This window comes from Lolium rigidum, chromosome 6 (assembly GCF_022539505.1).
Source record: "Lolium rigidum isolate FL_2022 chromosome 6, APGP_CSIRO_Lrig_0.1, whole genome shotgun sequence".
Lineage (NCBI taxonomy): Eukaryota > Viridiplantae > Streptophyta > Magnoliopsida > Poales > Poaceae > Lolium > Lolium rigidum.
The window spans coordinates 250,874,538-250,946,223 of NC_061513.1; the positions used below are offsets into that span (position 1 = coordinate 250,874,538).

At 45.2% G+C, this 71,686-nt stretch overlaps 4 protein-coding genes across 4 annotated transcripts; all 4 read right to left on the minus strand.

Moving 5' to 3' along the window:
- Positions 1-26,336: 26,336 nt before the first annotated feature.
- LOC124663938 (GDSL esterase/lipase At1g28590-like) lies at positions 26,337-27,777 on the minus strand. Its single transcript, XM_047201568.1, has 5 exons — positions 27,516-27,777; positions 27,242-27,457; positions 27,003-27,148; positions 26,640-26,916; positions 26,337-26,539 (listed from the first exon to the last, which is right to left on the minus strand). The coding sequence occupies exons 1-5, from the start codon at positions 27,757-27,759 to the stop codon at positions 26,337-26,339; spliced, it is 1,086 nt and encodes a 361-aa protein (XP_047057524.1). The 5' UTR covers positions 27,760-27,777.
- A 1,530-nt stretch (positions 27,778-29,307) lies between these two features.
- LOC124663939 (GDSL esterase/lipase At5g45910-like) lies at positions 29,308-31,199 on the minus strand. Its single transcript, XM_047201569.1, has 5 exons — positions 30,959-31,199; positions 30,637-30,852; positions 30,380-30,528; positions 30,027-30,300; positions 29,308-29,543 (listed from the first exon to the last, which is right to left on the minus strand). The coding sequence occupies exons 1-5, from the start codon at positions 31,197-31,199 to the stop codon at positions 29,308-29,310; spliced, it is 1,116 nt and encodes a 371-aa protein (XP_047057525.1).
- A 2,149-nt stretch (positions 31,200-33,348) lies between these two features.
- On the minus strand, positions 33,349-33,582 carry LOC124668476. The gene has a single exon (XM_047205606.1). It carries the CDS (start codon positions 33,580-33,582, stop codon positions 33,349-33,351), a length of 234 nt encoding a protein of 77 aa, XP_047061562.1.
- Positions 33,583-40,740: 7,158 nt separating this feature from the next.
- Positions 40,741-44,809, minus strand: LOC124668263 (GDSL esterase/lipase At5g45910-like). Its single transcript, XM_047205431.1, has 4 exons — positions 44,233-44,809; positions 43,936-44,151; positions 43,424-43,852; positions 40,741-41,161 (listed from the first exon to the last, which is right to left on the minus strand). Exons 1-4 carry the CDS (start codon positions 44,486-44,488, stop codon positions 40,926-40,928), a joined length of 1,137 nt encoding a protein of 378 aa, XP_047061387.1. The 5' UTR covers positions 44,489-44,809; the 3' UTR covers positions 40,741-40,925.
- Between the last annotated feature and the right edge of the window lie 26,877 nt (positions 44,810-71,686).

Here is a 71,686-nt window from a genome sequence, read left to right on the forward strand (position 1 = left end):
GATTACTTTACTTGTTGCACATGCTCTAGCTTCATTGTAGGATCACCCCCATTGCTAAAAGTCACACCTTTACCTTCCGTTGCATAAAACTTGAAAAAGACTAAAACTTGTTGTAGCGCCATTCACCCCCCCTCTTGTTCGCTACGATCCATTCAAGTGGTATCAGAGCAAGGTTTTCTTGCTCGGGCTTTACCGCCTAAGAAATGGCCGAACAAGAGACGGTTGTGAATGGGTCACCTTCCCTTGAGCCACCCGCTCCATCATCGCCCATCGATTCCACGACGGCTACGTTGGATGACCTCAAGAAATTGGAGTCATCCATCGTTGCCCAAATGAAGGCGATGATGATGGAGTTGGTGGTTCAAAAACCAAACCCTCCACCAAAAGCAAGTGTCGAGGATCCACCACCAAAAGCCAACACCCTTTCTCTTGTTGATTTTGTCGTGGAAGCGACAAAAGATCCACAAAAGGAAGGGCTTGGGGATACCGGCACTTCAACAAAAGGGAAGGATGATGACACACCGGTTGAGGAACGTCAAGGGAGTTATCATGCGGTGCCACCACCAAATGATTACACCATCAACGTTCCGATACCGATGCCGCATATCTTGTCGCATGGTTCACCACCGTTACTCGAGTCAAACAACTTTGAGAATTGGCAATTCTTAATGCGTTCATATGTGCGCAGCGCTTCTACCGAGCTTTGGCGTATCATTGAGGAGGGCTATTCACCACGAGATCCCAAGAAGATGACAAGAAGAGATGTGGTGGATAACCAACTCAACGCTACCGCCATCAACATGATTCATATGGCCATCTCCCCCAAGAACCGCGCTCATATCCGCTCGCTCAAGACCGCCAAGGAAGCATGGGACAAACTTGAGAAGCTCTTCCTCGGCAATGCAAGCATCCAAAGCTCTCGGTTTGATGAAGTGAACAACATGGCCGACAATTTCGTCATGATTGAAGGAGAGACCCCCGAAGAGATGTATCGGCGCCTCATCGCTCTTGTCGTACAAATGCAAGATCTTGGAGCAACGTTCGTGGATGACCATTGGATCAAGCGCAAGTTCTACAACGCTCTCCTCCCTTATGAGGAAGTGAAGTTGACGGCCATCCGCCAAAACACCTCCTTCCGTGCTATGACATCCGATGAAGTTCTTAGCGAAGTCATCGCTTTGGACATCTCCAAGAAGAATTCGGAGGATCTTGTTGCTCGCGCCCACAACTCCTGCAAGCCCAACCTTGCATTGAAGATGAAGGTGCATGAAGCTAGTGAAAGTGATGAGGATCCCGTTGAGTGGGGTTCGGATGATCTCAAGCTCAACTACCATGAGCACATGGCTCTCGCCGCCAAGAAGTTTTGGGATGGAAACATGTCCCAAAACACAAGACCAAGAAGATCACGTGATTCTCCAAGAAGACCCTCCAAGAGCCCAAGAGAAAGGACAAGGGGAAGAACATGCTACAATTGCGGTGACAAGAATCATTTTGTTGCGGATTGTATGTTTGAGAGAAGAGAAGATCATGGTGGAAAGCTTATCCCAAAGGATAGGTACAAGACACTCTCCAAGGGATTCTCCAAGTTCTCCCCAAGGTCCGATGGCGACAAGGTCTCCTCCAACAAGAAGCCTAGAGCCTTCATCATCCGTGAAGAGTACACCTCCGATGAAGATGGGGAGCATGAGGACAAGCGCTCCAACAAGGAAGGAGAGGGAGTGGACACTGTCACCTTTACACACGTGGGACAAGGAGTCTCCGGAGATCACATAAGTAAAATCCACTTGACTAGCATAATGACATCTAGATTACAAGCATCATCATATGAATCTCAATCATGTAAGGCAGCTCATGAGATTATTGTATTGAAGTACATAGGAGAGAGATTAACCACATAGCTACCGATACAGCCCTTAGCCTCGACGGAGAACTACTCCCTCCTCATGGTAGACAGCAGCGGTGATGAAGATGGCGGTGGAGATGGCAGCGGTGTCGATGGAGAAGCCTTCCGGGGGCACTTCCCCGTCCCGGCGGCGTGCCGGAACGGAGACTCCTGTCCCCCGGATCTTGGCTTCGCGATGGCGGCGGCTGCGGAAGGTTTCTCGTACCGTGGCTTTTTCGTCTCGAGGTTTTAGGTCGAGGACCTTTATATAGGCGAAGAGGCGGAGTCGGAGGGTCGAAGAGGCGGTGAGAGGGTAAGGCGGCACGGCCGGGGCACGGGCCGCACCGGCCTACCTCCTGGGCCCACCGGGGCTCCCCTGCGGCGACTCTCGGGTGTTCGGAAGCTTCGTGGAAAAATAGGATGCTTGGGCGTTGATTTCGTCCGATTCGAGAATATTTCCTTACTAGGATTTCTGAAACCAAAAACAGCAGAAAACGACAAGCGGCCCTTCGGCATCTCGTCAATAGGTTAGTTCCGGAAAACGCATAAATATGACATAAAGTGTGCATAAAACATGTAGATATCATCAATAATGTGGCATGGAACATAAGAAATTATCGATACGTCGGAGACGTATCAAAGACAAGAATGAAGCTATTGTTTCACGTCTCACCAAGGATCGAGATCATGCTCTAGAGTTGGTTGGTGACCTCAAGAAGAAGATGCTCTCGCTCGAGGAAGCCAACAAAGCAAAAGACGATGAAGACCCCGATTCTTCCCATGATGAGCTTGTGGATCAAGTTACTTCCTTGAGAAGGCACAATGCTCTCCTCTTGGAAGTCAATGCTCTTCAAGAAGAAGCCTTGGATGAGTACTACCGCTTGTTCAAAGAGAAGACCTCATGTTGCAACCATGAAGAAGAAATTGCCGCTCTTGAGATCACCAAGGCCAAGCTATTGAGTTTGAGTAGCAAGCAAGAAGAGTCATTGGTGGAGTGTCTCTTCATGAGCAAGGAGAAGGATACGTGTTGTGATCATGAGGAGCAAATAGCCGCCTTGAAGAGAAGGGAAGCCAAGTTCATGGAGATCAACTCCATGCAAGAAGAAACATTGAAGGAGTACTTTCCTTTGAGCAAGGACCGTGCATGTTGCACTCATGAGAGCGACATTGCCAAGATGGAAAATGACAAGCGCTTGCTCATGAAGTTGAACACTCTCCAAGAAGAAGCTTTGATGGAACACTTCCGGGTGAACAAGGCAAAGGAGGTCCAAGTGTTTGATATTTGCCATCCACACCCGGAGCATGAAGATGAAGTCAATCGCTTGAAGGCCGAGGTGGAGAGACTCCAAGTTCAAGCCAAGTACTTGGAAGGAATCATTGAAGCCAAAGATGGAGCCAAAGAGGGCTCGTGCAATGAAGGAGGAGTGGCTACCAAGCCAAAGAGAAAGAGGAAGATGAGGACCAAGAAGAAGATGGACAAGAAGAACATGGAGACCAACCGTGAAGGGAGCAATGCTAGCTCAAGAAGGGATGGAGTATCTAACTCCGCCTCGACGGGTTTCGCCAGCTCTAACAACCCTTCTCATGTTATTTTTGTTGATTACTATGGACATATTCGTGCTCGCTTTATTGGTCCTCCAAAGGACAATGTTGCTTGGACTATTTGGGTTCCCAAACCCCTTGTTACTAACATGCTAGGACCCATTGAAAAATGGGTACCTAAATCCAAGACTTGATTCCTTGTAGGACTATGCTTCCGGTGGCGCTAAATGGGTGGTTGATAGTGGAGCCACAAGTCATATGACCGGAAGCAAGGATATTGTTGTCGACCTCGTGCCTTCTCTCTCTACCGTTTCATATGGCGACAACACGTGCTCTAAGGTATTGGGTCTTGGCAAGGTGGTGGTCACACCCGACATCTCACTTGTGAATGTCCTCCTTGTCGAGACCCTTGGTTACAACTTACTCTCTGTTCATCAAATTGCTCGTATGGGATTATGCACATTCTTTGATGAACATATGGTGGTCCTCTTGTGGAGCAAGACACTCAATGTAGCTTTTGTTGGATATGTAGAGAACGATTTGTATGTTGTCGATTTCTCCGGAAAGACAACATCTTCCGCTCTTTGCTTATTCGCCAAAGGTGACAAGGGTTGGTTATGGCATCGCCGACTAGCCCATGTCAACATGAGGACTTTGCAAAGTCTCCACAAGGGTGGCCACATTCTCGGACTAAAAGAAGATGTCTCTTTTTGCAAGGATCGTGTTTGTAGGGCTTGCGTACAAGGAAAAATGCATGGAGCTCCTCACAAGGCCAAGACTATCATCTCTACCACAAGATGCTTGGAGCTCCTACATGTTGATCTCTTTGGTCCACCTTCTCATGAAAGTCTTGGAGGAAAGAAGTATTGCCTCGTCATCGTTGATGACTATTCACGCTATTGTTGGGTATTCTTCTTCAAGTAAAAGAGTGAGACTCAACGGACCATGATGGAGTTTGCCAACCAAGTTCAACGCAAGTACGACAACAAGATTCTCGCAATAAGGAGTGACAATGGAACGGAGTTCAAGAACTACACGTTGGATGACTTTCTCGGCGAGGAAGGAATCGAACACCAATACTCCATGCCATATACTCCCCAACAAAATGGGGTCGCCGAAAGGAATAATCAAACCTTGATCGAAGCCGCTCGAACCATGATGATGGAATACAAGTCCAACTACAATTTTTGGGCGGAAGCTATCTCTACCGCTTGCCATGCTACTAATCGCCTCTATCTTCGCAAAGGTTTTGAGAAGACACCATATGAGATCCTCACCGGCAACAAGCCTAATGTGTCATACTTCAAGGTCTTCGGATGCAAATGCTACATTCTTATCAAGGACACACGCCTATCCAAGTTTGATTCAAGAGCTCAAGAAGGAATTTTCGTTGGCTATGCTATGGATTCTCACGCCTATAGAGTCTTCAACAAGTCAAGTGGACGTGTTGTAGAATCTTGTGATGTGACGTTCGATGAAGATGATAGATCTTTGGAGGAGCGAAGTGCTTCTTGTGAGAAAGGAGATGCAACTCCCCCGGATACCATAGGAAGGATGAGTGTGGGCATTCGCCTATACCTCAAACGCTACCTTCTATGAGTACCGGGGAAGGACCAAGTTCCACCCAAGTGGAGCCATCTACACCACAAGGCCAAGCTTCTTCCGTTGATCTAAGAAATGCAAGCCAACCTCTACACCAACCTCAAGTTCAACCTCAACCTCAAGATCAACCTCGACATCTACAACAACAATCAAGTCCAAGTTCACCTCAACAAGCTCAAGAACAACATACACCGCAAGCTCGTCTACCTCAACACCCAACATCAAGTGACCAAGGTCAAGCTTCAAGTTCTTCTCCGAGTGGTTCGGGGAGAGTCTTCATGGACAATAATACTCCCTATACCCCCGAGCCATCCGGATCTCATGACCATGTTGCCTCTTTCAACGACAATGGAGGTCAAGGCGAGGACCTAAACCGTGATGAAGGCCAAGAGGACTCACAAGAACCATCTCCTCAAGCCGAGCACTCGCCGTGAAGATTCTACTCCAAGACACTTACGTCTCAAGTCTCATTCCTTGCAAAACATCATTGGTGATCTAAAGAGAAATGTCACCACTCGGAGGCAACTTGCAAACTTTTGTGCGCACCATGCCTTTGTCTCTAGGGTGGAACCACTCAAAGTTGATGATGCTCTCAAAGATCCCGATTGGTTGAATGCAATGCAAGAGGAACTCAACAACTTCAAGAGGAATGATGTATGGACTATCATGAAGCGACCCGATCATTGCCGCAATGTTATCGGCACCAAGTGGATCTTCAAGAACAAGCAAGATGAAAGTGGCACGGTCATCCGCAACAAAGCAAGATTGGTGGCACAAGGCTACTCTCAAGTCGAAGGCGTGGACTTTGGTGAAACCTTTGCACCCGTTGCAAGGCTCGAGTCCATCCGTATCCTTTTGGCCTTCGCCTCACATCATGGCTTTAAGTTGCAACAAATGGATGTTAAGAGTGCTTTTCTTAATGGTCCTCTACATGAGGAAGTATATGTGAAGCAACCCCCGGGGTTCGAGGACCCCCATTTTCTGGACCATGTCTTCAAGCTCAAAAAGGTCCTATATGGTCTCAAACAAGCTCCTAGAGCTTGGTATGAGCATCTCAAGGAGTTGCTTGAAGACCGTGGTTTCCAAGTGGGGAAAATCGATCCCACTCTTTTTACTAAGAAGGTCAATGGGGAGCTTTTCGTATGCCAACTCTATGTAGATGACATCATATTTGGCTCTACTAACACAAAATTCAACGACGAGTTTGCTATGTTGATGACAAATAGGTTTGAGATGTCAATGATGGGTGAACTCAAGTACTTTCTTGGGTTCGAGATCAAGCAAATGCGACAAGGCACCTTCATCAATCAAGCAAAGTACCTCCAAGACATGCTCAAGCGCTTTGATATGAAGGATGCCAAGGGGATCGGAACTCCGATGCAACTCAAGTGTCAACTTACTCTTGACGAGGGCGGCAAGGCGGTGGATACCAAGCTCTACCGTTCGATGATAGGTTCGCTTCTCTACCTTTGTGCCTCTCGCCCGGATATAATGTTGAGCGTTGGTATGTGTGCACGGTTTCAAGCAAGTCCGAAGGAAAGCCACCTTGTGGCGGTCAAGAGGATCTTTCGATATTTAGTTGATACCCCACACTTCGGGCTATGGTACCCAAGGGACACGGACTTTGCCTTGGTTGGTTTCACCGACTCCGATTGGGCGGGCGACAAGATTGATAGGAAGTCTACCTCCGGAGCATGTCACTTGCTTGGAAGATCTTTGGTGTGTTGGTCCTCGAAGAAGCAAAATTGTGTCTCCGTCTCCACCGCGGAAGCCGAGTATATTGCTGCAGCGAGTAGTTGTGCTCAAATCTTATGGATGAGGCAAACCTTGCGGGATTATGGACTCGAGTATAGCAAGGTGCCTCTTTTGTGCGACAATGAGAGCGCAATCAAGATCGCCTACAATTCGGTTCTTCATGGCAAGACGAAGCACATTGAGATACGGAACCACTTCATCCGGGACCACATTGCTCGCGGAGATATTGTACTATCCTATATTGGCACCAAGGAGCAATTGGCGGACACCTTCACGAAGCCCTTGGATGAGAAGCGCTTTATTGAGTTGAGGCATGAGCTAAATATCATTGATCCGTCGAACTTTGCTTGACTGTCGTGCGCACATACCAATCTTACCGTCATATCTAGATGAAAGGCACGCATGGACATAGGGGGGTGCGGTTTAAATCCATTGAGCTATCACTCCCCCATAATGCATAAAGAAATCCAAAACATTTGCTATTTGTCAATTAAGTGACTTATGAGCTTCATGTTGAGTTGTAGTTCGTGAGTCCTAGATACATCTACGCGACCTCACAACTACTATACTCTTACACGGTGGCTTCGGCCACCAACACCCCCTCTTTGCGGGTTTTTCGGTTCTTCGTGACCTTGTTTTGTCTTTCTTCTTTGCTTTCTTCTTCTTGTTTTTGAGAACCTCCATCAAGCTTGTTTTCTCGTGATTTTTGCAAGCTTGGTTGTATGTTCTTTTTCTCCATCTCTCTAGTTTCGTTACCCTCCTTTTTGGTGTTCCGATGCCAAAGGGGGAGAAGTTCCTAGGTGGATGGAGACCTTTGTTGTTTGTAGCCGTTTGGTTCTAGTTGCTTATCTTGTCTTATGGCTACATCAACAACCCTATGGAGGCATCCTATTGTGAGTTTGGGTATTCTCAAGGCTATGGTATGATAACTTCACCCAAATCTCCGTATATGATCTTATGTTGTCTCCATATTGTGCATATGCCTTTTGAACATGTCATCTATCTATTTTGCATATGTGCTTGGTTTGTAAAAACTAGGGGGAGTGATGTCTCTATAACATGTGTATTTGTATTCAAATACATATTCATGATATGCGCATGTGTAGGGGGAGCTCCGTCGAGTTTTTGCAAATCTAATGTTCTCATCATAATATCATTTGTTATTGTCAACTCTTGTGTTGTCATCAAACACCAAAAAGGGGGAGATTGTAAGAGCAAAATTCATATCCCATGTTTTGTGTGTTTGATGACAACACTTGAGTAATCTCACCGTGTGCCTTGAGTATCATTGTTAGATTTGCAAGTACACGGTGACCTCGCCGGACGCGTCAAGATCGGAAGACTGAAGCGTAGTTGATAGGTTTTCTGGTTTTGTGTGTGTTTAGCGAGGTAACAAAGTTGGAGAGAAAAAGGGAAGAAAACCAGATTTAGCCGGGCCGGTACTACCGGTACCCGTAGCGGTAGTACCGCTACCCCTATAGGTACCGCCTGTCGGTACCGCTCCGAGTCCGTTCCGAATTGCCCTCCAGAAACACGCTGCGGTACCCCTGCAGTACCCAGGGCGGTAGTACCGCTCACGAGCGGTGGTACCGCTCCAGGTACCGCTTGAGGTACCGTAACGCGTTACGGTCGTACCGCTCCGGTACCGCCCTGGTACCGCTCTGGATCCAGTAAGGTCTGGACCCTATTGCGGTACCTCGAGCGGTACCTCGAGCGGTACCTCGGGCGGTAGTACCGCTCTGTGTCCTTTGACCAGATCTGGATCGAATTTGAACTCAGAGCAGTAGTACCGCCTACCCGAAAGCGGTAGTACCGCTTAGGCCAAATATGGACATAACGGTTGGATTTGGAGGAGCCTATTTATGGGCCCCTTCTTCCCCAACACGATTTTATCTCTTCCCCTTCTCTCTCCTCCATTGTTGCTGAGCTTAATACTTGTGGATCTCCTTGCCCCTCCAACCAATCTTGCCCAAACTTTGAGGATAGGTGGAGGAGACCCCGATCTATAGTTCTACCAAGAGAGATTTCAAAAATACTAGCTATTCCTTAGTGGATCTTGGTGGTAGGGTTCCTTTGGTGGATCTTGGAGAAGAGTTCCTTTGGTGGAGCATTGGTAGGGTTCCTTTGGTGGATCTTGGAGAGTTCCTTTGGTGGAGCCTTGGAGAGTTTCTTGGTGGATCATTGGAAGAGTTCCTATGGTGGAGCATTGGTGATGGGTTCCTATGGTGGAGCATTGGAGATGTGCAGCTATGGAGTCTAGCTTGGTGATGTACTAGATCCATAGGGTGTTGGGAGCATCCTTGTGTGTGTGGAGCTCGCCCCAACCTTGTGAAGGAATCACCGCCTCGACCGGTGCCTTAGTGGAAGAGGGAGAGCACCTCCGTGGAGCTCTCTCGAGGATGAGGGTGAGGCCTTCCTTCGTGGTGTGGCCGCCTAGTCTCTTGTGTGAGACTAGCACCTCCTCAACGCAGACGTACTTCCTTTAGTGGAAGGAACTGCGGGAAACAAACCTCGACTCGCCTCGCGCCCCCCGGTTGTCTCGCTCCTTACTCTCATTATCTTGTTGATTACTTTACTTGTTGCACATGCTCTAGCTTCATTGTAGGATCACCCCCATTGCTAAAAGTCACACCTTTACCTTCCGTTGCATAAAACTTGAAAAAGACTAAAACTTGCTGTAGCGCCATTCACCCCCCCTCTTGTTCGCTACGATCCATTCAAGTGGTATCAGAGCAAGGTTTTCTTGCTCGGGCTTTACCGCCTAAGAAATGGCCGAACAAGAGACGGTTGTGAATGGGTCACCTTCCCTTGAGCCACCCGCTCCATCATCGCCCATCGATTCCACGACGGCTATGTTGGATGACCTCAAGAAATTGGAGTCATCCATCGTTGCCCAAATGAAGGCGATGATGATGGAGTTGGTGGTTCAAAAACCAAACCCTCCACCAAAAGCAAGTGTCGAGGATCCACCACCAAAAGCCAACACCCTTTCTCTTGTTGATTTTGTCGCGGAAGCGACAAAAGATCCACAAAAGGAAGGGCTTGGGGATACCGGCACTTCAACAAAAGGGAAGGATGATGACACACCGGTTGAGGAACGTCAAGGGAGTTATCATGCGGTGCCACCACCAAATGATTACACCATCAACGTTCCGATACCGATGCCGCATATCTTGTCGCATGGTTCACCACCGTTACTCGAGTCAAACAACTTTGAGAATTGGCAATTCTTAATGCATTCATATGTGCGCAGCGCTTCTACCAAGCTTTGGCGTATCATTGAGGAGGGCTATTCACCACGAGATCCCAAGAAGATGACAAGAAGAGATGTGGTGGATAACCAACTCAACGCTACCGCCATCAACATGATTCATATGGCCATCTCCCCCAAGAACCGCGCTCATATCCGCTCGCTCAAGACCGCCAAGGAAGCATGGGACAAACTTGAGAAGCTCTTCCTCGGCAATGCAAGCATCCAAAGCTCTCGGTTTGATGAAGTGAACAACATGGCCGACAATTTCGTCATGATTGAAGGAGAGACCCCCGAAGAGATGTATCGGCGCCTCATCGCTCTTGCCGTACAAATGCAAGATCTTGGAGCAACGTTCGTGGATGACCATTGGATCAAGCGCAAGTTCTACAACGCTCTCCTCCCTTATGAGGAAGTGAAGTTGACGGCCATCCGCCAAAACACCTCCTTCCGTGCTATGACATCCGATGAAGTTCTTAGCGAAGTCATCGCTTTGGACATCTCCAAGAAGAATTCGGAGGATCTTGTTGCTCGCGCCCACAACTCCCGCAAGCCCAACCTTGCATTGAAGATGAAGGTGCATGAAGCTAGTGAAAGTGATGAGGATCCCGTTGAGTGGGGTTCGGATGATCTCAAGCTCAACTACCATGAGCACATGGCTCTCACCGCCAAGAAGTTTTGGGATGGAAACATGTCCCAAAACACAAGACCAAGAAGATCACGTGATTCTCCAAGAAGACCCTCCAAGAGCCCAAGAGAAAGGACAAGGGGAAGAACATGCTACAATTGCGGTGACAAGAATCATTTTGTCGCGGATTGTATGTTTGAGAGAAGAGAAGATCATGGTGGAAAGCTTATCCCAAAGGATAGGTACAAGACACTCTCCATGGGATTCTCCAAGTTCTCCCCAAGGTCCGATGACGACAAGGTCTCCTCCAACAAGAAGCCTAGAGCCTTCATCATCCGTGAAGAGTACACCTCCGATGAAGATGGGGAGCATGAGGACAAGCGCTCCAACAAGGAAGGAGAGGGAGTGGCCGCCATCGCCATTTCCACTCCCTCTACCTCCCTCTTCGACTCTCCAAATGAGAACCTCATCACCAACAATGCACGGTGCCTCATGGCAAAGGTATCTACGGAGGTAAAATCCCCTTCCAAACCATCCTCTTCGACTAATGCCTCATATATTGATGATGCCACTAGTCTCACCATTAAACGTGAGATTATGGGTTTGGATTCCTTGGATTCTTTTCTCACTAACATGAAGGGGGACACCAAGATCCATGTTGGGGCTCTCTTAGCCCAACTTGGTGCGGCACAAGATCTTATCGAGAAGAGGGAGAAGTTGGAAAGGGAAACGGCCATTGAGCTTGCCAATCTCAAGGAGGAGCTTGATTATGAAAGGAATCTTCGCATGTCTCTTGAAGCTAGTGTCATTGTGCTTGAAGACTGATGTCTACGGGAGCTTCTATTCTTGTAGACAGTGTTGGGCCTCCAAGAGCAGAGGTTTGTAGAACAGCAGCAAGTTTCCCTTAAGTGGATCACCCAAGGTTTATCGAACTCAGGGAGGAAGAGGTCAAAGATATCCCTCTCATGCAACCCTGCAACCACAAAGCAAGAAGTCTCTTGTGTCCCCAACACACCTAATAGGTGCACTAGTTCGGCGAAGAGATAGTGAAATACAGGTGGTATGAATAAGTATGAGCAGTAGCAACGGCACCAGAAAAGTGCTTGCTGGTGTGTAGTTGATGGTGGTAATATTGCAGGCAGTAGAAACACAGTAAAACAGTAAACAAGCAGCGATAGCAGTATTTAGGAACAAGGCCTAGGGATTATACTTTCACTAGTGGACACTCTCAACATTGATCACATAAATAAATAGATAGATGCTAGACTCTACACTCTCTTGTTGGATGATGAACACCACTAATTGTGTAGGATTACACGAACCCTCAATGCCGGAGTTAACAAGCTCCACAATATTCGATGTCCATGTTTAAATAACCTTAGAGTGCATGACAGATCAACATAACCAAACCAAGTACTAACATAGCATGCACACTGTCACCTTCACGCTACGAAAGGAGGCATAGATCACATCAATACCATCATAGTAATAGTTAACTTCATAATCTACAAGAGATCACAATCATAATCTACGCCAAGTACTAACACGATGCACACACTGTCACCATTACACCGTGTAGGAGGAATAGACTACTTTAATAACATCACTAGAGTAGCACATAGATGAATTGTGATACAAAACACATTGCAATCATAAAGAGATATAAATAAGCACTTCACTATGCTCTTCATAACAGTGAATGAGTATTCTGTGAAATATAGCCTAAGAGACCCACGCGGTGCACACACTGTCACCTTTACACACGTGGGACAAGGAGTCTCCGGAGATCACATAAGTAAAATCCACTTGACTAGCATAATGACATCTAGATTACAAGCATCATCATATGAATCTCAATCATGTAAGGCAGCTCATGAGATTATTGTATTGAAGTACATAGGAGAGAGATTAACCACATAGCTACCGGTACAGCCCTTAGCCTCGACGGAGAACTACTCCCTCCTCATGGTAGACAGCAGCGGTGATGAAGATGGCGGTGGAGATGGCAGCGGTGTCGATGGAGAAGCCTTCCGGGGGCACTTCCCCGTCCCGGCGGCGTGCCGGAACAGAGACTCCTGTCCCCCAGATCTTGGCTTCGCGATGGCGGCGGCTCTGGAAGGTTTCTCGTACCGTGGCTTTTTTCGTCTCGAGGTTTTAGGTCGAGGACCTTTATATAGGCGAAGAGGCGGAGTCGGAGGGTCGAAGAGGCGGTGAGAGGGTAAGGCGGCGCGGCCAGGGCCTGGGCCGCGCCGGCCTACCTCCTGGGCCCACCAGGGCTCCCCTCTGGCGACTCTCGGGTGTTCTGGAAGCTTCGTGGAAAAATAGGATGCTGGGCGTTGATTTCGTCCGATTCGAGAATATTTCCTTACTAGGATTTCTGAAACCAAAAACAGCAGAAAACAGCAACTGGCCCTTCGGCATCTCGTCAATAGGTTAGTTCGGAAAACGCATAAATATGACATAAAGTGTGCATAAAACATGTAGATATCATCAATAATGTGGCATGGAACATAAGAAATTATCGATACGTCGGAGACGTATCAAAGACAAGAATGAAGCTATTGTTTCACGTCTCACCAAGGATCGAGATCATGCTCTAGAGTTGGTTGGTGACCTCAAGAAGAAGATGCTCTTGCTCGAGGAAGCCAACAAAGCAAAAGACGATGAAGACCCCGATTCTTCCCATGATGAGCTTGTGGATCAAGTTACTTCCTTGAGGAGGCACAATGCTCTCCTCTTGGAAGTCAATGCTCTTCAAGAAGAAGCCTTGGATGAGTACTACCGCTTGTTCAAAGAGAAGACCTCATGTTGCAACCATGAAGAAGAAATTGCCGCTCTTGAGATCACCAAGGCCAAGCTATTGAGTTTGAGTAGCAAGCAAGAAGAGTCGTTGGTGGAGTGTCTCTTCATGAGCAAGGAGAAGGATACGTGTTGTGATCATGAGGAGCAAATAGCCGCCTTGAAGAGAAGGGAAGCCAAGCTCATGGAGATCAACTCCATGCAAGAAGAAACATTGAAGGAGTACTTTCCTTTGAGCAAGGACCGTGCATGTTGCACTCATGAGAGCGACATTGCCAAGATGGAAAATGACAAGCGCTTGCTCATGAAGTTGAACACTCTCCAAGAAGAAGCTTTGATGGAACACTTCCGGGTGAACAAGGCAAAGGAGGTCCAAGTGTTTGATATTTGCCATCCACACCCGGAGCATGAAGATGAAGTCAATCGCTTGAAGGCCGAGGTGGAGAGACTCCAAGTTCAAGCCAAGTACTTGGAAGGAATCATTGAAGCCAAAGATGGAGCCAAAGAGGGCTCGTGCAATGAAGGAGGAGTGGCTACCAAGCCAAAGAGAAAGAGGAAGAGGAGGACCAAGAAGAAGATGGACAAGAAGAACATGGAGACCAACCGTGAAGGGAGCAATGCTAGCTCAAGAAGGGATGGAGTATCTAACTCCGCCTCGACGGGTTTCGCCAGCTCTAACAACCCTTCTCATGTTATTTTTGTTGATTACTATGGACATATTCGTGCTCGCTTTATTGGTCCTCCAAAGGACAATGTTGCTTGGACTATTTGGGTTCCCAAACCCCTTGTTACTAACATGCTAGGACCCATTGAAAAATGGGTACCTAAATCCAAGACTTGATTCCTTGTAGGACTATGCTTCCGGTGGCGCTAAATGGGTGGTTGATAGTGGAGCCACAAGTCATATGACCGGAAGCAAGGATATTGTTGTCGACCTCGAGCCTTCTCTCTCTACCGTTTCATATGGCAACAACACGTGCTCTAAGGTATTGGGTCTTGGCAAGGTGGTGGTCACACCCGACATCTCACTTGTGAATGTCCTCCTTGTCGAGACCCTTGGTTACAACTTACTCTCTGTTCATCAAATTGCTCGTATGGGATTATGCACATTCCTTGATGAACATATGGTGGTCCTCTTGTGGAGCAAGACACTCAATGTAGCTTTTGTTGGATATGTAGAGAACGATTTGTATGTTGTCAATTTCTCCGGAAAGACAACATCTTCCGCTCTTTGCTTATTCGCCAAAGGTGACAAGGGTTGGTTATGGCATCGCCGACTAGCCCATGTCAACATGAGGACTTTGCAAAGTCTCCACAAGGGTGGCCACATTCTCGGACTAAAAGAAGATGTCTCTTTTTGCAAGGATCGTGTTTGTAGAGCTTGCGTACAAGGAAAAATGCATGGAGCTCCTCACAAGGCCAAGACTATCATCTCTACCACAAGATGCTTGGAGCTCCTACATGTTGATCTCTTTGGTCCACCTTCTCATGAAAGTCTTGGAGGAAAGAAGTATTGCCTCGTCATCGTTGATGACTATTCACGCTATTGTTGGGTATTCTTCTTCAAGTACAAGAGTGAGACTCAACGGACCATGATGGAGTTTGCCAACCAAGTTCAACGCAAGTACGACAACAAGATTCTCGCAATAAGGAGCGACAATGGAACGGAGTTCAAGAACTACACGTTGGATGACTTTCTCGGCGAGGAAGGAATCGAACACCAATACTCCATGCCATATACTCCCCAACAAAATGGGGTCGCCGAAAGGAATAATCGAACCTTGATCGAAGCCGCTCGAACCATGATGATGGAATACAAGTCCAACTACAATTTTTGGGCGGAAGCTATCTCTACCGCTTGCCATGCTACTAATCGCCTCTATCTTCGCAAAGGTTTTGAGAAGACACCATATGAGATCCTCACCGGCAACAAGCCTAATGTGTCATACTTCAAGGTCTTCGGATGCAAATGCTACATTCTTATCAAGGACACACGCCTATCCAAGTTTGATTCAAGAGCTCAAGAAGGAATTTTCGTTGGCTATGCTACGGATTCTCACGCCTATAGAGTCTTCAACAAGTCAAGTGGACGTGTTGTAGAATCTTGTGATGTGACGTTCGATGAAGATGATAGATCTTTGGAGGAGCGAAGTGCTTCTTGTGAGAAAGGAGATGCAACTCCCCCGGATACCATAGGAAGGATGAGTGTGGGCATTCGCCTACCTCAAACGCTACCTTCTATGAGTACCGGGGAAGGACCAAGTTCCACCCAAGTGGAGCCATCTACACCACAAGGCCAAGCTTCTTCCGTTGATCTAAGAAATGCAAGCCAACCTCTACACCAACCTCAAGTTCAACCTCAACCTCAAGATCAACCTCGACATCTACAACAACAATCAAGTCCAAGTTCACCTCAACAAGCTCAAGAACAACATACACCGCAAGCTCGTCTACCTCAACACCCAACATCAAGTGACCAAGGTCAAGCTTCAAGTTCTTCTCCGAGTGGTTCGGGGAGAGTCTTCATGGACAATAATACTCCCTATACCCCCGAGCCATCCGGATCTCATGACCATGTTGCCTCTTTCAACGACAATGGAGGTCAAGGCGAGGACCTAAACCGTGATGAAGGCCAAGAGGACTCACAAGAACCATCTCCTCAAGCCGACACTCGCCGTGAAGATTCTACTCCAAGACACTTACGTCTCAAGTCTCATTCCTTGCAAAACATCATTGGTGATCTAAAGAGAAATGTCACCACTCGGAGGCAACTTGCAAACTTTTGTGCGCACCATGCCTTTGTCTCTAGGGTGGAACCACTCAAAGTTGATGATGCTCTCAAAGATCCCGATTGGTTGAATGCAATGCAAGAGGAACTCAACAACTTCAAGAGGAATGATGTATGGACTCTCATGAAGCGACCCGATCATTGCCGCAATGTTATCGGCACCAAGTGGATCTTCAAGAACAAGCAAGATGAAAGTGGCACGGTCATCCGCAACAAAGCAAGATTGGTGGCACAAGGCTACTCTCAAGTCGAAGGCGTGGACTTTGGTGAAACCTTTGCACCCGTTGCAAGGCTCGAGTCCATCCGTATCCTTTTGGCCTTCGCCTCACATCATGGCTTTAAGTTGCAACAAATGGATGTTAAGAGTGCTTTTCTTAATGGTCCTCTACATGAGGAAGTATATGTGAAGCAACCCCCGGGGTTCGAGGACCCCCATTTTCCGGACCATGTCTTCAAGCTCAAAAAGGCCCTATATGGTCTCAAACAAGCTCCTAGAGCTTGGTATGAGCATCTCAAGGAGTTGCTTGAAGACCGTGGTTTCCAAGTGGGGAAAATCGATCCCACTCTTTTTACTAAGAAGGTCAATGGGGAGCTTTTCGTATGCCAACTCTATGTAGATGACATCATATTTGGCTCTACTAACACAAAATTCAACGACGAGTTTGCTATGTTGATGACAAATAGGTTTGAGATGTCAATGATGGGTGAACTCAAGTACTTTCTTGGGTTCGAGATCAAGCAAATGCGACAAGGCACCTTCATCAATCAAGCAAAGTACCTCCAAGACATGCTCAAGCGCTTTGATATGAAGGATGCCAAGGGGATCGGAACTCCGATGCAACTCAAGTGTCAACTTACTCTTGACGAGGGCGGCAAGGCGGTGGATACCAAGCTCTACCGTTCGATGATAGGTTCGCTTCTCTACCTTTGTGCCTCTCGCCCGGATATAATGTTGAGCGTTGGTATGTGTGCACGGTTTCAAGCAAGTCCGAAGGAAAGCCACCTTGTGGCGGTCAAGAGGATCTTTCGATATTTAGTTGATACCCCACACTTCGGGCTATGGTACCCAAGGGACACGGACTTTGCCTTGGTTGGTTTCACCGACTCCGATTGGGCGGGCGACAAGATTGATAGGAAGTCTACCTCCGGAGCATGTCACTTTCTTGGAAGATCTTTGGTGTGTTGGTCCTCGAAGAAGCAAAATTGTGTCTCCGTCTCCACCGCGGAAGCCGAGTATATTGCTGCGGCGAGTAGTTGTGCTCAAATCTTATGGATGAGGCAAACCTTGCGGGATTATGGACTCGAGTATAGCAAGGTGCCTCTTTTGTGCGACAATGAGAGCGCAATCAAGATCGCCTACAATTCGGTTCTTCATGGCAAGACGAAGCACATTGAGATACGGAACCACTTCATCCGGGACCACATTGCTCGCGGAGATATTGTACTATCCTATATTGGCACCAAGGAGCAATTGGCGGACATCTTCACGAAGCCCTTGGATGAGAAGCGCTTTATTGAGTTGAGGCATGAGCTAAATATCATTGATCCGTCGAACTTTGCTTGACTGTCGTGCGCACATACCAATCTTACCGTCATATCTAGATGAAAGGCACGCATGGACATAGGGGGAGTGCGGTTTAAATCCATTGAGCTATCACTCCCCCATAATGCATAAAGAAATCCAAAACATTTGCTATTTGTCAATTAAGTGACTTATGAGCTTCATGTTGAGTTGTAGTCCGTGAGTCCTAGATACATCTACGCGACCTCACAACTACTATACTCTTACACGGTGGCTTCGGCCACCAACACCCCCTCTTTGCGGGTTTTTCGGTTCTTCGTGACCTTGTTTTGTCTTTCTTCTTTGCTTTCTTCTTCTTGTTTTTGAGAACCTCCATCAAGCTTGTTTTCTCGTGATTTTTGCAAGCTTGGTTGTATGTTCTTTTTCTCCATCTCTCTAGTTTCGTTACCCTCCTTTTTGGTGTTCCGATGCCAAAGGGGGAGAAGTTCCTAGGTGGATGGAGACCTTTGTTGTTTGTAGCCGTTTGATTCTAGTTGCTTATCTTGTCTTATGGCTACATCAACAACCCTATGGAGGCATCCTATTGTGAGTTTGGGTATTCTCAAGGCTATGGTATGATAACTTCACCCAAATCTCCGTATATGATCTTATGTTGTCTCCATATTGTGCATATGCCTTTTGAACATGTCATCTATCTATTTTGCATATGTGCTTGGTTTGTAAAAACTAGGGGGAGTGATGTCTCTATAACATGTGTATTTGTATTCAAATACATATTCATGATATGCGCATGTGTAGGGGGAGCTCCGTCGAGTTTTTGCAAATCTAATGTTCTCATCATAATATCATTTGTTATTGTCAACTCTTGTGTTGTCATCAAACACCAAAAAGGGGGAGATTGTAAGAGCAAAATTCATATCCCATGTTTTGTGTGTTTGATGACAACACTTGAGTAATCTCACCTTGTGCCTTGAGTATCATTGTTAGATTTGCAAGTACACGTGACCTCGTCGGATGCGTCAAGATCGGAAGACTGAAGCGTAGTTGATAGGTTTTATGGTTTTGTGTGTGTTTAGCGAGGTAACAAAGTTGGAGAGAAAAAGGGAAGAAAACCAGATTTAGCCAGGCCGGTACTACCGGTACCTGTAGCGGTAGTACCGCTACCCCTATAGGTACCGCTGTCGGTACCGCTCTGAGTCTGTTCTGAATTGCCCTCCAGAAACACGCTGCGGTACCCCTGCAGTACCCAGGGCGGTAGTACCGCTCACGAGCGGTGGTACCGCTCCAGGTACCGCTTGAGGTACCGTAACGCGTTACGGTCGTACCGCTCCGGTACCGCCCTGGTACCGCTCTGGATCCAGTAAGGTCTGGACCCTATTGCGGTACCTCGAGCGGTACCTCGAGCGGTACCTCGGGCGGTAGTACCGCTCTGTGTCCTTTGACCAGATCTGGATCGAATTTGAACTCAGAGCGGTAGTACCGCCTACCCCAAAGCGGTAGTACCGCTTAGGCCAAATCTGGACATAACGGTTGGATTTGGAGGAGCCTATTTAAGGGCCCCTTCTTCCCCAACACGATTTTATCTCTTCCCCTTCTCTCTCCTCCATTGTTGCTGAGCTTAATCCTTGTGGATCTCCTTCCCCCTCCAACCAATCTTGCCCAAACTTTGAGGATAGGTGGAGGAGACCCCGATCTATAGTTCTACCAAGAGAGATTTCACAAATACTAGCTATTCCTTAGTGGATCTTGGTGGTAGGGTTCCTTTGGTGGATCTTGGAGAAGAGTTCCTTTGGTGGAGCATTGGTAGGGTTCCTTTGGTGGATCTTGGAGAGTTCCTTTGGTGGAGCCTTGGAGAGTTTCTTGGTGGATCATTGGAAGAGTTCCTATGGTGGAGCATTGGTGATGGGTTCCTATGGTGGAGCATTGGAGATGTGCAGCTATGGAGTCTAGCTTGGTGATGTACTAGATCCATAGGGTGTTGGGAGCATCCTTTTGTGTGTGGAGCTCGCCCCAACCTTGTGAAGGAATCACCGCCTCGACCGGTGCCTTAGTGGAAGAGGGAGAGCACCTCCGTGGAGCTCTCTCGAGGATGAGGGTGAGGCCTTCCTTCGTGGTTTGGCCGCCTAGTCTCTTGTGTGAGACTAGCACCTCCTCAACGCAGACGTACTTCCTTTAGTGGAAGGAACTGCGGGAAACAAACCTCGACTCGCCTCGCGCCCCCCGGTTGTCTCGCTCCTTACTCTCATTATCTTGTTGATTCCTTTACTTGTTGCACATGCTCTAGCTTCATTGTAGGATCACCCCCATTGCTAAAAGTCACACCTTTACCTTCCGTTGCATAAAACTTGAAAAAGACTAAAACTTGCCGTAGCGCCATTCACCCCCCCCTCTTGTTCGCTACGATCCATTCAGCTAGGATAAAAGGTCCCCTTATTTTTGATACTGACCTTAAGGATGGTTCCATCTCAAGTTCTTGGAAAAGCATCATACCTACTCCACCATGAGGTTTGAGCAATATAAAATATTTTAATAGTCTCTCCGATTTATAGTACTTGCCACTAGTATGTATGTACCTATAACTAAAATATGTTTAGATTGGAAACTAATATGGATCGAAGGGAGTAGTAAATTTGGTAAAGACTATGACAATTGACTTGAAATAGTAAGGAAGTACCATAAAATCGATCGACCGGTACGAGGGCGTGAGGTGGTTGGGAGGAGGCGCGGGTTCATGCCAGGGTCTCGTGTAGGAAGTTGTGGGAAGGTGGCGCTGGATCTCAAGAGGTTGAGAGGCGGAGCGGGTGTATCATGTATGGCAGCACGCAAGAGGCGAGGGAGGCAGCGTTGCCATGGATGTAAAGGCGATGCGGCTAGGGATTAACCTGGTAGGATGCGACAGAGGGGGCAAACCGTTCGGGGTGTTACCTGCATAATTTTTCCAGTGTCACTGTGTCGTGGACGAAAGTCAAGATGGGGACATTCGAAGTCATCATGGGAGAGGAGTTGTAGGCGGTGAAAATAACATAAGGTTTAATTGTCTGAATAGATGATCTACATGGTTCATTTCCCACATCTAATTGTTGATCATAACCCTCGTGGTAAGAGTGGGTCATCAGGGTGGGTATCACTAGGTGGGCTTCTTTGATTCATAGGATTCGTATAGGAATTGCCTATGATTTAGATTCCATGAGAATTTTTTCTACACTACTTCTTTGATTCATAGGAATATATCCTATAAGAACTAATCCTTAGAAATCTTTTAGTGCAAATCCTATAGAAATTAAAACATTAGGTCATACCTCATGGAAAATTTCCTTTGAACAATCAAACATAACTCATCTTCCTATAGGATTCAACTAGCCATGACATCTCAATCCTACTTTTTCATATTCCTATGATTTTCCTATCCTATGAATCAAAGGGGGCTAGTAATATGAAGAGATGGTGGACACATGTTAATTAAAAGATTAGAAGGATTTAGAAGTACAAGAAAACATATCATAATATGAGAAATGCTAGTAAAAGATACAAAGGCAGATCATCATCATGGTCGCCAAAATAACTCCCACAACCTGATTCTTTTTAAAACAAGGGTCTTTCCCTATCAATTTGGATTAATGAAATAACCATAACATACCCCACATCCAAAATGCAAGGAGTCCTTAACTTTCGCTCATCAATAATGTACAATTTTGACTATAATTTATATTTATAAATTTATATAAATGCATATAAAATGAAAGTGTTCTGCAAGATGAATGCAACGATATCATTGATACATTACGAATGCAAGACGAATGCAACCTGGAATATGGGTTTGTGACCTTTCATGTATAAACAAAGTGAGTATATATTAGTGGTTAAAGTTGTCGATCAAAAACCATGTGACTAAGTGCGTTCATTACAAGTTATATGACATAAAAGAAACAAAATATGAAAATATAGGGTAGAGATTTGGAGCACATTGGCACCAATGATCCCATATTTTTTTAAAACAGAAAATCATATTTATGAGGGTAGAGATTTGGAGCACATTGGCACCAATGATCCCATATTTTTTTAAAACAGAAAATCATATTTATGAGTTCCAAAGATTTCTTACAAAACTAGATGTAAGGAATGTCGGATTCTGTGGACATGCAAAATATCATATATCAAATACTTTTTATTCAGAGAAACATAAAAATTACAAACATGTAGATCTAAGTATGCATATTTTCAAATCTCCAAAAAATATCATATTTTGTCAATTTTGTCTAGCGCATGATAAAGGGAACTTCGGGTTAAAGTTTTGCATGCTTGTGAGATATATCATTGGCAAGTCCAGAACTATTTTCATAATTTTTTGATACTTCTAAATATGTTTTTAATTATTTTAATAGAAAGAGAGCACTGAACCTCGGAGAGCCATAACACTTCCCGCAAAATAGGCCGCCATTTATTTTAGCCTACAGTTCCAAACGACAAAAAACAGCGAACATGAGAGCACAAGTTAGACACTCGGTGCTACAGCATCAGTAATTAGTTTATTCGTCGCTTCGGTTTGTTTGTCTTTTCAGCGAAGATTCACTTTGGTCTGTGTTTTTCTTATTACCAATGACTTTAACTAGCCAGGAGAGGTTTGGACAAACATGCAAGATCTAGGCATCAGGGAATCCTAATATAATCAGGCGTTCCAACCTGATGTGTAAGATTAGGAAGAGAGATACCATAAAGAAACTCGTCTCTTGTCCTCTGTGGCTCTGTACACGCCACCGTGCCAGCCAAAATGGCATTTTATATGCAAAATGACATCGGTCGCCAGCCTCAGAATATATAGCTTTCGAATAGTTTTTTCTGTTCCTTTTTCCCATGCTAGTAGGACCAAAACATTTTTATGCTTCTTTGAGCCGATACACTGCACGGAGGATCGGAGGGGCCCACAACTTTACTCGTTGCTCATAATAAGCTCCAGTGGATTAACATGCCCTTGTGCTGCTCCAGCACAATGCAATTCTTGGAGGCCTTCTCGATTGTTCCGTGTCAACAAGCTGAATATCTAAATGGAGGAATTAGAAGATTCTAGACAGCTCGAGCAGCGCCCAGGAAAGCTGGTGAAAAAATTCTGGTCCTCACCGTCTCACGCGTCAATCGATGGTCAATCCTATAAGAATCTTCATTTCTCAGAGTAAGACAACGCTGGTGTTGCCCAAAGGAGCAAGCGCTCACATGGAACACTAGACGCACCTTGAAATGGGCAGTGTGTTTGTCTTCAGGCGCATCTTGGTGGTCATCAGATAGATAAGTTTTTTCTTTCTTTTTCTTTTTCTTTTGGACGTTGCAGCCTTGCAGGCAATTTCTAAAGTTTACTGATTTAAGTTCAAATCACTGGGCTAGAGGCCCATCTCTTGTAACAAGAGTTTTGGTCCATCCTGTCATGGAAGGCCAGCCTCGAGGATACACCGACTACAGTCTACAGCCCACACTGCCCGCGATTGTTTTATCCCACACCGCTAAGAAATCACCCGCAATTTCTAAAGTTTAGTGATTTAAGTTTAAATCACTGGGCTAGAGGCCCATCTCCTGTAACAAGAGTTTTGGCCCATCCTAGATGTCAACACATCTCACAAGCGGAAAAACCTATCTCCCGCCCAGCTGCGGGGCGTATTAGCGCCCGCACGCATGGCGGAGCGACTGGGCCGCGGCTCATATGCGTTGCTAGTAGAACTTTTCCGGTTCGGTTTTTTCTTTTTTCTTTTTTTCTCCTTTATTGGTTGGCTGGTTTCCGTCGGTTTCTTTTTTTTTCCTTTTCTTTTTTGCTTTGCTATTTTTTCTATTTTTTCAATTTGAATTTGTTTTCAAATTTTGAACAATTTTTTTCTCAGATCTAAATTTTGCTCAGATTCGAAATTTGCTCAAATTAATTTTTGCTCAGATTCGAAATTTGCTAGAAATGGATGGTCTTTCTGTGATTTTATTTTAATGAAACCAGGGGAGAGAGCCCATTAATTCGAAAAAAGGTGAAAGATGTAAAACTTTTATTAATTAACAAGAGGTGTTAGACAAATGCCTAGGAAATTCCCTAGGACTTCGAATACAAGTGAACTGTAATATAATTATATTACTCAAGAACTTTGCTCCTCTTACACTCCACATTTTAGCCTCATTTATGATATTTGCAATGATTGATTGTGCCGGAGAGGCGTGGTGACACAAGCTCCTTGCCATAACCATTTTGGGGTTGCCTTTCCCTAAGGCCATCTTCATCTACTAATTTTTGACGCTAGCTTCATTTGTCCAAAGCAAATTATTGATATCATGTTGCCCACACCAAGGAAGGACAACATTCCAAATGCAAAGGGAGAAGCGATACTTGAAGAGAAGACAAGCCTCGGATTCCTAAACTTGGTTACAAAGGGGGCAATTGACATAACTTGGCCAACCCCTTCTAGTCAATTGATCCGCCATCCAAACTCTATTTTGTAAGATTAACCATGCAAAATAACCTGCATTTAGGAGGAGCCCAACCTTTTCAAATAGTAGTTTCCGTATGGGTGAGACTTGTGCCCTTCTAATTGCATTTTGTAAGCCGAGGTGGTGGTCTAGATTCCTCTCGACAGGTGGCAGGGAGGAAGGAGAGGTAGTTGTAAAAACTGGATGGTCTTTCTGTGATTTCATTTTAATGTAACCGGTGGAGAGAGCCCTTTAATTCGTAAAAGGTGAAAGATGTAAAACTTTTATTAATTAACAAGAAGTGTTAGACAAATGCCTAGGGAATGCCCTAGGACTTTGAATACAAGTCATCTTTCCCATAATTATATTACTCAAGAATTTTGCTCCTCTTACACTCCACATTCTAGCATCATCTCTGATATTTGCAATGATTGATTGTGCCGGAGAGGCGTGGTGACACAAGCTCCCAGGACACAAGCTCATTGCCATATCCATTTTGGAGTTGCCTTTCCCCAAGGCCATCTTCATCTATTGATCTTTGACGCTAGCTTCATTTGTCAAAATCAAATTATCGGTATCATGCCCACACCAAGGAAGGATGGCATTCCAAATGCAAAGGGAGATGCAATACTTGAAGAGAAGACGAGGCGTCGATTCTTAAACTTGGTTACAAAGGGGGCAATTGCCATAACTTGGCCAACCCCTTCTAGTCAATTGATCCGCCGTCCAAACTCTTTTTTTAGATAATAACTGATGGAATTCATTGGTGAAACCGATTACAAACGACTTCAAAAATAAAGGAAAATACAATATGATCCAAGGCTTTTGCAAGAATGACCTCACAGCATAATTCCAGACCGCAATCAAGCCTATCGTCCTCGTTGTCACCAAAAAAGTACAAAGATCGGATCGAGAGGCAACGCATCTTCCAACACCATCGTATCACCACCACCACCGTCGCCACACTAAGCTTTGAACACCGAAGGAGTGCCCACCCCGGAGGTGAGAGCTAATATTCTTTTACAGACCATTGGGCATGCATGAGATGGGGAAGATCCAGTAGTACCTCCAGACGAAGATCCCCAAGCAGTAGATACAAGCCACCAGTAGAACACTCCACCATCTGGCAGGTTCAGGCGTCAACACGTCAAGCCGCCTCCTCCCCTCGTCACCAAGGCCGCCCGGAGGGAGCTGCATGCCGATGCAGCTGCAGGCCACCAAAAGAGCACACACGACCCTAAAAAGGAGGACGATGGTGCCATCCCCTTCCTCTCCCTCGCTACCACGACTGGCAAAGGAGATGACAATAGCATCAGCACTCCTCCGACTCCTGAACAGACTTCACAAACCCCACGGCGAGGTCGAAGATTGACCGCACCCGGGGAGACCACCCTCCCCAGATCCACAGATCTAAGAGTATACCGGGCCAGCAGCTCGTCGGCGCCGCCACAAGTGGCCTTGCTGAGATGGGAATCGAGCTCCAGCCTTATTTTGACGCGACGCCGCCTCCACCATCCCAACGACGTCCACTAAAAATCTAGACGAAACCAAGCCGAGCCGCTACCCGGCGCAACGGGATAGGATCCCCCGCCGCCGCCACGCCACCGGGGCTTTGCCCGGTGGCGCCACCGGCGGTGGCGGGAGGAGGATGGAGTTGGGGGCTAAGGTTTTCTGAAAAGGTTGCTTGACGATACAGGGGTGTACAAACTCTATTTTGTAAGATTAACCATGCAAAAAAAACCTGCATTTAGGAGGAGTCCAACCTTTTCAAATAGTAGTTTCCATAGGGGTGATACTTGTGCCCTTCTAAGTGCATCTTGTAAGCCAAGGCGGCTGTCTAGATTCCATCATTGTTGAAATTCCAAGTAATTGTGTCCTTGATACCGATGGCGAGGTGCATGTTGAAAATTAACTCCCAAAGAGAGACATAATGTTGAATATGCTCGACCCTGAACCCTTGATTAAGTCGATATGGGAGGTCCAAAAGTTCTTGTTATATGGATAGCCAATGAGAAGACCAAAATTTAGCTTTCTCCATACATGACATATAAGATAATAATATATGCGTGATGGCAGATTAAAGATAAAATATTTAATGAGATGGTGGCAATTCTGTGTACCCAGGCTAATATACTGCTAGTATTCCAAATTGTATATGCTATTCAACCAGCCTTTGGCAATATAGCGGTAGGCCTCCTCCGTGAGGTGTCCATCCCAAAACAAGTATGCAGACGGGTCCTCGCACACCGTGGCGCCGGGCATACCGCAGCCGGCGCTTATGTTGAAGTTGTACTTCCCACCTCCACCGCAGCAACACCTAAGAACATCTTGTATAAGTCCTACAGTTGTCGAAATCACTGCTTGTTAGGACGAATAGTGTCATCATAAGTAGTACAAACTCAGATAGAACAGACGAAACTGTGTAAAATAAGTACTGACCAAATTTGTCAGGAGACTGCACCATCTCGATGACTGGGGTGAAGAAATCGGCGTAGACGACCCTGGCAATGGGGTGGTTCCTCCGTACATTCTTGAGTGACTCTTGCAGCAGGGAGTTGTGGTGGACGGCTATCTCGTTGAGATCTTTGAGGCACCCAGTGCTGTTCTCGTAGCCTGCCGGGTCGGTGCTAGGAAAGAAAAACAAGTTGGGCGGCGTGCATCCGAGGGGAGGGATCCCAGGAACAACGACGGTCCTCGCCCCCTGTTTGATTACTACCTGTTCGATTCGGAGACTCGGGCAAATTCAGAGCTCAGACTGATCATAGCTAGACTGGGCATATGATTACTGCAACGAGCGGCTACCTCAATGGCCGCGGAGACGGTTTTGACCACGTCTGGGACGATGGATCTGAGCTGCGTAGTGTTCATTCCGAAAATAGCGAAGCTGTAATCGTTGAAGCCGATTTCCCCCATGAAGAAGAGTGACTTCTTGAAGAAGCACCGGCACGCTGCAAAACACGGTACAAGTGGTTTGTATGCTTGAATTTAGGTGCACTTGTGAAATTTGAAACCGTGGGTACTCAAAAGGCCGGCGTACCTACCTTGTTCTGGGCTGCACAGCGATGGCTTCAGGGAGTCGAACCACCGCAGCTGCACGCCGGAGCTGGAGTTGAGAACAAACTGGCCCACACCCGGGATGTCTCTGAAGAAACTGGCGTCCAGAGCGGTGGCGCCGGCGACGGCGAAGTTGGCGCCTCGGCGGAAGCTGCCGTTGTGCGTCAGATAGGGCGGGACGAACGGCAGCTCGAGCTTCTCAGCTGCACGCCGGCAAGTATCACGACAAGGCTACTACAGTGAACAGGAGAGTAGACTTACCAATGAAATCGATGATGAGGCGGCCATTGGAGTTGCGTCCCGTGGGGCGGCCGAAGAATGTCATGCCGTAGGGAAGCTCGGCGGCAGGGGTCACCAGCGAGTTCTCCGCGAAAACGACGATGTCATTTCCGGTGTCGGCGAAGGAGTCGCCGAAGCTGAAGATGGAATCGTAGCTCTGGACGGACGAGGCGGCGGGCTCCACGCACGCGAGGAGGAGAACCGGGAGGATGCAGAGCAGCTTCATCGTCGTAGACCGGTAGCTATTGATCCGGTATCGATGGACGGCATAATAGATCAATTAAATAGAGTAAGCGGCGTAGACTCACTGTTTAGTGCTTCGTTTTCGTTATGCAGCCGCCGGCGCTCGATGGCATCTGGCGATGTCAACGAGTTAAGCAAAGAAAATAGTTCACGTCAGTAGCTAGCTAGGTTCCCCAAATACAGTTGGCCATCTGTCATAGTTAATAGATCGAAGTACTAATCAATAACTGAAAAGTCAAGGCTATGGTTACAGGCTTCTCGGCCAACCTTTCTTTTTTTTTCAAAAAAAATGGAGGCAAAATCTTTGACTCATTCGTTAATTAACAAAAGAGTGCTTCGTTTTTAGGAAAAATCCGAGGGAAATTCTGCAACAATAGGGCTAGCCCACACAAACCCAACCATCAAAGGGCCGAACAACATGACCACACTCACACTAGCCCACACAATGGACCACGAGGCGATCCGAACGAACTTCAAACATGACACTCCAACACCATGTGGACGAAGACATGCCATGACATTGGGAAGCACCCAATAATCAACTGCGGATCCAGAATAGACAACAGCAAATGTAACGAGAAAATTGCATACCTCTCTAGCAACAACACCGGGCACTGTTACCAATAGTCCTAACTTAGCAACCGCAAGGTGGCTAACCTTTTGACATGTTCATCGCTCTCTAAATGAAGCGGCACACATTTTAGCTTGGCCTTGTAACTTAGCATTTGTAGTGTTTATCTCAGATTTTGTTCCAGAGTACATCTGAAAGACTCTTTATATTGATAATCCATAAAGTTTCGTCTTTGTGTCGAAAGAAACATGCTAGACAAACTATCCATGAGATAAAGGAAGGAGGTCAACATTTAAATAAAAAGGATCAATTATCAACATATATCACAAAGTATGTACTCCTACATAATGTACTAGACTAGGGAGGGAGTTCAAGAGCAAACTCATAGAGGTCAGTTATCTTGGCTCGACTCTTTTAGGATAACAAGTTAAAAAAAATAAACTCAGCTCAACTCGTATAAATCACGAGTTGGCTCGTTATACATTTAAATAAAATTATCTTACATATGAAATAAAGTATGTAAGCATGTAGGATTCATCAAAATTGTTATAATTTTATTATACAATGAATGAATACAAGAGACGTACAATTACACACTAATCTAAATATTCCTACACAGTCACCAGTAAAATATATAATTCTACATAGACAGGCTAGATTTGGGGGCACCATTGTTGGCTGAGCTAAAACAGTATCTCTTTAATTCTACATAGACGGGCTAGATTTGGGGGCACCATTGTTGGCTTTGTGCTAGAGAAACCATTTTCATGCCCCTTGACTACCTTTTTTCTAGAACAGATGATTCTTTTCGTGGTGTCATCTAGAAAAATAAAACATCTATATCTATCCATCACTAGCCAGCTCCTACTCCTTTTGGTCCTATAAAGCTATCATCTTGAATCCATAATCTTTAAAGTGTAAATTCGCCATTATTAAAAATTTCCCTGAATAGAAGAGGACTCATATATGGTGCCGGTCTTTGAGGATCGGCGGGTCGGAGAAGGGCCCGTAGAGCCAGCCCTTGGCAATGTGGCCATAGGCAGCCTCCGTAAGGTGGACGCCGTCCCAACTCCAGTGATCCGATGGGTCGTCGCAGGCGTACGCGCCAGGGTTTCCACACATGGAAGTGAGGTTGAAGTTGTACTTGCCCACCCCCGGCGCGCCGCAACATGTCCTCGGCGTCTGCCTTAGGAACCCTGCGAAAAAGAACACGTAATGTGGGTAAAGGGCATGAGGCTACCGGGCCCAAAGTGCTCGGCTCTAGGCCCTAATGCTTAATTTACTACGGCAAACAGAGCCCATCAAAAGGTATATCAGCCTCAAAACATGATCAAAGGATATATGCCACTATGTGGGCCTTTTATGCTCTGTTAGTCAGCTATTGATAGAATGATAGGTCATATGAGAAGATAAGCTTACAAATGTATGCAATCGTTGAATTTTCGTTTGATTCCAGCGCAGATTACGTGTTCAAGTAAAGTTAATGTTATCACTTGAACTTAGTCTTAAGAACATTTCCACAAAGGTTAGTGATAACATCACGCACAACGGCACAAGTTGACCAATTCATGTGTGACCATTTCTAATGTTGAATGCCAAGAAGTACAGAGCAAACGGCATTGCAGAAAGGTCTCCAAAAACCTATCAGTACGTACGCGATCTAGAAGACAGAGACTCACCCCACTTCTCGGCGTGGAGGATGAACTGCATGACGGCGGTGTAGTAGTCGGCGTAGACGATGCGCACGGCGGGGTGTTTTTGCCGGAGCTCGGCGATCTTCCTCTGCAGCAGGGCGTTGTGCACCCAAGACAGCGTGTTGAGATCCTTGATGCAGCCGCTGCGCGGGCCGTACATCTCCGGCTGCTTGCGGAAGATGGTCAGGTACATTGGGAAGCAGCCGATGGGAAGCACACCCGGCACAACCAGATCCACCGCGCCATCCGCGATCAGTTTCTGCATCAAAGCACATACACACGACTCACAACGCATGTAGTAGAAACGAGGCATGGGTATGTCTGTGAGTGGCGCGCACCTCGATTCCCTTGCCGATGGAGTTGACGATGTGAGGCACGAACGTGTGCACCTGCTCCAGCGGGAGGAACGCGCCGAGCGAGGCGGCGTAATCGTTCCCGCCGAATTCGCCGACGATGAATAGCGACCGCCGGAAGAGGTCCCTGCACTCTGAATTCGCATCGAGGCCGGCCACGAGCAGGCGTCAGTACCCAGTACGATCTTGCTAGCCGATATAACTCATCATATGTAAGTACCACACAAAGTGCGTAAATGAACCTTTTGGGGAGCTGCAGATGGCAGGCTTCATGTCATCAAACCACCCGAGCTGCGTGTGCAGGGAGCCGGAGCTCCAGATATGGCTCCCCAGCCCGCGCGCCTCGAAGAAGCTCGTGTCCAGCGAAGTGCCGCCGGTGATGGCGAAGTTGGCGCCGTAGTGGAACGTGGCGTTCTTTGCCTTGGACGGCGGCAGAAGCGGCAGCCCCAGCTCCTGCGCTGCACGTGCCAGAGGCGGGGAAGAAGATCATTATCGCTCAATTCAATAAGGACCCACTGTGTCTGTACGTCGAGTCGTCGATCGAACGGAAGGACGCGCGCCTACCTATGAAATCGACGACGAGGCGGCCGTCGGAGACGCGCCCCGTGGGGTACCCGAAGTAGGTCATGCCATACGGCGGGCGCGCCGTGGCGAGGTGCGACGGGATTCCGTCCACGCAGAGGTTGCCGGCGTCCGCGAGGGAGTCTCCGAAGTTGAAGATGGCGGCGTACTTCTGCGCACCCGCCTGCAGCGGCCAGAGCCCAGCGACGACGAGCACGAAGCAAATCAAGAACTGACACCACATGATGATACGCACGAGGATGCGTGGCTGCTTGTGTCTTGTTGCGCGCAGGGGGATATGGCCTTGTATATTTATGCTGTCTGTATGTATGTACAAGGGGAGTGCCGGGGTATTTTGCTTGCTTGACCACTGCCTGACCACAAAAAAACAACAATAAGTGGAGTTGGTCGTACGATAAAGTTGCAACCTAGTATGCGTTAACTAGGTACTACTACTATATTTCTCGTTCCTTTCTTCAAAGAAGAATAAAAATAGGTCTATTTTCCTCCGAATGACCAGGTCTTGTTTTTTTATTAAAATTTCTTCCATGTTGAGTAGGGTGCAGAATACCTGGTCTCTTAGCTTTGTCTAATTTGACAATTTGGGGATGGCATGTTCTGGAATTGTTGCAGTGTCACATCAAACGGCATTTCGAGTTTATAAGTAGCATGCATTGCAGAAGCCCGAAATCTTGGGTCTCTAATATCGTTTTTCAAGCTTCTATTAGCTGCTTCGGGCTATTTAGGGACTCTCCTACTTCACACAAAGTCAGACCATCCGAATAAAAGTCAAATACTACATTTTAAGCATGTATAATGCTAGAGAAGGCATATTTTCTCTTATCGCAACAAACTATCTAGAGAAGGAAAACATATATAAATCATACAATCCATTACCTCCTCCTATATAACCATCCATATCAATACTTTTTTCATCACCTCTACTCCAATCAAACAAAAATTGACGTGGCAACTATAAGGAAGGCTAACATCCACCATTGTACATGCCCTAATAACTTTTCATATCCTAACAAAACAAATAGTCCACGATAAAACCATCACAAATAGTTCATTATAAAGCAAATTAATCAAGAACTGACACATCATGATGATAAGCACGGTGGCACGAGAGCACGCAATGTCGTGGTGTCGAAGCCTCTCGATGCGTGGTTGTGTGTGTAGTATTGCAAAGGGATGCCTCACATTTCTATGTATGTGCCTTGGGGGAGTGACGGCCTGTCCGAGGTATTTTGCTTGCTTGACCACTGCTATCTAAGTAGAAAAATGATCTGTAGAGTTGGTTGTAGATTATAAAGTTCTAATGAATGGGTTAGCTAGCGGTATTTCCCCGTTTCAAATTAATTGATGTAGAATTGTCTAGATGCTCATGTATGTAATCGATGTGTTTCGGGCAATTCGTGGAATACCGGCTAGCGTCGACCTTCACACCGTCCACAAGACTATGTGTGCTACATGTGCAGGAGCTATATATGAGACAAGAACGAGGGAGAGGAGGTGGTGGCTGAAGGGAATGCAAGCTCTGCGGCGCGACCAAGGAAGGAGCCAGGCAGGCACATGCGCATAGTCTCTAGGAGCTCCCTGATGTCCTCATGCGATGAGAGAGAACGCAGCAGCTGAGGCGGAACTTGTACATCATGAAAAATCAGCAAATGTAACAATATAAAATCAAATACAACATGTCACACATACATCCATAATCACAGCAGCATTTCATATATGTGTATGGAGCAGAGGACGTAGTAGCCCGTAACAAATCGAAGCACTGTGCACAACATAAAAAAAAACTCCTCAAAATCACTAACCTCCAGCATCAGCAATGGAGGCGCCGACCATGCCATCCACAGGCCCACCAGCAATGCAACTGGCTTGGCAAAGCTCCGCAGGCGCCGGGCCAGGACACCCCAATACCATTCCTTAGCACATCGTCTTACCCTCAAGCTCGTGTCCATGGTGAGCTCTGTTTTTAGATCCATCGATCCATGGCTCTCATTTAAAATGTGGGGAATGATGACGGGAGAGGCACATGGGGTGGAACAGCAAGGGAGGAGGAAGTGGCCAAGAAGGCATAAGGGACAACATGTGGCTTTGGGGGTGAGAAGAAAAGCAAGGAGTGAGGGGAGATAGTGCGGAGGAAGACGACCGGCTGATCGCTTTAAGAAAGCGGTCGAACTATTTAGTAATGTCCATTTATGTAATTAGCACGTGTTTTATCACAAAAAAGGAAACTGTAATTAGCTTGTATGTGAAATTGCTCCAAGTTTACAACGCATTGCACACATATATATGACACTGCGTTTTGCACACATGCTCAACAGTTGAACTTCTGTGCAAAAGCAAGAGAAACACAGGCAGTTAAGCACACGACGCACGCATCAGCCGCGGCAACCGGCGATCTTGCTGCAGCCACGCGTGTAACGGTTGGCCTCTCCAGGAGGTCTGGCGGCGGCCTCGTCGGAGAAGTTGACGCGGTTCCCGCGGGGGAGACCGGAGTAGCTGATAACTCCGGCACTCGGCGTGATCCGTGCCCCGTCGGCGTCCTGGCCCGCCAGCACGAGGCCAACCAGCACCACGGCCAGCAGCGCAAGCTGCATGGTCGCCTTCGCCATGCGTGCGTGCTTCTCCTTCCTGTGTTTCTTCAAGGAGGCAAGGAAACTTGGTAATGGAAGGGTGATCTTTGTGCGCCTTTTATTGCTGTGTCAGGTCAGATATGAGCGTGCTAAAAAAAGATACTATTTTAAGGCTAGCAGCATGTCTAAAATATGAGCGTGCGAGAGGAAAAACAGAGGTCAGGTGGGAGCACTATTAAGGCATTGTATAGGAACGGAACTCATCGGTTCTAAACAGGCGATGGAGCTCCCCACACCAAAACGTGGCAACAAAATTAAACGCCCCTAAATTCTTTTCTAAAACGCTTTGCTAGTTCTCCGTTAACGGAGAATTAACTTAGTGCTTGATCCATCATTCTTTTATTAACAAGAATACTTATGTGAGCCTTTTCTGTTTTAGCTATTAGGCCTTCTTTGTTCTTCAGTTTTTCTATTTTGTTTTATGGTGGGTTATTAAATGTTCTAACTGCTAGGCCTTTTTGTCTTTTGGGGTTTTGTTGGAGCCTTTTACAGCGAAGTAAGATAAGCAGGTAATTGTGTGCTGTTACAAAGTACTCCCTCGGTCTCAAAATATAAGGCACACTTAAATTTCGCTGATGAACGGTGCACAGGTATGACTATGATTTATACTTGTAATATATCCAAAAATGCATATAACTTTTGCAAAAATGCAATGGTACCATTTATACATTCTAAATCCATATAATTTAGTAGATAGTAATGATCAAAGTTGTGCAACAAAGACCCTACAAAAAAGTGTGCCTTATATTTGGACTAGGAGAGTATAATGTAATCCGATATTTTTCTAGTGTGCAATGGCATATACGTGTAATTGAAAACCTATATTTTTAGGTGCAATCAAACACGTCAATTTAGTAGTATGCAATTTCATAATAGTATGCATTTTGCACAAATAGTACTCCCTTCATACCGGTTTACTAAGGTATTACACATATCGAAGGAAAACTCCGACTACTAATTTAGACAACAAAATATAAGATATATACCATAAAAGTTATACCAGTGCAAAGGTCTTTAAAATATGAATCCAATGGTATAATTTTTGTAGCACATTTCTCCTATTTTGTTGACAAAACTAATTGTTAATGTTTTTCCTCGAGGTGTGTAATATCCTAATAAATCGGTATGGATATAGTATGTGAATTGCAGTTGACATGAATTGTAATGAAACAAAAAATTCATCGCGACCGCATCTAAATATTAACTTGTGCATTTGCACATTAGCATGCAATTTGTATCATACCGTATAACTTGCTATTGTGTAATTGCAAAGTAATAGATGAATTGAAGTGGAATACGTGTGCAATTGATCATATGTATGTAATTGTACATCTACATGTAATTGCATTTCGGTGCGCAATTTTTGAAATTTACATCTAACAGTTTTTATTTTAATTATCGTTAACTTTAACTAGGCCTTGTATTTTTTCTTTTTTTAGATTTTGTTATTGGGTTCGTTATTGTCTGTGGGAAAATCATTATCCCAAAAAAGAGGGGGAAGGAGGAATCGATCGACCAAGAATGAAGATAATTCTCTATCAATTGAGGGCTAGACGCATATTCAACAAGGAAATATGGAGCTAAAGATTTATCAAGAAACACATATATATTTCCTGTGCAATGAAACATACAATCACCATGTGATCACATCTAAATATTAACATGTGCAATTGCACATTAGCATGCAATTTGTATCAACTACAGGAAAAAGTCTATTACATGCGGACCAAAATTGACTACCTTCGGCGCACCATGCCCTGGTGGTAGTGCGTTAAAGCTGGCGTGTTACCGGTGCATCGGCCATAAAATCACATATCACCATCGCACCACACCGGAAAATATTCCTTTTCAGAAAACGAAAAAGGCCCCGTGGCCCATGTGCACTTTTACAATAAGAACCGTGAGTTCAAAAATAAAAAGCAATCGAATCATCTGTTGCCACCGTGCAGGAGGAGCCTGTCACTGCCCTGCCGTCGATGTGTAGTAGGATGAGTTGGAGGCCTCCATCGGCCCCAAGCAGGAGAAGGATCGCCGCCGGCCACGTGTAGTAGAAGGTCCTCTCGTCCCTCTCGTTGCTGTGCAGGAGGAGGGCGTTGGGTAGGGAGAGGAGGGAAGAGGGGGAGAAGGTGCAGAGAGAGAATGGGAAGAAGAGGGGAAAGAGGGTGGACAAGGGAAAGAGCAGGAGGGAGAAGGTGGAGAGGGGGAAAGTGAGAAAAGATAGAGGGAGAATATATTATAAAACGGATTTTTTGCATTGAAATATAAAAAATCAAAAAACTCTATTTCCTTTTTATATTTTGTGGAATCTAAAAAGTCAGTAATGGTTAGGACGCCAAAATTGGATGTAACTTTTTATGTAGATACATTTTCATAGAAACACCTTTTCATCCTAGGTCGTATGCAAAATCCATGGATGTTTTATAGAAACATGGAGCCATTTTGCAAAATAGTGCCATTACAACTAGGTTATATAACATATGGACATCTCAAAAGATTTCAATTTTTTATATTTCTGTCATTTTCTTTTATTTTTTTAAACTAAAAAGGCAATCGGGAGGGGGGAGGTGCAAAATCTGCCTCAACATACCGTCGGTGCACCAATATAGTGGTACACCGATGGTAGCAATATACCACCGACGCACCTACGTATTGGTGCGCTGGCGGTAAATTCAGGCGTATTTTGTAACCTAGTTGACACTTACTATCGGCGCACCAATTTTCTAGTACGCTGGTGGTATTGTAGCATCACCGGCGCACCAAGAGAGTGGTTTGCTGGCAGTAAAATGGCACTGGCGGACCCCGTGTTTGGCGCGCTGGTGGTAACTCGGTGCCTATAGGAATTTTCCTAGTAGTGCTTGTACCATGTAATTTGCTATTATGTAATTACGCAATAATACATGAACTAAAGTATAATTAGTGTGCAATTTCACATATGTGCGCAATTTTTTTAGATATATTTGGTGCTTCGTTGTTGGGCATGAAGCAGGGATAATACTTTTTGTTGGGCCATTTTTCTTCCTGTTTTTTGAGATATTTTCTGTTTGTGTATCTATATTTAGAGGGCAATAAATAGTACTACCTCCATCCCAAGGCTTAAGGCTTATATTTTTTGGAAAAGTCAAAGCAAGTAAAGTTTGACCAATTTTTTAGAATAATCTATCAACAAATATGATATTTTGAAGATATCGCATGAAAATATATTTCATTATCTATCTAAAAATATTAATTTTGTATTTTACATTTTAATGATTTTTGATAAAAACTTGGTCTAACTTGATATAGTTTCACTTTTTGAAAAAATATAGGCGTTAAGCCTTGGGATGGAGGTAGTATGGAATTGCTCTCCACGTTGAGTTACCTCATCCATGAGGGTTTGCAAAAGAAAGCTATACCTTCTTAGTATGCAATTGTGTGTGAATTGCAGTCGACATGAATTGTAATTGAACATAAAACCTCCGCAGGATCGCCTCTAAATATTAACATGTGCAATTGCACAATAGCATGTAATTTGTATCGTACCGTGTAATTTCCCATTGTGTGATTGTGCAATAGTACATGAATTAAAAGTGGCATTAGTGTGCAATTGCACAAATGCACGTAATTGTACATCTATGTGTTATTATTACACTTACTTATGTGTGAAATATTTGAAGTTTATATGTAATTGGGCCTGTGAGCTTGTTATTGGGCTTCTAGTTGTCCATGGAAAAAATCATTAGCCCAAAAGAGGAAAAGAAGAAGAAGAGATTGATTCACCGAGAATTAGATGTTACTAGCACAAAACCCGTGCGTTGCTACGGTGTCACAATAATTTAAATTGATATACTTTGTGGTGATCAAATCTAAAATAAAATGGGGCATTTAATTAAACTTCTATTGTACCGTGTGTGTTAATGAAAAACATATAACATTATTTCAAACATATAGTAGTTTGCTCTGCGCCTCAATTGAATTCAAATAGCACGGAGTCATTTATCTTATACGTTGTCTTGTATAATCCAAACAAATAGCATGATGCAAATTACCCTAGAGCACATGCCACATGGGTTATTTTCTATGAAGTGTGATATCTTTTGTGTCTTTGTTTTGGAGGAAAAACTTTAAGCAACTCGCCATGTAGTATTGTATATTGTACCCCATAAATATTTTTTACGAACACACATGTATTAAACTACTGAATTCGTATTTCACATCCCGGACAAACTAAAAAGAGAAGTAAGGATTTTTGTTGTTCTCGTTGTTTGTACATTTTCGATAAGAAAAATCTTTGAGAAATATTACATGCGCTTATTTACTTGCAACGTGTCTTCTATAGCTCATGCCAAGGCCATGGATATCGAAATTTGTATCATACTAATCAAATCTAACAATTGCTCCTATTCTGTACCATGATTTCAATTTTTCTCTGATGTTGCTAACGAAAGGTTGTTTTCTGACCACATCCACGCCTAGTCGTTGAACAGGATCTACCTCCTCAACATATTGTCGAACATGCACTTCTAGATCCGTTATTAGTTGTATACTCCAAATTACAACAGCCAAAGCAGGTCCATAAAACTTAACCAGCAAAAATAACCCAAGAGAGTCCAGTCCAAGCGAGGGGTACTAAATGACACCTGTAATACGCTCGATGCAGGGGAAAGTAAATTCCCTGTCGCCCCGATGCCCATCTGCTCCCACCCCGAGCGATCCGGTCAAACCCACGCCCCCCTCGTTGATCGATTTCCTCGGCATCTGCTTCATCTCCGGCGCCAGCACCACCTCGTCTTCGTCGTTCTCCTTGTGCCCGCAATCGAGCCGGGGGCCTCCGCAATCGACGCCACGGCCGTCATCTTCGTCTCCGGCCGCCCCCGTCCTCGACTGGTCGCCGGCCACCACCATCTCCCTCACCTCCGGCTCGCCTCCGCCCACGCTAAACTCGCCCCCGCCCCTTCTTCCCTCGTCCTCTCGCTGCCGCGCTCACCCAGGAGCACCTGCGCTGCTGCTCGATGTTGTTGTTTCCCGTCGGCGACATCTCCGGCGCCTCAAGCTCCTGGCCACCTCCGGCGGCGTGGACCCAGGGCGCCGCTCCATCAGCTCCATCATCCTAGAGCACGTGCGGCCTCGTCCTCGCCCGACTATGATCCACCGGGAACTCTGGCATCCTCCTTTTAATTCACCGAATCAATCAATTGCGCTCCTTCTTGTTGATTCACCTGGCTGATATTGCAGGCAATTTCAAGGTTTATAAATTGGTGGAACTCGTCATAAGGGGACGATGTGGGACTATTGAAGCCAATATTTTTTTGTTGGATTCGATCTTCATGAATTTCTGTTACAAACTGCTGCCAAGTCCTAATAGGACAATAGAGAAGCCCATATGATAAAGCTGATACCAAATTGCGGGACCAAAAGAAAGGCCGAAGTGCACTGGCTGTCGGAGGAACACATCCCTGTTGTTCGCTCGGTGGGAGATAGACGAACCGGTATAATGGCAGGGGTAGTATTATGCGATTTGGTGGGAGGGTAAAACGGTCTAAAAAAAGTTGGACGAAACTTTTTGGCAGAAACCTTAGCTCCTTTATTATTAGGTATAGATAGACTAGCAAAAATGCCCGTGCGTTGCATCGGGTTGTTATTCAATAGATATTTTGTCATCGTGTCATACACAGGTGAACACCAAGTCGTTGACAACTACGAGCGACCACATCGCTGCTCTCGAGCAAAGCTTTCACACTCTGTTTCCCTCTCCGTAGCAGGTCATGCGTAAGAGCTAACATTACTCGCTCGATAGACTTTTTGTCCATTCTCAGAAAATATAGTTTTCATGTCCCACTGTCGGTATGCATCCCTCGACGCATCAGCCTGCCATCCTCATCCTCTCCCTTTTTTTTCCTTGTCGCCCACCTACCCTAGCAGAGGCCCAAGACCCAGTCGGCTAAGCTCTCCCCTAACCCTAATCCTCTCTGTCCTTACCACTTTCTCCAGCATAGGCATGCCCCTAGCCCGCTGCCTCTCTCTCTCTCTCTCACCCGGATCGACCCAGCGTAGCGCGTCTCATGGACGTGCCCTTCCCCACGCAGCGTGAAGAACACAGTCGTCGCATACCCATCTACCGGTCAAATTAACTAACGTGTTAGAAAGGAACAAAAAATAAACTTTGGATAAAAAATTGGTGCCGCCCATATTTTGTGCAAAAATCGACCATCCATTGGAAGCATCAAATTTAACTCTCTATATCAACTTGGATAGCTCTCTAGAAAATTTACATCTTTATGTTGCACTAATTCCCACCAATTTGTCTTTGTTTTGTCAAACGACAATTTTGCCTATTTCAGTCGAGCAGTTCTTATGTTTTTCAATGTACAATTTACCAATAGCTGATCTCGACCGCCCGTAGGAGGAGGCGTTATCATTTCATTGCTACACATCTCTCGGAGGAGATACTGCCGGTGCTGCCCCACAATCCGTTTAAGCCTTTCTTTGATAGTCGAATGCAGCAGCTCACCACCAATCCATTTAATTACAGATGTAATCTACAGCCGACAATCCTGATAATTTGATTAGCTCACGGCAGACAATCCCCCAATTTGATTAGCTCACAGCAGACAATCCCCCAATTTGATTAGCTCACAACCAACAATCCCGCAAATTTGCTTGATGATTTTCTTTTTCTGCTTGGTGATGCTATGCAATTTGTCAACGTATATAAATCGGTAGAGATAGGTGTAAGGAAGCAGGGTGGGACTAAACATGAGTCTACGATGGAGCCTCGACCAGCCTGGAGTCGTTGAGAAGCTCGAACGTGCCTCCCAAGGAAGCTAAGCCCATAAGGTTATTTTGCTTTCAGACTTAGCTAGCCCAGAACGTGGATCCCGGCCCGGAACGTGAGACAGAACCAAATAAGGTTGGGCCGAGTTCTTATTCCACCGCGCTCGTGGTCCAGCTTGGCGACGGACAAAGGAACAGGGAAATATTTGCCCAGCGAACCGGTAAGGGCAATCTGATGTATTATGCGATTTGGTGGGAGGGCAAAACGGTCTAAATAAAGTTGGACGAAAATTTTGGCAGAAACCTTAGCTCCTTTATTATTAGGTATAGAATTGAGCACTATTCCGTTAGGTAATCCACGGCTAAACATTTATCAACAGACACATGTACATTTCACCCCAAATTGGAGAGCACAAATCGAACCAATTAATTAATCTGCACAAGACATGTCTGTTCTTTACTCCTTTTCTTTTAACATCATGTTTGTCCTTTGCCTTCTCTTCTTTTTCTCTACATACAGTAACCAATGCCAAGGTATATCATGCAGTAGGCCAAAACAATAACTCTGTACTCTACTGGTGGTTCCGGGTCTCGACGATGGCGGGATCGGCAAATGGCCCGTAGAGCCAGCCCCTGGCGATGTGGCCGTAGGCCGCCTCCGTGAGGTGGATGCCGTCCCAGCTCCAGTGGTTGGACGGGTCCTCGCACGAGTAGGCGCCGGGCTCGCCGCACTTGGATGTGAGGTTGAAGTTGTAGACCCCCACCCCCGGCGCACCGCAGCACGCCCTCGGCTTCTGCTTCAGCATCCCTGCACAACAGCACACAACGAAATTAGCAAATGCGCAGTGAAGTCCAAACAAAATTTGAACCATGATTTTGCGATTCAGACTATTCAGTGTTGAGAAGATTAAGAATGCGTGGAATGTGGTGTTGCATTGTTTTTCTATTCCCATCCTGAATTCCCGGATCACGACTTGCGTCATACATACTTTTGGGTACTCCCCTTTTTGCCTGATCTTGCGTGGCAGATTAGGACAATCAACGGACCAGACAAAGAACATTGCGGAATACGTCTTCGCTTAAAACAGCGGTCAGAATTTGACGGAGATTAACCCATTGAGACTAGTTGTTTAAAAACGTGCCATCACAATATGCATCTAATAATCCAGAACGTCCTGACGAATCAGCGCACAGCTTCACACCAGCTGCTACTTCTCCGATCTTTCTCACTTTCTCAGGGATAGAGATCGGCTAGTTGGACTGATTCTAATAATCATGTCTCGAGTGGTCGTTTTCTCCCTTAATGAAAACTAGACATTGATGTGTACACGAATCTGTGGTCTATCGATACCATGAACGGAGTACTAGAACCGACGAGCAACTTGGCCGAATAATGCATGACACTATGCCTGCCTTATTGGCTTATTATTGCTGCATGATTACTTGGTTAGAAACAGTGATAAGGGGAGGCTTCCAAATGTGCAGAAAAGCTGCATATGCCAAGTGGGTAACCCCAAAATGATCTATGTATCGTTTAGCTCTTGTACTTCTTGTAACTGTACTTCCTAGTAGCTCCTAGTTTAACAAGTGTGCACAAACTTGGAAAGTAGTAGTAGTATAGTAATTTCAGGGCCTGCCGATTTTTTTTTTTTTTGGAGCAACCGGCAGGAGCACTGCCTTTTCATTAAGCAAGAGGGAACAACAAGGTCCAAACTGTACAAAGAGAGGGCATTTTTAGATTAAGGTGGTAAAATGCCCAGAACCCTGCCGATTCTATTTCAATTGTTTTATATTTTTCCATGGACGACTCTTGGCTCTAACAATAAAGCCCTAACATTCCAGTTGTCTCAGTTAAATGCCAAATTGCAGCCCATGTTGTACCACTATCCGAACAGGTCAATGCTACGGATCACATGGAATCAACGATAAGGAACCAATAAGGCTGGAATGTAATTTTAAAAATAGCTGAATTTTAAAAGGAGCCAATGAGCAGCTTAGATATCTCTACCATGTGCGTTGCGACAACCCAATGAGTTCAAGAGGGCTGGGATACTTTATACCTCCAATAATCTACTGCAAATTACCCTGCCAAGACAGTTCCAAAGTCTTCTTGTGCCAATTAATTTGGCATGGCCACAGAATAATTGGTTAATCTGATCGAGGAACTGGTTTTTTGTCAAAACTTTCATGACGACGGAAGAATGGAGGTTCTTTTGTTTGATCGATTATAGCCTGCTATATATGTCATCGATTGTTTCGTTAGGTGTCACATCAACGCATCGTCATGACACACGTCGGACGTGCCTACGCAGACTAGCAGTATCTCTGTAGGATGGAGCACCACTCCTCCACATTTCTTAATCAGGTTGCAATGTTGACGACGGGAGGTAGCTTAGCTACCCCTCGTCTAGACAATGACAAGTAGCCAGCGAAGCTTCTTACTAGAAACTTTATCATCCTATTCACGGGAAGAGTTCAAGGTCTTTGTACAACCTGATCACGAAACCTCATAAGAATAGGAAAGTTCTACCTAACCACCGGGTTGGATCGCTCGCCCGGAAATGTATGCATATGCTCCGGTCACTCCGTTGATTCTCTTGTTCCCATCCCTTTCCCCGTTCCCATGCTTATGGTGATGACGATTCACGCAGCTTCATAATTAAAATAGTTCGACGATTATTTGCGTACTTCTGTATTCCCTCTGAACTAAAAACCACGACAAGAATTATGGAATGAAGAGAGTGGCTTAAATTCCTTTTCGAAAATCAAGCTCGTTTAGTTCTTCGTGGTTTTGAGGAGTTGCGAAAAAATATTAGTTTTGGAAATTTTGTACTATGGAAAGCCTTCTTTCTGTCCTTTGTTTTAAGTTTAAACCTTTTTTACTTCCAAAAAAAAAAGCGGGGACAGGTGGTGGGCCCCTACGTCCACATTCCGTAACGAACCGAACTAACTGCCGAGACGCAAACTGCCGTGGCCGCAGAGCGCGCGCGAGGAGAGGAGCAGAGCAGAGACAAACGAAAGGAAACGAGCGAAACTGAGAGAGATGAAGGAAGGGGGACGGTTGACTTACCCCACTTCTCGGCATGGAGGACGAACTGGATGGCGGGCGTGTAGTAGTCGGCGTACATGATGCGCACGCCGGCGCCGGCGTGCTTCTCCCGGAGCTGGGCGATCTTGCGCTGCAGCGCGACGTTGTGCACCCAGGAGAGCGTGTTGAGGTCCTTGATGCAGCCGCTCTTGCCTCCGTACCCGTCGGCCTGCTTGCGGAAGATGGAGAGGTACACCGGGAAGCAGCCGATGGGGAGCACCCCCGGCACCACCAGCTCCACCGCCCCCTCCGCGATCAGCTTCTCGATCCCCTCGCCGATGGAGTCGACGATGTCCGGCACGAACTTGTGCACCTCCTCCAGCGGCTGGAACGCGAACAGCGGGGAGTTGTAGTCGTTGCCGCCGAACTCGCCCACGATGAACAGCGACCGTCGGAACAGGTCCTTGCACTCTGCACATCAATGCATAGGTGCCCGTCAGTACATCTATACAGCAGAAATTTGACGGCTATGCATGTGTCGATCCATCACCAACCTTCGGGGGATTTGCAGATTTTGGGCTTCATCTCCTGCAGCCACTTGATCTGGGTGTGCAGGGAGCCGGAGCTCCAGATGGTTTTACCCAGACCCTTGGCCACGAAGTACTCCCTGTCCAGCGCCGTGGCCCCGGTGATGGCGAAGTTGGCGCCGTAGTGGAAGGTGGCGTTCTTCGCCTTGGACGGCGGCAGCAGCGGCAGACCCAGCTCCTGCGCTGCTCGATCACAGCAAGAACACGGTTCAGAACAACACGAATGGTGGCAATAACCGACGATGATCCAGCTTAATCACGTACCGATGAAGTCGACGACGAGACGGCCGTCGGAGCATCGCCCGGTGGGGTACCCGAAGTACGTCATGCCGTACGGCAGCTTCGCCGTCGCGAGGTAGTCCGGGATTCCATCAACAACCAGGTTGCCGGCGTCCACGAGGGAGTCGCCGAAGTTGAAGATGGCGGCGTACTTCTTCGCCGCCGCCTGCTGCCGGCCCGCAAGCAGCACCAGGAGCAGGAGAAGGACGCAGGCCGATGATAACTGGCTCCTCCTCGTCATGGTGGCACGCGCGCACCGCCGGCTGTGCTTGCGCGCCCCGCGAGGTTGATGTCACACACGTATCGGAGACTTTGTTCCGATCGAGCGAGCGAGCTAGCTTGCGTTGCTTTGCTGACCTCGATCGGCTCCGAGAGCTCGTTTAAATCCTCGTGCGGAGCTGGTCTACGGGGGTACGATGGTGGTTAAAGTAATGGAAGGATCTCTCTCGCCTTGATCAAGGCGCGAGAGGATTGGCCCTGGTGCTTTGATTGAGTCTTGGTTTCTGGGGAGAGAGTGGGGATAGATGATTTAGTCATGAGCGCGATGGAATAATCTAATCTGTCAAGCCAGCCAGCCAGCTAGTAGAGCGCTAGGTCAATAGTCTCCGAGATGCTCCTAAGGCTGGTGCCAACGCGGGTGGTAGCAGGGGCGGTAGCGCCGGCGTCGGGGCGAGAGGCGGGCGAGAGAGGGGCGAGACGAGAGCGCGGGGCGGTGGCGCGGGCGCCCGGCGCTATCGCCCGCTACCGCCCGCGCTGGGGGCGATAGCGAGGCGAGAGGGAGGCGGCAGCGTTGGCACGTCGGGGCGGTAGCGCTGGGGGCGAGAGGGAGGCGAGAGGCGGGCAAGAGAGAGGCGACAGGCGGGCGAGAGAGTGTAACGGCTAGCTGACGTGGCGCGATCTGATTCGTCCACGTCAGCTAGCCGTTGGGTAGCCGTTGCTGGCTCAAAAAATTCGAAAAAATGCCAAAAATCTCAAAATTTCATCCCCAACCCCTATAAATACCCCCCATATGGTTTCACTCATTCCACACCTCACTTCATCAGCTCCACTCTCCATTTCCACTCCTCTCAACGCCATGTCTTCGTCTAGCAGCAGTTCGAGCGACGGAATGGAGGGTGATATGATCGATGCATTCCAGGCGGAGTATGAGGAGGAGATGCTCAACGAGGAGGCAGAGCCAAGACGGCCGCGACGGCGCCGAGAGTTCATCAGGCATGTTAGGGAGCATCGATTGCATGCATTGACAGTGGAGGAACTGCCAAGTGGCTCATACTGGTCAATTCACAAGGGGAGACATCAAACACCCTACCATAATCTTAGAAGCCGTTGCGTCGTATGATCGTTGGATCTGGCATGCCTTTTTTGGAGTGGCCGGGTCCAACAACGACATCAATGTACTCAACCAGTCGCCGTTGTTCACTGATGTGCTTAGGGGAGAAGCACCCGTAGTGAACTTCACGGTGAATGGACACGAGTACAACTATGGTTACTACCTTGCCGACAGCATCTACCCCTCCTGGCCGGTGTTCATGAAAGGTGTTACTCTTCCACAAAGTGAAAAGCATCGACTGTTCACTTCTGCTCAATCAGCTTGGCGCAAAGATGTCGAGTGTGCCTTTGGAGTGTTGAAGGCTAGGTTCAACATTCTAGCAGTTCCGGGACGCTCCTACTCGAGGCGTACTCTTGGGTTGATCATGCGTGCATGTGTCATTCTGCACAACATGATCATCGACGATGAGCGTGGTACAAATTTGGAGAACATCTATGAGACAGTTGCTTCCAATGTCGGCCCTGCAATACACAACCATGCACCACCAAGCCTAGCAGCCAGGATTCAGATGGACAATGAAATGAGGGACTCACCGATGTATACATAGCTCCAGCATGATTTGATTGAGCATGTGTGGGCTAATGCCGAGATTACCTAGATTATGTAATTTTTTCAAATTTTTATGTAATCTTTTCGAATTTTTATGTAATTTTTTTAATGATGTAATCGGTAACAATTTTAGTTCAATAAAATAATTTCCTTGCATTATTTTTAATGTTGTAATCTGAAAAAAAAATGCTGATGTCGAGGAGAGAGAAAAGCTGATGTGGAGGAGAGAGAAGTGAGAGCTGGCACTATAGCCCGTGCACTGGCACCGTGGAGTGAGAGTGGGGTGAGAGTGAGGAAAAAAACTGACGTGATAGGGTATAATGGTGTGGTGCATTGGCACCAGCCTAACGGGTTCGGGTTGCTCTTGTGATTAATTGCTGGGTGACTAACTAGACCTGATGTTTGATGTACGTACGGATACATGGATTTATGTGTACTTTGAGATGTACACATGCATCTACTATTCTACTCCCTAGCTCCTTCCTAATATGCAAACGCAACCCAAAACTCAATCATCCCCTCAGTTCCTAAAAACATGTCCTGAAATCTTTTCAAAAAATAAATATATGGTGTAAAATTTGTCAAAGCTCATAAAAAAAACTATCAATAACTATACCACACTATACAACACGAAAAAAAATATTCATGGTGTATCTTTTTTGAGAGGATTTCATGGTGTATCTAAGTATAATGGTTTTCTATTGTAAATGCTAATGATTTAAAAAGATGGTCAAACTTTACGTACTTTGACTTTAAAAAAATTACAAGCCTTCTTTTGAAGAATAGAGATAGTAAGTTGAAACGTTAATTTGACTAATAAAATATTGATCATAAACCACACAAATTACACCTTAGGTTCGCTTCGGAAATAATTTTAAAGCATCATAAATTTTATGACACATGACTCACATCTTGCTAGTCAGATTGCCTTACAAATAAGGAAGAAGGGTGTATTTAAGCATCTAAGTCCATCGAGGTGAAAATGAGGACAATATGTATAGGATTATCATTATATCGAGCAACATTGCAAAGAAAGATAACATTTGAAAACAATGAAGAGAGATAATATGGGAACACATGTCCCCAACTCTCAAATATAAAATGTGTTATTTATGTTCATATCGACCAGTGCTTGAATCATATATTGGCTTCAAGGTTGAAATAATAATTAAGTGAAGAAGATCAATCGATGACAAAGGTGTTACTAAAGGAGTAATCCGAAGATTGGTCATTAGAGAGTTGAGCCTATGTCAAGTATGTCTTGAAGGAGGAGGAGGAGATTGAACGACCTCTCATGTGTACCTTCAAGACATCAACATAATGAAGAAATAAAAAAATAAAGTGCACAATCATCCCAAAGAGATCATTTATATGTTTGAAGCTTTCTGTTCTTATGGTGATTACTGATTGATGCATGTAAAATGCATACATGAACTTTGTAGTTTATTACCACATATTCCCACATATTCGCATATTATATAATGTTATTTTCATGTTTCATATTGTTTTCGGGAATTTTCTAAACAATCTCCTCTCCTCTGGTTTTAACTCTGTTTGACAGAAAACACCTTATGGTAGTATTTTTAACTTTTCAAAAGCTACGCGACTCGAAAAAGGGTAAGGTCAGAGGCCAGACTTCGAAATTTTCGAGACGAACAAAATGTTATAAAGTGGGACACCAGGAGGTCAATGGCTGGGAGAAATGGCCTGTGGCGCGCCCTATCCCTATGGGTGCACCACCTGTGCTCATTTCCCCCCTCGTCCGTACGATTCGCCTCAACCTTGCGGCCGCGGACTTTGTTTGACTTTAAAAAAACCCTATATCCCTGTAAAAAACCTAGGGTTTCCTCGAGGCTACGACGGCGGAGATAAAAACACATAAACAGAGAGTTAGCATGCCGTCACCGATGGGGATTGGAGAGGGGAAACACTACCAGAATCGCCTCCGGTGGACTCCACCCCCCTCCGGCGTGGTCATCATCATCTTTGTTAGATGTATATATCTATATCTTGTAGTTTCCCCATATGTTAGGGGGCTCCCTGCATATTTGCACCTGTACATGTACTATATATTGTGGCCTTTGGCCCCTGGTAATACAACAAACATATTGCCCTAACATGGTATCGGAGCAAAAATTGGTCCTCTTCCTCTTCTAGTCCGTATGGATGGTTTTTTTGCTTGTTCCGGCCGCCGCACCTCCGGACGTTGTTCGTCGCCGGCTCCTCTTCCCGGCCGCCTCCTCTCCTTCCCAGCCATCCTCCGGTCGCCGGCCATCTCCCGCTATGCCCCTGGCCAGATTTCTTCTTCCCGGTAGCCTCCTGCCGTCCGCCGCCGTTCCTCGCCGGCCGCCGCAGGCCACCCACCGTCGGCCGCTGCTCCCGGCCGCCCGTCCGGCCCTGCCTCTGCCTACGCCGCGTTCGAGTTCTTTGGCTCGCGTGCGTTCTCGATCTGGTCAGTTTCGATCTGATCTGAAGAAGAAAAAAAGAGAGCTATGTCTTCCTCATCGGGCTATGTTGCGATTCCTCGCTGCCCCGTGATTTTTGATGGCGCGAATTACCATGATTTTTCTGCCTTCATGCGTGTCCACATGCGCGGTCTTCGTCTTTGGGGTGTGCTTTCTGGGGAGGTCTCCTATCCGTTGCGCCCCGTTGCTCCTACGGCGCTTGTTGCACCGACCCCCGTTGCCCTTGCCCCTGATGCTACTCAGGCGGATAAGGATGCAGCCACGAGTGCTGATGCTAGTGCTCTGGCTGATTATGACCGGAAGGTCCAGGACCACTCTACTGCCGTTGCGACTTACAGGCTGGATCTGACTGACTACACTCAGTGGATAGATGAGGATGCTCGTGCTGCTGCTGTTCTCACCTCTAGTGTTCTGCCTCAGTATGCTGTTGAGTTCATGGATTTTCCCACTACTGCTGCTCAGTGGGCTTTTCTTCGTCAGCGTTATCAGCCATCTGGGGATGCTCTTTACCTGTCTGTGGTCCGCCAGGAGCATGCCCTTCAGCAGGGTGATTCTACTATTGATGAGTTCTACACTCAGAGCGCTGCTATTTGGCGTCAGCTTGATTCTCTTCGTACAGTTGTGTGTGCCACCTGTCCCTACTGTCTGACTGTGCGCGCGGATCTAGAGTTTCAGCGCGGCTTTGAGTTCTTGTCGCGGCTCCGTAAGGAGTTTACGCGTCGTGCATAGCTGCTTGCCCGTGGTCGTGTTCCGCTCTCTAAGGTACTTGCTGAGCTTCGTGCTGAGGAGACTCGTCTTCGTAGTGCTGGTCTGCTTGAGGTTCCCTCTGTTCTTGCTGCTTGTGGCCCTTCTGTGTCATCTGCTCGCGGACCTCCTACGCCACCGGCTTCGTTGCGGTCTCCAGCACCACCGATACTCTCTTCTCCTCCAGTCCAGGGCCAGAGTCAGCCCTAGCAGCCTCGTGGTATGACATCACTTCCCTGCACCTACTGTGGTAGGACTGGCCACACTGTCTCTACTTGCTGGCAGAGGGATCCCAGCTTACGTCCGCGGCACTATACTCATCGTCACGCTGGTTCTTCAGGATCTTCTGTTGTTGCCTTATCTGGTCAGGACATTATCCGTGGTCTTCGTGGTCTGCTCGCTGCTACAGGCTCTTCCTCGACGGGTACTGCTGGTTCTGTGCCTGGCTCTTCTGGCACCGCGCGACCACCACCTTCTACACAGTCAGGTACGTCATTCCCGTGGTATCTGGATTCTGGAGCTTCTTTTCGTATGACCTCTGCATCTTCTATTCTTTCTGCTCTTCGTTCTCTTGTTTCTCATGTCCGTGTTATCACGGCCGATGGTACCTCTCTTCCTGTTTCCAGTCGAGGCACCCTTTCTACTTCTTCTTTCTCGGTCCCTGGTGTTTCTCATGTTCCAAGTCTTAAGATGAACTTGTTTTCTACTAGTCAGCTTACTGATTATGGTTGTCGCGTCATCCTTGACGCCGATTCTTGTGCTATTCAGGACCGCCGTACACGGGCCCTGGTTGGAGCTGGCCCTCGCAGCCTTGAATCCTCGGGGCTCTGGGAGTTAGACTGCTTCGCGTTCCCTCTGCTGACACTTCATCTGCCAGTTCTCCTGCGGTTGTTGCTTCTGTCACTGGATCTTTTTAGCAGTGGCATCATCGATTGGGTCACCTCTGTGGCTCCCGTTTATCGTCATTAGTTCGTAGTGGTCTTCTGGGGTCTGTCTCAGGAGACGTGTCTTTGCATTCGTGTCAGGGTTCTAGGTTAGGCAAAAAGATTCAGCTTCCCTATCCTACTAGTGCGTCTGTATCTCAGCGACCTTTTGATTTAGTTCATTCAGATGTTTGGGTTCCGGCTCCCTTTCCTTCGAAAGGGGGTCATCGATACTATATTTTGTTTATTGATGATTTTTCGCGGTACACCTAGTTGTTCCTTATGCTCTCTCGCAGTGAGGTACTCTCTATTTATCATCGTTTTGCAGCCATGGTTCGTACTCTGTATTCCACACCTATTCGTGTGTTTCGTGTTGATTCTGCAGAAGAGTATATCTCCCAGCACCTGCGTGGTTTTCTTGCTGAGCAGGGCACCCTTGCTCAGTTCTCGTTTTCTGGCGCCCATGCTCAAAATGGTGTCGCCGAGCGTAAGCATCGTCATATTCTTGAGACTACCCGTGCTATGATGATTGATTCCTCTCTTCCGCCGCATTTCTGGTCCGAGGCTGTCGCTACGGCGACTAACCTCATTAACATTCAGCCTTCTACAGCCCTTCACGGTGGCATTCCTCTCGAGCGTCTTTCTGGTCGCTCTCCCGACTATTCGACTCTTCTTTTATTTGGTTGCGTTTGCTATGTCCTTCTCTCTCCTCGCGAATGCACCAAGCTGACCGCTCAGTCTGTTGAGTGTGTTTTTCTCGGATACAGTGATGAGCATAAGGGCTATCGCTGTTGGGACCCTGTTGGTCGTTGGATACGCATCTCTCGTCCCACCTCGGGTACTTACCCAGTGGATGATATTGATATGTCTCCAACGTATCTATAATTTCTTATGTTCCATTCTACTTTATTGATGATACTCACATGTTTTATACACACTTTATGTCATATTTATGCATTTTCCGGCACTAACCTATTAACAAGATGCCGAAGAGCCAGTTCCTGTTTTCTGCTGTTTTTGGTTTAGAAATCCTACATAGGAAATATTCTCAGAATTGGACGAAATCAACGCGCACGATCTTATATTTCCACGAAGCTTCCAGAACACCGGAGAGAGACCAGAGGGGAGCTAGGGGGCCCCACACGCCAGGGCGGCGCGGCCAAGGGGTGGGGCGCGCCCCCCTATGGTGTGGCCCCACCAGGGCCCCTCCGAGGCTGCCCTTCCGCCTACTTAAAGCCTCCGTCGCGAAAACCCTAAATGAATAAGCCACGATACGGAAAACCTTCCAGAGCCGCCACCATCGCGAAGCCAAGATTCGGGGGACAAAAGTCTCTGTTCCGGCACGCCACCGGGACGGGGAATTGCCCCCGGAAGGCATCTCCATCGACACCACCGCCATCTTCATCACCGCTGCTATCTCCCATGATGAGGAGGGAGTAGTTCTCCCTCGAGGCTAAGGGCTGTACCGGTAGCTATGTGGTTAATCTCTCTCCCATGTACTTCAATACAATGATCTCATGAGCTGCCTTACATGATTGAGATCCATATGATGAGCTTTGTAATCTAGATGTCGTTATGCTATTCAAGTGGATTTTACTTATGTGATCTCCGGAGACTCCTTGTCCCACGTGTGTAAAGGTGATAGTGTGTGCACCGTGTGGGTCTCTTAGGCTATATTTCACAGAATACTTGTTCACTGGATTATGATTTGAGTTGGATGTCTCTATGAAATTGTGGTGTGTTAGTACCTCCTATGAATGCTCACAGTGACAGCGTGGGGTGTTTATTAGTACTTGGGAATACATCTTCAAGGTTTGCCTATATGATGAATTAGTGTTCGTTATCTTGCCAGAGAGTAATTCAGAATATCATAGTGAAGTGCTTATATTTATATTCCATTGTGATTGCAATGTTGAGAGTGTCCACTAGTGAAAGTATGATCCCTAGGCCTTGTTTCCAAACATCGAATCTCTGTTTATTTACTGTTCCACTGCATGTTTACTCGCTGCCATATTTATTTCAGATTGCTATTACCGCTCATATACATCCATATTACTTGTATTTCACTATCTCTTCGCCGAACTAGTGCACCTATACATCTGACAAGTGTATTAGGTGTGTTGGGGACACAAGAGACTTCTTGTATCGTAATTGCAGGGTTGCTTGAGAGGGATATCTTTGACCTCTTGATGTCTACGTTCCCCCTCCTTTCCTGTAGACAGTGTTGGGCCTCCAAGAGCAGAGGTTTGTAGAACAGCAGCAAGTTTTCCCTTAAGTGGATCACCCAAGGTTTATCGAACTCAGGGAGGAAGAGGTCAAAGATATCCCTCTTATGCAACCCTGCAACCACAAAGCAAGAAGTCTCTTGTGTCCCCAACACACCTAATAGGTGCACTAGTTCGGCGAAGAGATAGTGAAATACAGGTGGTATAAATAAGTATGATCAGTAGCAACGGTGCCAGAAAATAGCTTGCTGGTGTGTAGTTGATGGTGGTAGTATTGCAGCGATAGTAACGCGAGTAAAACAGATAAACAAGCAGCGATAGCGATATTTAGGAACAAGGCCTAGGGATTACACTTTCACTAGTGGACACTCTCAACATTGATCACATAACAGGATAGATAAATGCATACTCTACACTTTTGTTGGATGATAAACACATTGCGTAGGATTACACAAACCCTCAATGCCGGAGTTAACAAGCTCCACAATAATGCTCATGTTTAAGTAACCTTTAGTGTAAGATAGATCAATAGACTAAACCAAGTACTAGCATAGCATGCACACTGTCACCTTCATGCATATGTAGGAGGAATAGATCACATCAATATTATCATAGCAATAGTTAACTTCGCAATCTACAAGAGATCATGATCATAGCATAAACCAAGTACTAACACGGTGCACACACTTGTCACCTTTACACACGTGCGGGAGGAATAGAACTACTTTAATAACTTTGCTAGAGTAGCACATAGATAGTAGTGATACAAAACTCATATGAATCTCAATCATGTAAAGCAGCTCATGAGATCATTGTATTGAGGTACATAGGAGAGAGATTAACCACATAGCTACCGGTACAGCCCCGAGCCTCGATGGAGAACTACTCCCTCCTCATGGGAGCAGCAGCGGTGATGAAGATGGCGGTGGAGATGGCAGCGGTGTCGATGGAGAAGCCTTCCGGGGGCACTTCCCCGTCCCGGCAGGGTGCCGGAACAGAGTTCTGTCCCCCGAATTGGAGTTTCGCGACGGTGGCGGCGCCCCTGGAGTCTTTCTGGAGTTTCGTCAATTGGTGTCGAGGTTTTTAGGTCAGGAGCTTTATATAGGCGAAGAGGCGGCGCAGGAGGGCTTCTGGGGGGCCCACACTATAGGGGGGCGCGGCCCCCCCCCTGGCCGCGCCGGGGTGTGGTGTGGGGCCCCCAGGGCTCCCCTCTGGTCCTTCCCGGGTGTTCTGGATGCTTCCGATGAAAATAGGAACTTGGGCGTTGATTTCGTCCGATTCCGAGAATATTTCGTTACTAGGATTTCTGAAACCAAAAACAGCGAGAAAACGAGAACCGGCACTTCGGCATCTTGTTAATAGGTTAGTTCCGGAAAATGCACGAATATGACATAAAGTGTGCATAAAACATGTAGATAACATCAATAATGTGGCATGGAACATAAGAAATTATCGATACGTCGGAGACGTATCAGCATCCCCAAGCTTAGTTCTGCTCGTCCCGAGCGAGGTAAAACGATAACACGGATAATTTCTGGAGTGACATGCCATCATAACCTTGATCATACTATTTGTAAAGCATATGTAGTGAATGCAGCGATCAAAACAATGTATATGACATGAGTAAAGAAGTGAATCATAAAGCAAAGACTTTTCATGAATAGCACTTCAAGACAAGCATCAATAAGTCTTGCATAAGAGTTAACTCATAAAGCAATAATTCAAAGTAAAGGCATTGAAGCAACACAAAAGAAGATTAAGTTTCAGCGGTTGCTTTCAACTTGTAACATGTATATCTCATGGATATTGTCAACATAGAGTAATATAATAAGTGCAATAAGCAAGTATGTAGGAATCAATGCACAGTTCACACAAGTGTTTGCTTCTTGAGGTGGAGAGAAATAGGTGAACTGACTCAACATTGAAAGTAAAAGAATGGTCCTCCATAGAGGAAAAGCATCGATTGCTATATTTGTGCTAGAGCTTTGATTTTGAAAACATGAAACAATTTTGTCAACGGTAGTAATAAAGCATATGCATCATGTAAATTATATCTTATAAGTTGCAAGCCTCATGCATAGTGTACTAATAGTGCCCGCACCTTGTCCTAATTAGCTTGGACTACCGGATCATCACAATGCATTGTTTTTACCAAGTGTCACAAAGGGGTACCTCTATGCCGCCTGTACAAAGGTCTAAGGAGAAAGCTCGCATTGGATTTCTCGCTATTGATTATTCTTCAACTTAGACATCCATACCGGGACAACATAGACAACGTGATAATGGACTCCTCTTTTATGCATAAGCATATAACAACAATTAATAATTTTCTCATTTGAGATTGAGGATATATGTCCAAAACTGAAACTTCCACCATGGATCATGGCTTTAGTTAGCGGCCCAATGTTCTTCTCTAACAATATGCATGCTTAACCATAGGGTGGTAGATCGCTCTTACTTCGGACAAGACGAACATGCATAGCAACTCACATGAAATTCAACAAAGAGTAGTTGATGGCGTCCCCAAGTGAACATGGTTATCGCACAACAAGCAACTTAATAAGAGATAAAGTGCATAATTACATATTCAATACCACAATAGTTTTTAAGCTATTTGTCCCATGAGCTATATATTGCAAAGGTGAATGATGGAATTTTAAAGGTAGCACTCAAGCAATTTACTTTGGAATGGCGGAAAATACCATGTAGTAGGTAGGTATGGTGGACACAAATGGCATAGTGTTGTTTGGCTCAAGGATTTGGATGCATGAGAAGTATTCCCTCTCGATACAAGGTTTAGGCTAGCAAGGCTTATTTGAAACAAACACAAGGATGAACCGGTGCAGCAAAACTCACATAAAGGACATATTGAAAACATTATAAGACTCTACACCATCTTCCTTGTTGTTCAAACTCAATACTAGAAATTATCTAGACCTTAGAGAAACCAAATATGCAAACCAAATTTTAGCATGCTCTATGTATTTCTTCATTAATGGGTGCAAAGCATATGATGCAAGAGCTTAATCATGAGCACAACAATTGCCAAGTATCACATTACCCAAGACATTTATAGCAATTACTACATGTATCATTTTCCAATTCCAACCATATAACAATTTAACGAAGGAGAAACTTCGCCATGAATACTATGAGTAGAAACCAAGGACATACTTGTCCATATGCTGCAGCGGAGCGTGTCTCTCTCCCACACAAGCATGATGTAATCCAATTTATTCAAACACAAACAAAAACAAAAACAAACAGACGCTCCAAGTAAAGCACATAAGATGTGATGGAATAAAAATATAGTTTCAAGAGAAGGAACCTGATAATGTTGTCGATGAAGAAGGGGATGCCTTGGGCATCCCCAAGCTTAGACGCTTGAGTCTTCTTGAAATATGCAGGGATGAACCACCGGGGCATCCCCAAGCTTAGAGCTTTCACTCTCCTTGATCATGTTGCATCATACTCCTCTCTTGATCCTTGAAAACTTCCTCCACACCAAACTCGAAACAACTCATTAGAGGGTTAGTGCACAATATAAATTGACATATTCAGAGGTGACACAATCATTCTTAACACTTCTGGACATTGCATAATGCTACTGGACATTAGTGGATCAAAGAAATTCATCCAACATAGCAAAAGAGGCAATGCGAAATAAAAGGCAGAATCTGTCAAAACAGAACAGTTCGTATTGACGAATTTTAAAATGGCACCAGACTTGCTCAAATGAAAATGCTCAAATTGAATGAAAGTTGCGTACATATCTGAGGATCATGCACGTAAATTGGCTTAATTTTCTGAGCTACCTACAGGGATGTGGACCCAGATTCGTGACAGCAAAGAAATCTGGAACTGCGCAGTAATCCAAATCTAGTACTTACTTTTCTATCAACGGCTTTACTTGGCACAACAAAACACAAAACTAAGATAAGGAGAGGTTGCTACAGTAGTAAACAACTTCCAAGACACAAATATAAAACAAAGTACTGTAGCAAAATAACACATGGGTTATCTCCCAAGAAGTTCTTTTCTTTATAGCCATTAAGATGGGCTCAGCAGTTTTAATGATGCACTCGCAAGAAATAGTAGTTGAAGCAAAAGAGAGCATCAAGAGGCAAATCCAAAACACATTTAAGTCTAACATGCTTCCTATGCATAGGAATCTTGTAAGTAAACAAGTTCATGAAAAGCAAAGTAACAAGCATAGGAAGATAAAACAAGTGTAGCTTCAAAAATTTCAGCACATAGAGAGGTGTTTTAGTAACATGAAAATTTCTACAACCATATTTTCCTCTCTCATAATAACTTTCAGTAGCATCATGAGCAAACTCAACAATATAACTATCACATAAAGCATTCTTATCATGAGTCTCATGCATAAAATAATTACTCTCCACATAAGCATAGTCAATTTTATTAGTTGTAGTGGGAGCAAATTCAACAAAGTAGCTATCATTATTATTCTCATCATCAAATATAGGAGGCATATTGTATTCATAATCAAATTTATCCTCCATAACAGGTGGCAACAAAAGACTACTATCATTATAATCATCATATATAGGAGGCAAAGTATCATCAAAGAAAATTTTCTCCTCAATGCTTGGTGGATTAAAAAGATCATGCTCATCAAAACCAGCTTCCCCAAGCTTAGAATTTTCCATATCATTAGCAACAATGGTATTCAAAGTGTTCATACTAACATGTTCCATGGGTTTTTTAATTTTCGGATCAAACCATCCATGTCTTAACTCAGGAAATAGAATAAAAAGCTCATTGTTGTCCATTATGCCAAACTAGTGTAAACAAGAAACAAAAAGATGCAATTGCAGGATCTAAAGGAAATAGCTTCGAGTACTTACAACGGTGGAAAATAGCTTGGTAGCCGAGGTCCGGAGTGTGAGTACCTTTTACCTTTCCTCCCCGGCAACGGCGCCAGAAAAGTGCTTGATGTCTACGTTCCCCCTCCTTTCCTGTAGACAGTGTTGGGCCTCCAAGAGCAGAGGTTTGTAGAACAGCAGCAAGTTTTCCCTTAAGTGGATCACCCAAGGTTTATCGAACTCGGGGAGGAAGAGGTCAAAGATATCCCTCTTATGCAACCCTGCAACCACAAAGCAAGAAGTCTCTTGTGTCCCCAACACACCTAATAGGTGCACTAGTTCGGCGAAGAGATAGTGAAATACAGGTGGTATAAATAAGTATGATCAGTAGCAACGGTGCCAGAAAATAGCTTGCTAGCGTGTAGTTGATGGTGGTAGTATTGCAGCAGTAGTAACGCAGTAAAACAGTAAACAAGCAGCGATAGCAGTATTTAGGAACAAGGCCTAGGGATTAGACTTTCACTAGTGGACACTCTCAACATTGATCACATAACAGTAATAGATAAATGCATACTCTACACTTTTGTTGGATGATAAACACATTGCGTAGGATTACACGAACCCTCAATGCCGGAGTTAACAAGCTCCACAATAATGCTCATGTTTTAGTAACCTTATAGTGTAAGATAGATCAACAGACTAAACCAAGTACTAGCATAGCATGCACACTCGTCACCTTCATGCATATGTAGGAGGAATAGATCACATCAATATTATCATAGCAATAGTTAACTTCGCAATCTACAAGAGATCATGATCATAGCATAAACCAAGTACTAACACGGTGCACACACTCGTCACCTTTACACACGTGCGGGAGGAATAGAACTACTTTAATAACTTTGCTAGAGTAGCACATAGATAGTAGTGATACAAAACTCATATGAATCTCAATCATGTAAAGCAGCTCATGAGATCATTGTATTGAGGTACATAGGAGAGAGATTAACCACATAGCTACCGGTACAGCCCCGAGCCTCGATGGAGAACTACTCCCTCCTCATGGGAGCAGCAGCGGTGATGAAGATGGCGGTGGAGATGGCAGCGGTGTCGATGGAGAAGCCTTCCGGGGCACTTCCCCGTCCCGGCAGGTGCCGGAACGCAGTTCCGTCCCCGAATTGGAGTTTCGCGACGGTGGCGGCGCCCCTGGAGTCTTTCTGGAGTTTCGTCAATTGGTGTCGAGGTTTTTAGGTCAGGGGCTTTATATAGGCGAAGAGGCGGCGCAGGAGGGCTTCTGGGGGGCCCACACTATAGGGGGGCGCGGCCCCCCCTGGCCGCGCCGGGGTGTGGTGTGGGGCCCCTAGGGCTCCCCTCTGGTCCTTCCCGGGTGTTCTGGATGCTTCCGATGAAAATAGGAACTTGGGCGTTGATTTCGTCCGATTCCGAGAATATTTCGTTACTAGGATTTCTGAAACCAAAAACAGCAGAAACAGAACTGGCACTTCGGCATCTTGTTAATAGGTTAGTTCCAGAAAATGCACGAATATGACATAAAGTGTGCATAAAACATGTAGATAACATCAATAATGTGGCATGGAACATAAGAAATTATCGATACGTCGGAGACGTATCACCTCTTCCTCCCTGAGTTGGATAAACCTTGGGTGATCCACTTAAGGGAAAACTTGCTGCTGTTCTACAAACCTCTACTCTTGGAGGCCCAACACTGTATACAGGAAAAGAAGCCAACAGTAGACAACAAGCTATTTTCTGGCGCCGTTGCCGGGGAGGTAAGGTAAAAGGTATTCACATCCTCCGACTACTAAGCTATTTCCTAGCACTGTTGCCGGTGTGTGAGTGCTCGAAGCTATTTCCTTTAGATCCTGCAATTGCATATTTTTGTTTCTTGTTTTTATTTTTCACTAGTTAGGCATAATGGAAAACAATAGTGAGCTTTTTAATTTATTTCCTGAGTTAAGACATAAACTTTGTGATGCGAAAATTTAAAAACCTATGGAACCTTATTTGCATGCTAGTAGCAATGTTATTAGTATGAACACCATTGTTGATAATGCTATGGAAGAATTTAAGCTTGGGGAAGCTGGTTTTGATGAGCATGATTTTTTTAGTCCTCCAAGCATGGAGGAGAAAATTTACTTTGATGATACTTTGCCTCCTATTTATGATGATTATAATGATAGTGGTATTTTGGTGCCGCCTACTATGGAGGATAAATTTTACTATGATTATACTATGCCTCCTACACTTGATGAGAATAATAATGATAGCTACTTTGTTGAATTTGCTCCCACTACAATTAATAAGAATGACTATGCTTATGTTGGGAGTAGTAATAATTTTATGCATGTAGCTCATGATAAGAATGTTTCATTTGATAGTTATATTGTTGAGTTTTTTCATGATGCTACTGAAAATCTTTATGAGAGAGGAAAATATGGCTGTAGAAATTTTCATGTTACTAAAACACCTCTCTATATGCTGAAATTTTTGAAGTTACACTTGTTTTATCTTTCTATGCTTGTCACTTTGCTCTTCATGAACTTGTTTATTTACAAGATTCCTTTTCATAGGAAGTGGGTTAGGCTTAAATCTGTTTTGAATTTGCTTTTTGATGCTCTCTTTTGCTTCAACTCTTATTTCTTGGGAGTGCATCATTAAAATCACTGAGCCCATCTTAATGGCTATAAAGAAAGCACTTCTTGGGAGATAACCCATGTTTTTATTTTACTACAGCACTTTTGATTTATATTTGAGTCTTGGAAGTTGTTACTACTGTATCAACCTCTCCTTATCTTTATTTTATTGCATTGTTGTGCCAAGTGAAGTCTCTAATAGAAGGTTGATACTAGATTTGGATTTCTGCGCAGAAACAGATTTCTTTCTGTCACGAATTTGGGAAGGGTTCTCTGTAGGTAACTCAGAAAAATCTGCCAATTTACGTGAGTGATCCTCAGATATGTACACAACTTGCATTAGTTTTGAGTTTTCTCATCTGAGCAAGTTTAGTGCCCCAGAAAAATTCGTCCTTACGGACTGTTCTGTTTTGACAGATTCTGCCTTTTATTTCGCATTGCCTCTTTTGCTGTGTTGGATGGATTTCTTTCTTCCATTAACTTTAAGTAGCCTTGGGCAATGTCCAGAAGTGTTAAAAATAATTGTGTCACCTCTGAACATGTGAATTTTTGATTATGCACTAACCCTCTAATGAGTTTGTTTTGAGTTTGGTGTGGAGGAAGTTTTCAAGGGTCAAGAGAGGAGGATGATATATGATTAAGAAGAGTGAAAAGTCTAAGCTTGGGCATGCCCCCGTGGTTCATCCCTGCATATTTCAAGAAGACTCAAACATCTAAGCTTGGGGATGCCCAAGGCATCCCCTTCTTCATCGACAAATTATCAGGTCACCTCTAGTGAAACTATATTTTTATTCTCGTCACATCTTATGTACTTTACTTGGAGCGTCTGTGTGCTTTTATTTTCGTTTTGTTATTTTCATTCTCTGAATAAATTCATGCTTGTGTGGGAGAGAGACACGCTCCGCTGTTGCATATGAACACATGTGTTCTTAGATTTACTTTTAATGTTCATGGCGAAGGTTGAAAACTGCTTCGTTCGTTGTTATATGGTTGGAAACAGAAAATGCTACATGTGGTAATTGGTATAATGTCTTGAATAATTTGATACTTGGCAATTGTTGTGCTCATATAGATCATGTTTAAGCTCTTGCATCACATACTTTGCACCCATTAATGAAGAACTACATAGAGCTTGTTAAAATTTGGTTTGCATGATTGGTCTCTCTAAAGTCTAGATATTTTCTGGTGAGGGTTTGAACAACAAGGAAGACAGTGTAGAGTCTTGTAATGCTTGCAATATGTTCTTATGTAAGTTTCTGGCTGTACCGGTTCATACTTGTGTTTGCTTCAAACAACCTTGCTAGCCTAAGCCTTGTACTGAGAGGGAATACTTCTCGTGCATCCAAATCCTTGAGCCAAAAACTATGCCATTTGTGTCCACCATACCTACCTACTACATGGCATTTTTCTGCCATTCCAAGTAAATACTTCGTGTGCTACCTTTAAAAAATTCAAAAGTTATTATCTCTTATTTGTGTCAATGTTTTATAGCTCATGAGGAAGTATGTGGTGTTTTATCTTTCAATCTTGTTGGGCAGACTTTCACCAATTTTGCAAAAAGAGCCGGCAACGGGGTTCCCAGCCCCAATTAATTAACTTTCATTAATAATTCTCTTCACAATGTTTTGCTCTAATTCGTCAGTAAGCAACTTAATTTTGCAAATGGACACTCCTCCATGGTATGTGAAATGTTGGAAGGCACCCGAGGATTCGGTTAGCCATGGCTTGAGAAAGCAAAGGTGGGGAGGAGTGTCATCTCTAAATAAAACTAAAACAAATAGACACTCCTTCATGGTATGTGATTGTGGGACGGCACCCGAGGATTCGGTTAGCCATGGCTTGTGAAACCAAAGGTTGGAAGGAGTGTCACCTAAAAATAAAAATAAACCAAACTAAAGTACATGTGTAAACAAAAGAGAAGAGGGATGATCTACCTTGGTGGTAGAAATAACGTCCTTCATGGGAGCCGCTCTTTGAAAGTCTGTTTGGCAAGGGGGTTAGAAGTGCCCACTACCATTCGTTGAAAACAACAAACACCTCTCAAAATTTTACTTTTATGCTCTCTTTATGATTTCAAAACTTGAAAAGATCTAGCACATGATTTATCCCTGCTTCCCTCTGCGAAGGGCCATTCTTTTACTTTTATGTTGAGTCAGTTTATCTACTTCCTTCCATCTTAGAAGCAAACACTTGTGTCAACTGTGCATTGATTCTTACATGCTTTCTTATTGCACTTATTATATTACTTTGTGTTGACAATTATCTATGAGATATGTATGTTGAAAGTTGAAAGCAACTGCTGAAACTTAAATCTTCCTTTGTGTTGCTTCAATGCTTCTACTAAGAATTTATTGCTTTATGAGTTAACTCTTATGCAAGACTTATTGATGCTTGTCTTGAAAGTACTATTCATGAAAAGTATTTGCTATATGATTCAGTTGTTTAGTCATTGTCTTTACCATTGCTTTGAATCGCTGCATTCATCTCATATGCTTTACATTAGTATGATCAAGATTATGTAAGTAGCATGTCACTTCAGAAATTATCTTTGTTATCGTTTACCTACTCGAGGACGAGTAGGAACTAAGCTTGGGATGCTGATACGTCTCCAACGTATCTATAATTTCTTATGTTCCATGCTACTTTATTGATGATACTCACATGTTTTATACACACTTTATGTCATATTTATGCATTTTCCGGCACTAACCTATTAACAAGAGGCCGAAGAGCCAGTTCCTGTTTTCTGCTGTTTTTGGTTTCAGAAATCCTACACAGGAAATATTCTCGGAATTGGACGAAATCAACGCCCACGATCTTATATTTCCATGAAGCTTCCAGAACACCGGAGAGAGACCAGAGGGGAGCCAGGGGGGCCCCACACGCCAGGGCGGCGCGGCAAAGGGGTGGGGCGCGTCCCCCTATGGTGTGGCCCCACTAGGGCCCATCCGAGGCTGCCCTTCCGCCTACTTAAAGCCTCCGTCGCGAAAACCCTAAACGAATAAGCCACGATACGGAAAACCTTCCAGAGCCGCCGCCATCGCGAAGCCAAGATTCGGGGGACAGAAGTCTCTGTTCCAGCACGCCGCCGGGACGGGGAATTGCCCCCGGAAGGCATCTCCATCGACACCACCGCCATCTTCATCACCGCTGCTGTCTCCCATGATGAGGAGGGAGTAGTTCTCCCTCGAGGCTAAGGGCTGTACCGGTAGCTATGTGGTTAATCTCTCTCCCATGTACTTCAATACAATGATCTCATGAGCTGCCTTACATGATTGAGAACCATATGATGAGCTTTGTAATCTAGATATCGTTATGCTATTCAAGTGGATTTTACTTATGTGATCTCCGGAGACTGCTTGTCCCACGTGTGTAAAGGTGACAGTGTGTGCACCGTGTGGGTCTCTTAGGCTATATTTCACAGAATACTTGTTCACTGGATTATGATTTGAGTTGGATGTCTCTATGAAATTGTGGTGTGTTAGTACCTCCTATGAATGCTCACAGTGACAGCATGGGGTGTTTATTAGTACTTGGGAATACATCTTTAAGGTTTACCTACATGATGAATTAGTGTTCGTTATCTTGCCAGAGAGTAATTCAGAATAGCATAGTGAAGTGCTTATATTTATATTCCATTGTGATTGCAATGTTGAGAGTGTCCACTAGTGAAAGTATGATCCCTAGGCCTTGTTTCCAAACATCGAATCTCCGTTTATTTACTGTTCCACTGCATGTTTACTCGCTGCCATATTTATTTTAGATTGCTATTACCGCTCATATACATCCATATTACTTGTATTTCACTATCTCTTCGCCGAACCCTATACATCTGACAAGTGTATTAGGTGTGTTGGGGACACAAGAGACTTCTTGTATCGTAATTGCAGGGTTGCTTGAGAGGGATATCTTTGACCTCTTCCTCCCCGAGTTCGATAAACCTTGGGTGATCCACTTAAGGGAAAACTTGCTGCTGTTCTACAAACCTCTGCTCTTGGAGGCCCAACACTTTCTATAGGAAAAGAAGCCAACAGTAGACAACAGATATCTCTTTTCTTCTTTTTCCGGATGCACTGATACGTCTCCGACGTATCGATAATTTCTTATGTTCCATGCCACATTATTGATGTTATCTACATATTTTATGCACACTTTATGTCATATTCGTGCATTTTCTAGAACTAACCTATTAACAAGATGCCGAAGTGCCGGTTCATGTTTTACTGCTGTTTTTGGTTTCGGAAATCCTAGTAACGAAATATTCTCGGAATCGGACGAAATCAACGCCCAAGTTCCTATTTTCACCGGAAGCATCCGGAACACCGGGAAGGACCAGAGGGGGGCATTGGGCCCCCAGACCATAGGCCGGCGCGGCCCAGGCCCTGGCCGCGCCGCCCTATGGTGTCGTCGCCCCTTCGACCCTCCTGCGCCGCCTCTTCGCCTATATAAAGCCCCTGGATCGAAAACCCTGATAAGTTCGACGAAACCCACAGAAACCTTCCAGAGCCGCCGCCATCGCGAGGCCAAGATGCAGGGGACAGGAGTCTCTGTTCGGCACGCTGCCGGAGCGGGGAAGTGCCCCGGAAGGCTTCTCCATCGACACCGCTGCCATCTCCACCGCCATCTTCATCACCGCTGCTTGCTCCCATGAGGAGGAGTAGTTCTCCATCGAGGCTCGGGGCTGTACCGGTAGCTATGTGGTTCATCTCTCTTCCATGTAACTCAATACAATGATCTCATGAGCTGCTTTACATGATTGAGATTCATATGAGTTTGTATCACAATTTATCTATGTGCTACTCTAGCAAAGTTATTAAAGTAGTTCTATTCCTCCTGCACGTGTGTAAAGGTGACGGTGTGTGCACCGTGTTAGTACTTGGTTTATGCTATGATCATGATCTCTTGTAGATTGCGAAGTTAACTATTGCTATGATAATATTGATGTGATCTATTCCTCCTACATATGCATGAAGGTGACAGTGTGCATGCTATGTTAGTACTTGGTTTAGTCTGTTGATCTATCTTACACTATAAGGTTACTAAAACATGAGCATTATTGTGGAGCTTGTTAACTCCGGCATTGAGGGTTCGTGTAATCCTACGCAATGTGTTCATCATCCAACAAAAGTGTAGAGTATGCATTTATCTATTCTGTTATGTGATCAATGTTGAGAGTGTCCACTAGTGAAAGTGTAATCCCTAGGCCTTGTTCCTAAATACTGCTGCGTTACTACTTGCTTGTTTCTTCGTTTCATTGTGTTACTACTGCTGCAATACTACCACCATCAACTACACGCCGGCAAGCTATTTTCACGGCACCGTTGCTACTTGCTCCTATATATTCATACCACCTGTATTTCACTATCTCTTCGCTGAACTAGTGCACCTATTAGGTGTGTTGGGGACACAAGAGACTTCTTGCTTTGTGGTTGCGGGGTTGCATGAGAGGGATATCTTTGACCTCTTCCTCCCCGAGTTCGATAAACCTTGGGTGATCCACTTAAGGGAAAACTTGCTGCTGTTCTACAAACCTCTGCTCTTGGAGGCCCAACACTGTCTACAGGAAAGGAGGGGGAACGTAGACATCAAGCTATTTTCTGGCGCCGTTGCCGGGGAGGAAAGGTAAAAGGTACTCACACTCCGGACCTCGGCTACTAAGCTATTTTCGCCGTTGTAAGTACTCGAAGCTATTTCCTTTAGATCCTGCAATTGCATCTTTTTGTTTCTTGTTTACACTAGTTTGGCATAATGGACAAAAATGAGCTTCTTATTCTATTTCCTGACTTAAGACATGGATGGTTTGATCCGAAAATTAAAAAACCCATGGAACATGTTAGTATGAATGCTTTGAACACTATTGTTGCTAATGATATGGAAAATTCTAAGCTTGGGGAAGCTGGTTTTCATGATCTTTTTAGTCCCCCAAGCATTGAGGAGAAAATTTTCTTTGATGATACTTTGCCTCCTATTTATGATGATTATAATGATAGTGGTCTTTTGGTGCCACCTACTATGGAGAGTAAATTTTGTTGTGATTATACTATGCCTCCTACACTTGATGAGAATAATAATGATAGCTACTTTGTTGAATTTGCTCCCACTATTACTAATAAAATTGATTATGCTTATGTGGAGAGTAATAATTTTATGCATGAGACTCATGATAAGAATGCTTTATGTGATAGTTATATTGTTGAGTTTGCTCATGTTGCTACTGAAAGTTATTATGAGAGAGGAAAATATGGTTGTAGAAATTTTCATGTTACTAAAACACCTCTCTATGTGCTGAAATTTTTGAAGCTACACTTGTTTTATCTTCCTATGCTTGTTACTTTGCTCTTCATGAACTTGTTTCTTTACAAGATTCCTATGCATAGGAAGCATGTTAGACTTAAATTTGTTTTGAATTTGCCTCTTGAAGCTCTCTTTTGCTTCGAATACTATTTCCTGCGAATGGATCATTAAAACTGCTGAGCCCATCTTAATGGCTATAAAGAAAGAACTTCTTGGGAGATAACCCATGTGTTATTTTGCTACAGTATTTTGATTTATATTTGTGTCTTGGAAGTTGTTTACTACTGTAGCAACCTCTCCTTATCTTAGTTTTGTGTTTTGTTGTGCCAAGTGAAGCCTCTAATCGAAGGTTGATACTAGATTTGGATTTCTGCGCAGAAACAGATTTCTATCTGTCACGAATCTGGGATTTTCTCTCTGTAGAAAAATCAGAAAAATATGCCAATTTACGTGCGTGTTCCTCAGATATGTACGCAACTTTCATTAGTTTTGAGTTTTCTGATCTGAGCAACGGAATTATTTATTAGAAATTCGTCTTTACGGACTGTTCTGTTTTGACAGATTCTGCCTTTTTATTTCGCATTGCTTCTTCCGCTGTGTTGGGTGGATTTCTTTGTTCCATTACCTTCCAGTAGCTTTGAGCAATGTCCAGAAGTGTTAAGAATGATTGTGTCACCTCTGAACATGTGAGTTTTTGATTATGTACTAACCCCTCTAATGAAGTTTATGAGAAGTTTGGTGTGAAGGAAGTTTTCAAGGGTCAAGAGAGGAGGATGATATACTATGATCAAGAAGAGTGAAAGCTCTAAGCTTGGGGATGCCCCGGTGGTTCACCCCTGCATATATCAAGAAGACTCAAGCGTCTAAGTTTGGGGATGCCCAAGGCATCCCCTTCTTCATCGACAACATTATCGGGTTCCTCCCTGAAACTATATTTTTATTCCGTCACATCTTATGCACTTTACTTGGAGCGTCTGTATGTTTCTTGTTTTTGTTTTTGTTTGAATAAATGCTTGTGTGGGAGAGAGACACGCTCCGCTGGTTCGTATGAACACATGTGTTCTTAGCTTTTAATTTTCATGGCGAAGGTTGAAACTGCTTCGTTAATTATTATATGGTTGGAATTGGAAAATGCTACATGTAGTAATTGGTATGATGTCTTGAATAACTTGATACTTGGCAATTGTTGTGCTCTTGTTTAAGCTCTTGCATCATATACCTTGCACCTATTAGTGAAGAAATACATAGAGCTTGTTAAAATTTGGTTTGCATGAGTGGTTTCTCTAGAGTCTAGATATTTTCTAGTAAGATGTTTGAACAACAAGGAAGACGATGTATAGTTTTATAATGCTTGTAATATGTCTTTTATGTGAGTTTTGCTGTACTAGTTCGTGCTTGTGTTTGCTTCAAACAACCTTGCTAGCCTAAACCTTGTATCGAGAGGGAATACTTCTCATGCATCCAAATCCTGAGCCAAACAACACTATGCCATTTGTGTCCACCATACCTACCTACTACATGGTATTTTCCGCCATTCCAAAGTAAATTGCTTGAGTGCTACCTTTAAAATTCCATCATTCACCTTTGCAATATATAGCTCATGGGACAAATAGCTTAAAAACTATTGTGGTATTGAATATGTACTTATGCACTTTATCTCTTATTAAGTTGCTTGTTGTGCGATAACCATGTTCACTGGGGACGCCATCAACTACTCTTTGTTGAATTTCATGTGAGTTGCTATGCATGTTCGTCTTGTCCGAAGTAAGAGCGATCTACCACCCTATGGTTAAGCATGCATATTGTTAGAGAAGAACATTGGGCCGCTAACTAAAGCCATGATCCATGGTGGAAGTTTCAGTTTTGGACATATATCCTCAATCTCAAATGAGAAAATTATTAATTGTTGTTACATGCTTATGCATAAAAGAGGAGTCCATTATCCGTTGTCTATGTTGTCCCGGTATGGATGTCTAAGTTGAAGAATAATCAATAGCGAGAAATCCAATGTGAGCTTTCTCCTTAGACCTTTGTACGAGGCGGCATAGAGGTACCCCTTTGTGACACTTGGTTAAAACATGTGCATTGTGATGATCCGGTAGTCCAAGCTAATTAGGACAAGGTGCGGGCACTATTAGTACACTATGCATGAGGCTTGCAACTTGTAAGATATAATTTACATGATACATATGCTTTATTACTACCGTTGACAAAATTGTTTCATGCTTTTAAAATCAAAGCTCTAGCACAAATATAGCAATCGATGCTTTCCTCTTTGAAGGACCATTCTTTTACTTTTATTGTTGAGTCAGTTCACCTATCTCTCTCTACCTCAAGAAGCAAACATTTGTGTGAACTGTGCATTGATTCTTACATACTTGCTTATTGCATTTGTTATATTGCTCTGCATTGACAACAATCCATGAGATATACATGTTACAAGTTGAAAGCAACCGCTGAAACTTAATCTTCCATTGTGTTGCTTCAATGTCTCTACTATGAATTTATTGCTTTATGAGTAACTCTTATGCAAGACTTATTGATGCTTGTCTCGAAAGTACTATTCATGAAAAGTCTTTGCTATATGATTCAGTTGTTTACTCATGTCATTACCATTGTCTTGGATTGCTGCATTCACTACATATGCTTTACAAATAGTATGATCAAGGTTATGATGGCATGTCACTCCAGAAATTATCTGTGTTATCGTTTTACCTGCTCGGGACGAGCGAGAACTAAGCTTGGGGATGCTGATACGTCTCCGACGTATCGATAATTTCTTATGTTCCATGCCACATTATTGATGTTATCTACATGTTTTATGCACACTTTATGTCATATTCGTGCATTTTACGGAACTAACCTATTAACAAGATGCCGAAGTGCCGGTTCTGTTTTCTGCTGTTTTTGGTTTCGAAATCCTAGTAACGAAATATTCTCGGAATCGGACGAAATCAACGCCCAAGTTCCTATTTTCACCGGAAGCATCCGGAACACCCGGGAAGGACCGGAGGGGGGCACGGGCCCCCGGACCATAGGCCGGCGCGGCCCGGGCCCTGGCCGCGCCGCCCTATGGTGTCGTCGCCCCTTCGACCCTCCTGCGCCGCCTCTTCGCCTATATAAAGCCCCTGGATCGAAAACCCTGATAAGTTCGACGAAACCCACAGAAACCTTCCAGAGCCGCCGCCATCGCGAGGCCAAGATCGCGGGGACAGGAGTCTCGTTCCGGCACGCTGCCGGAGCGGGGAAGTGCCCCGGAAGGCTTCTCCATCGACACCGCTGCCATCTCCACCGCCATCTTCATCACCGCTGCTGCTCCCATGAGGAGGGAGTAGTTCTCCATCGAGGCTCGGGGCTGTACCGGTAGCTATGTGGTTCATCTCTCTTCCATGTACCTCAATACAATGATCTCATGAGCTGCTTTACATGATTGAGATTCATATGAGTTTGTATCACAATTTATCTATGTGCTACTCTAGCAAAGTTATTAAAGTAGTTCTATTCCTCCTGCACGTGTGTAAAGGTGACAGTGTGTGCACCGTGTTAGTACTTGGTTTATGCTATGATCATGATCTCTTGTAGATTGCGAAGTTAACTATTGCTATGATAATATTGATGTGATCTATTCCTCCTACATATGCATGAAGGTGACGAGTGTGCATGCTATGTTAGTACTTGGTTTAGTCTGTTGATCTATCTTACACTATAAGGTTACTAAAACATGAGCATTATTGTGGAGCTTGTTAACTCCGGCATTGAGGGTTCGTGTAATCCTACGCAATGTGTTCATCATCCAACAAAAGTGTAGAGTATGCATTTATCTATTCTGTTATGTGATCAATGTTGAGAGTGTCCACTAGTGAAAGTGTAATCCCTAGGCCTTGTTCCTAAATACTGCTGCGTTACAACTGCTTGTTTACTTGTTTCACTTGTGTTACTACTGCTGCAATACTACCACCATCAACTACACGCCGACAAGCTATTTTACGGCACCGTTGCTCTTGCTCCTATATATTCATACCACCTGTATTTCACTATCTCTTCGCCGAACTAGTGCACCTATTAGGTGTGTTGGGGACACAAGAGACTTCTTGCTTTGTGGTTGCGGGGTTGCATGAGAGGGATATCTTTGACCTCTTCCTCCCTGAGTTCGATAAACCTTGGGTGATCCACTTAAGGGAAAACTTGCTGCTGTTCTACAAACCTCTGCTCTTGGAGGCCCAACACTGTCTACAGGAAAGGAGGGGGAACGTAGACATCAAGCACCCCCTGCTGTTCCTTCTCCTCCTCCTCCTAGTTCTGATGTGCCTCCTTTGGCTTCGGCGCCATCCTCTCCTCCGTCTAGTTACCCTAGTACTCCCCATTCTGCGGCTTCGGATCCTTCCGATGCTGTTCCTTCTTCCTTTTCTTCTGATGAGTCATCTTCTACCGATGAGCTCCCTCCTTCCCGGCCTGTTCGTCAGCGTCATCCTCCAGCCGGTTACTCTCTTAGTCAGTATGATCTCTCTTTTGTTTCTGAGATGACTTCTTATCGGGATGCCGAGCGTCATCCTGAATGGCAGCTTTAGCATGGCTGAGGAGATTGCTGCGCTTGAGCACACTGGCACCTGGGATCTTGTTTCTCCCCCTTCTGGTGTTCGTCCTATCACGTGTAAGTGGGTCTATAAAATTAATGTAGGGATTCGTTGCATATAAAACAAAAAATTTCCTACCGCGAACACGCAATCCAAGCCAAGATGCAATCTAGAAGACGGTAGCAACGAGGGGATGATCGAGACTCAGCCTTGAAGAGTTCCAAAGCCTACAAGATGAGGCTCTTGTTGCTGCGGTAGACGTTCACTTGCCGCTTGCAAAAGCGCGTAGAAGATCTTGATCACGGTGCCACAATCGGGCAGCACCTCCGTACTCGGTCACACGTTCGGTGTTGATGAAGTCGACGTCCACCTCCCCGTTCCAGCGGGCAGCGGAAGTAGTAGTATCCTCTTGAATCCTGCAGCACGACGGCGTGGTGGCGGTGGTGGTGGAGAACTCCGGCAGAGCTTCGCTAAGCGTGCGGGAGCGTTAGAGGAGAGAGGGGGCGGCTAGGGTTTGGGAGGGGGTGGCCGGCCACTAAGGGGGTGCGGCCAGGCTGTGGTCTTGGGGTGGCCGGCCCCCTCCCCTTGGCCCCTCATTATATAGGTGGAAGCCCCAAGTGTTGGACTACAAGTCTTCGAATAAGACCCGAACCCAAAACCTTCCATGTGATAGGGAAACCTACCCAAGGTGGGAATCCCACTTGGGGTGGGATTCCCCCTTCCATGTGGGGGGTTGGCCGGCCACCTTGGTGGAGCCCAAGGTGGACTCCCCCCTCCTAGGGTTGGCCGGCCATGGGAGGTGGAGTCCCTCCGGGACTCCGCCTTCCTTAGTGATTTCTTCCGGACTTTTCT

Excerpts from the sequence above, each read along its gene's own strand:
- LOC124663938 (XM_047201568.1), bottom strand. The coding sequence starts at position 27,759 with ATGAAGCTGCTCTGCATCCTCCCGGTTCTCCTCCTCGCGTGCGTGGAG. Across the intron at positions 27,458-27,515 it reads CCTCATCATCGATTTCATTG|CTGAGAAGCTCGAGCTGCCG; the intron begins GTAAGTCTACTC and ends GCCGGCGTGCAG. Across the intron at positions 26,917-27,002 it reads CCGTCTCCGCGGCCATTGAG|GTAGTAATCAAACAGGGGGC; the intron begins GTAGCCGCTCGT and ends CGAATCGAACAG.
- LOC124663939 (XM_047201569.1), bottom strand. The coding sequence starts at position 31,199 with ATGTGGTGTCAGTTCTTGATTTGCTTCGTGCTCGTCGTCGCTGGGCTC. Across the intron at positions 30,853-30,958 it reads CCTCGTCGTCGATTTCATAG|CGCAGGAGCTGGGGCTGCCG; the intron begins GTAGGCGCGCGT and ends TGGCACGTGCAG. Across the intron at positions 30,529-30,636 it reads CATCTGCAGCTCCCCAAAAG|AGTGCAGGGACCTCTTCCGG; the intron begins GTTCATTTACGC and ends ATGCGAATTCAG.
- LOC124668476 (XM_047205606.1), bottom strand. The coding sequence starts at position 33,582 with ATGGCGAAGGCGACCATGCAGCTTGCGCTGCTGGCCGTGGTGCTGGTT.
- LOC124668263 (XM_047205431.1), bottom strand. The coding sequence starts at position 44,488 with ATGACGAGGAGGAGCCAGTTATCATCGGCCTGCGTCCTTCTCCTGCTC. Across the intron at positions 43,853-43,935 it reads AATCTGCAAATCCCCCGAAG|AGTGCAAGGACCTGTTCCGA; the intron begins GTTGGTGATGGA and ends ATTGATGTGCAG. Across the intron at positions 41,162-43,423 it reads CCTCCATGCCGAGAAGTGGG|GGATGCTGAAGCAGAAGCCG; the intron begins GTAAGTCAACCG and ends GCTGTTGTGCAG.